The sequence below is a fragment of the Mytilus galloprovincialis genome, chromosome 9 (genome assembly GCF_965363235.1).
Source record: "Mytilus galloprovincialis chromosome 9, xbMytGall1.hap1.1, whole genome shotgun sequence".
NCBI classification, from domain to species: domain Eukaryota; kingdom Metazoa; phylum Mollusca; class Bivalvia; order Mytilida; family Mytilidae; genus Mytilus; species Mytilus galloprovincialis.
The window spans coordinates 18,605,965-18,678,053 of record NC_134846.1 but is presented as its reverse complement, the minus strand read 5'-3'; the positions used below and the strand labels follow the sequence as shown (position 1 = coordinate 18,678,053).

At 32.0% G+C, this 72,089-nt stretch overlaps 2 protein-coding genes and 2 long non-coding RNA genes across 4 annotated transcripts; all 4 read right to left on the bottom strand.

Moving 5' to 3' along the window:
* Positions 1 to 10,732: 10,732 nt before the first annotated feature.
* Positions 10,733 to 16,521, bottom strand: LOC143044556 (uncharacterized). The gene is made up of 4 exons (XR_012968710.1): positions 16,378 to 16,521; positions 13,968 to 14,022; positions 12,325 to 12,399; positions 10,733 to 10,929 (listed from the first exon to the last, which is right to left on the bottom strand). It is a non-coding gene; the product is annotated as an uncharacterized LOC143044556 (long non-coding RNA).
* A 28,208-nt stretch (positions 16,522 to 44,729) lies between these two features.
* LOC143044554 (uncharacterized) lies at positions 44,730 to 47,093 on the bottom strand. The gene has a single exon (XM_076216616.1). It carries the CDS (start codon positions 46,162 to 46,164, stop codon positions 44,995 to 44,997), a length of 1,170 nt encoding a protein of 389 aa, XP_076072731.1. The 5' UTR covers positions 46,165 to 47,093; the 3' UTR covers positions 44,730 to 44,994.
* A 146-nt stretch (positions 47,094 to 47,239) lies between these two features.
* On the bottom strand, positions 47,240 to 51,540 carry LOC143044555 (uncharacterized). Its single transcript, XM_076216619.1, has 4 exons — positions 51,416 to 51,540; positions 50,516 to 50,683; positions 50,129 to 50,287; positions 47,240 to 49,613 (listed from the first exon to the last, which is right to left on the bottom strand). The coding sequence occupies exons 2-4, from the start codon at positions 50,681 to 50,683 to the stop codon at positions 48,921 to 48,923; spliced, it is 1,020 nt and encodes a 339-aa protein (XP_076072734.1). The 5' UTR covers positions 51,416 to 51,540; the 3' UTR covers positions 47,240 to 48,920.
* A 14,701-nt stretch (positions 51,541 to 66,241) lies between these two features.
* Positions 66,242 to 71,882, bottom strand: LOC143046673 (uncharacterized). The gene is made up of 3 exons (XR_012969220.1): positions 71,775 to 71,882; positions 71,376 to 71,475; positions 66,242 to 70,147 (listed from the first exon to the last, which is right to left on the bottom strand). It is a non-coding gene; the product is annotated as an uncharacterized LOC143046673 (long non-coding RNA).
* Between the last annotated feature and the right edge of the window lie 207 nt (positions 71,883 to 72,089).

The following is a 72,089-nucleotide window of genomic DNA, read 5'->3' as shown; positions in this document are numbered from 1 at the left end:
GTTGTCTCATTGGCAATCATACCACATCTTCTTTTTTATATATTGAATCAGAAACAGGAATGCATAGCCAATGCAAATTATGCTTTTACTATTAATCTGAAAAAAAAGAAAAGAATAGTATATAATGTTAAAAAGAGTCAATTATTATCAAATTTTCCATTTAAACGACCTTCGTTCCCAATAACCTCGAGCACATGACCTGATTTTTTTTAAATAGCAACAATATGGTCTAAATAATTAAATACTTTAGGCTTTATGTTAGTAGCAGTATAACACCAAAGTACAAATAACTGTTCAACACCTCTTCCTTCATGTTAAATTGCATTTCTTGAACGTCTTGTCCTTTTAAAATATCTTTTGTATGTGATATAAATAACTACATACGTAACAGACTACACACGTAACAGGTGCTAAAATATTATGGTTTAACCCTGCTTTGCCACAATAAAAAGCATTTCCGCTATAAACGATACACCGTACGCTATGTATACATGATTTCTTATTTATCGAAACAGTGCGCACAATAAATTTCCTTCAATTTTGCAAACCAAATTCTTGCATCATAGTCCATTGCTGTTACAGAAAAAATAATTTTCCCGGATCACCCATATTTGATTAATCAGAAAAAGAAATCGTGCAATTCGGTTTAATTTAAACTCACCATATTTTTCGTTTCGATATAATCTTCGTGGTGTACTGTCCTCTGATAATTGAAGTTAAAGTGTCGACACCCCGGAACAAGTCTAATGTATTGGTTTTATATTACAAATTTTAAGACACTTTTTCGTTTGTTTGAATATATGTTATTGATATGCCAAATGTATAATAAAATATATTTTAACCGTGAAATAATACTCGTGTATGTTACCTTACGGTTTGTTGTTGTTTAAACTTGCTTTTGTTTGCAATATCCTATCATAACAAGATCTGCATTCAGATACATATAATAGAGGTTTAAATTACATAGCCATGTTTGTAAACGTACTGATATATCAGATTAAAACAGTAACGGTTTACACTTAACATGTTTAAAGGCTCCTTTTCTACAAATGTTTAATGTACGAAGGGAATTGTTCGCTGCTATGAGTAGCCATTAACATGTTTGTATAATTTTGTTGATAAAATTTTGTTGACATTGTGTTCCCCCTTTCCATATCGGTTTGGTTACCAAATAAATCAAACGCTCAGTATTAGTATAGATCCTTTATTCACAGTTCATTTAAGTCAACACAAAAAAAAACTCATAAGTTTTACTTAAAAAACAGTTTAAAAAAGAGTTAAAATTTGTCAGATTATGCCGTTATTGTATAAATGTTATCAAAGTTGTACAACATTCGAATAAGAAAGAGTATTCAATACAGCCTAAAAATCCTGCACCAGGAGGCGTGGTTCATATTTACATGATTATACGAATAAAAATTTTCTTACAATTAGTTTTGGTCACAGTTTGTCATTTTCTTCTTTAATTTTAAATAGAACCAGAACTTTAAGAAATCAAGGGTTCTGGTCGTTCCTGATAAAAACTAATCCATAAAATAAACGAATCAAAGATACCCTGATTTACATTTTGTATTTACGTCAGACGTGCGTTTTGTCTATATAAAAATTCTCATCAGTGACGCCCGAATAAAAAACAGTTTAAAAGGCCAAAAAAGAGCACACATTGGCAGCACTTTTAGGAATTTTGGATCTAAATGCTCTTCAATTTCGTACTTTATTTATTTATTTTTTTTAACTTTTTTTTTAACTTTTTTGGATTCGAGTCTTTTGTAGCCGATACGCGCGTCTGGCGTATATATAAAATTTAGTCCTGGTATCTATGATGAGTTTATTGAAAGCCATTGAGGACCAGAATTCCTAATGTTTTGCTAAATACAGCTACGGTAATCTCAAGCAGCTATGCATCAAATGTATAACGTGTAGTTTTCATTTACTTTTTCAGAACAGAGCATAAATCATGATATTGATACAGTTGATGATCAGCATATATTTAATATTATTGCATAGCAATATAATATTTCATACAGAAAGTAACCAAAAGTTAGCATGCAATAACCCTATAATATTGAGGTCAGTGAAGATTTAAATAAAAAAAAATGTTTTGTATTTTCAAATCAAACAGGTTGCACATGGAATGCAAAAGATCCCATAAAAGTAGACGCATAAAGATAGTAGGATTACAGGTCAAAACGTTAATCAATATCATTTAAATGGTTTTTTCTGGCGTGCCAAGCCGTACTAGAGTTTTTATCAAATCACAAAAACGACTATATGATTAACTTTATAAACTGTTGTTTATTACTTTATTTTATATAACTTATATATTGTAAACACCATATTTAGAAATTTTTAATTGATGTTTATATTAATGTTTCATGTTCTGTCCGACTCGGCTTCTGTTAAAATCATTATTTATTTAGGTGGACGATACACATTTTATTACTAGATTTATGATGTCTGTGGTAGAGACGGCAATGTTTTCTTAACCGTCTCACGACTTGGTGCACGTGTTAATTTTTCAATCTTTGTCAGGTTTATTCAGTCAGTTGCATTGATAGTTAGTAGCAGTATAGAAGTGCAAAAACCTCCGTTTGATACTTATAGAATTAGACCGATAGGTATTGTTGAAGGAAAATATTCAAAAAAGAAACGATTAATTCTAGACCTTTCGGCTCCTCACAACAATGATGAGCATCACAGCATCAATGATTTGATAAATAAGGAAGACTATTCATTAACCTATGTAAGAATTGACGACGCTATAAAAATAATTAAGTCATTAGGAATTAAAAGTCAATTATGTAAGTGTGACGTAACCGATGCATTCAAATTAATACCTGTACATAATTCTTTATGGCGATTTTATGGATTAAAATGGAATGACATGTACTATTTTTATACTCGTTTAGCATTTGGTTGCCGTTCAAGTCCCAAGATATTCGATACATTATCAGTGGCAATATGTTGGATCTTACAAAATAATTACGGTTTGCGGCACGTGTTACATTTGTTAGACGATTTTCTCCTGATTAACAATCCTTACGTAGATGCTACAAGGAATATGAACACAATGTTATATGTATTTAATAGTTTAAAGATTCCTCTCAGCGCTCATAAAACAGTTGGTCCATCTACTTCATTAGAATATCTCGGCATCATTCTCGATTCAATGCATATGATTGCTAAATTACCTGATGAAAAGCTTGTTCGAATTAAGGATATTTTATACAGCTATCTTAATAGACGTTCATGTACTAAGCGTGAAATGTTAAGTTTATTGGGTCATCTCAATTATGCATGTAAAGTAATTATACCAGGGAGATCGTTTGTGTCGTATTTATTGACATTAGCACACTCCGTTAGAGAACTTTATCATCACGTTACAATTACAAAGGGATGTAGAGATGACATGGCAATGTGGTTTAAATTCCTAAGTCAGTGGAATGGTATATCATTTTTTATCAGCGATAACGTTATTAATGCGTCCGATTTTCATTTATTTACGGATGCTTCATCAACAATCGGATACGGAGGTTATTTTAGGAAAAGGTGGTTTCAAGGCATTTGGCCCGACGATTTTATTCGGCCCGATGAGGAGTCTTTCTCAATGGCTTACTTAGAATTGTATCCGATTGTTATATCTGCTATTTTATGGGGGCATGAATGGTCTACTAAACGCATTCTTTTTCATTGTGATAATATGTCTAGTGTGTACATTATTAATAAGGGTCGTTCAAAGTGTAACGTAATTATGAATCTTGTTCGCCGTTTAACTTGGTGTGCGGCTAAATTTAATTTTGTTGTACATGCTGTACATGTACCAGGGAAAAAAAATAACATAGCAGATGCTCTTTCTCGTTACCAGATGAACCGGTTTCGACAATTGGCTCCGGACGCTTCGCCAAATCCATGCACCTGCCCTCCTCATTCCGAAATTCTGTGGAGTTAGATCAAGCAGTCGACAGCTTATGGAATAAAAGTATCAATGTGAATACCCGCAATGTTTATTCAACAGGATATAAATGTTTTATTCAATTTTGTGGCAATCATATCACTGGATTCAACTCAAGGAGTTTTAATATGTCTAAAGTTTCGGAAGATTTATTGATCTATTTCGTGGCCCATTGCCAATCAGTGTTAAAACTGAAATATTCAACAATCAAATTATATCTCGCTGGAGTTCGTTTTCATGGAGTTAATTTTGATAATGTGAACCCACTTTGTGATAAATTTGGTCATACATACCAACGCTTGCAAAATGTGTTAAATGGAGTTAAAAAATCTGAGAGTAAGCCATTACGACAAAAGTTGCCAATAACGTTTAAAATTTTACAGGAAATAGTAACTTGTTTGCAATGTGGATTTTTCAATCATGATTATATGGGTTTAACATTTCAAACAGCGTGTGTTCTGGCATTTTATGGTTTCCTGAGATGCAATGAGTTTACATGTAGAACTGTGTTTGATCCAGATTCAAATTTATGCGTTTCTGACATAAATTTCGTTTCAGAATCCGAAGTAACTGTTAATTTAAAAGCTACAAAGACAGATATATTCCGACAAGGTATTATAATTTCCTTGTTCAAGATAGAGGGCGTCGTTTGTCCGTATAAATTGCTATCCCAGCTGATGAGTGTAAGATTAAACCTAAACGCAAAGCAGAATGATTCGTTTTTCGTTGAAAAAACCGGAAAACCACTTTCCCGGAACTATTTTATAAGCAAGCTGAAAACAATACTCATAGCATTAGGATATAGTGACAAGGATTATAGCGGACATTCTTTTCGATCAGGTGCGGCCACAAGTGCTAGTTCTCAAGGTATTGAGGACAGCATGATACAAACACTGGGACGTTGAAAATCAGATTGTTTTAAACGTTACATTAGAACTTCTAAATTGGATATTAAATCCGCGCTGGAAAAGATTAAATAACAAGATACAATGCAGAAAACGTTTTTTACAATCGGTTATAACTTTGTAACTTGTCCTCCATCCTAGCCTTGTGTCTTTTCTTCTCACGTTGATCTCAATATTGTGGTTAAGGAATTTTATATTGACATTAATTTTTCTCTAGATCAACTTTAATTTTAACAAGACACAAGGCTTCATCAGGCACAACATCTTCAATTTTTTGGGGTTACTCAATATGCAACTTGGGCAGGCAACATAACGTTACATATTTCGTTTTGGGCTATGATATTTTATTTTGGCCAAATATAATATCGTTTCCCCAAAACATTTCTGAGTAGTTAGGGTGCCTACGTGCCTTAACGAGGAATAGTCTCATCTTGATTGCTCAACAGCTTTATTTCACGTCGGTCTATGCCCACAAAGATTTACTCTTATGCGGTACCACGTGGAAAATCAAGTAAGGCTATACCGCTCGGGAACGGCTTGCTAAAGTACTCCTCTGAGACAAGTAGACTGGTAGTCGTACACACACGTGTATGCAAATACCCCTATGGTGACGCATTTCTGTCAAAGATATGTGGCTAGCTCAGGCACAGTATTTTAGCGGCAAATTATCCTTAATTATCTGAGAACACACTATCATTTTATGTACATACTGTGTGTTTTGTGTCAACTGCAGGTAGCATGTAATTTGTTTTGTTCTTGATTTACAATATGACAGAACTGAGTGAATTACATGATACTAGAGAAAAAATATCCTCAAGCATTCACACAGTGTGCCGCGCACACTGCTCGGATAGTTCAGTATAATGTTGGCGTCAGTTAGTTTACATTCATCGCTTTTTATTCACTGACGCCAAGGAAGTTTTCTGTAACATAACGTGTTGCCTTTAAGCCCAAATATTTGTATAATAAAAATAATTATTTTATTATGTTTTATATTTTTTCAGTACTCGAACAAATCAGACTGGGTATCTTGAAATACTTCCTGCTGGACGTTTACAGGCTTTATATCAACAATAACTACTTTCGTAATTATGGTATATTGTCTGTGATCGTTCTTATAGACGGTCATTAAAAGCTATCAATTATCTGCGGTCAAGGTTAAGTTATATTTATTTGTACATCTCTAATCATTTTTCACGCCCGTAATTCTCTTATCAAAGGTCTATTAAGGTCAACGCATTGAGGTTTTATTAGTTAATTGGCTTTGGTCTGCTGTGTCGGTATTAACTTTGGATCATACGCTTGATGTGTATTTATTATGTTTGAAACATGTTGTATAAATTAGAAAATTTTAATTGATGTTTATATTAATGTTTCATGTTCTGTCCGACTCGGCTTCTGTTAAAATCATTATTTATTTAGGTGGACGATACGTATACACATTTTATTACTAGATTTATGATTTCTGTGGTAGAGACGGCAATGTTTTCTTAACCGTCTCACGACTTGGTGCACGTGTTAATTTTTCAATCTTTGTCAGGTTTATTCAGTCAGTTGCATTGATAGTTAGTAGCAGTATAGAAGTGCAAAATTCAAATCAACCCTCCAGCCGCCCCAACACCGCCGATTTTTATGAAGATGTTGTGCCTTTATGGTTCACGTTATGTTACTATTTTAAATGATCAGGCCAGACATTTATGAACATTTTCTGAGTAGTTAGGGTGCCTACGTGCCTTAACGAGGATTAGTCTCATCTTGATTGCTCAACAGCTCTATTTCACGTCGGTCTATGCCCACAAAGATTTACTCTTATGCGGTACCACGTGGAAAATCAAGTAAGGCTATACCGCTCGGGAACGGCTTGCTAAAGTACTCTGAGACAAGTAGACTGGTAGTCGTACACACACGTGTATGCAAATACCCCTATGGTGACGCATTTCTGTCAAAGATATGTGGCTAGCTCAGGCACAGTATTTTAGCGGCAAATTATCCTTAATTATCTGAGAACACACTTACATTTTATGTACATACTGTGTGTTTTGTGTCAACTGCAGGTAGCATGTAATTTGTTTTGTTCTTGATTTACAATATGACAGAACTGAGTGAATTACATGATACTAGAGAAAAAATATCCTCAAGCATTCACACAGTGTGCCGCGCACACTGCTCGGATAGTTCAGTATAATGTTGGCGTCAGTTAGTTTACATTCATCGCTTTTTATTCACTGACGCCAAGGAAGTTTTCTGTAACATAACGTGTTGCCCTTAAGCCCAAATATTTGTATAATAAAAATAATTATTTTATTATGTTTTATATTTTTTCAGTACTCGAACAAATCAGACTGGGTATCTTGAAATACTTCCTGCTGGACGTTTACAGGCTTTATATCAACAATAACTACTTTCGTAATTATGGTATATTGTCTGTGATCGTTCTTATAGACGGTCATTAAAAGCTATCAATTATCTGCGGTCAAGGTTAAGTTATATTTATTTGTACATCTCTAATCATTTTTCACGCCTGTAATTCTCTTATCAAAGGTCTATTAAGGTCAACGCATTGAGGTTTTATTAGTTAATTGGCTTTGGTCTGCTGTGTCGGTATTAACTTTGGATCATACGCTTGATGTGTATTTATTATGTTTGAAACATGTTGTATAAAGAAGGAATTAAATATTTTCGACATGACGATTACTAAATCTTTCTGGCCTTCAATTTTTCAAACATTTATATGTACAGTATCTCTGTATAAGGACACTTTCTACATTGTCAAGTAATATCAAAATCTTCATGCATGTACATTGTGATTCATTCATTTTGTTTCATGTTTGTGATAATTTGCATACCATAAAATGTGACAAAACAATAAATTATATTTTAAAATTTTGATTTAATCTACTCCACATTGTGATATTCTGGTAGTTTATAGGTTTAGGCGTTCAGACAAAGACAATGGACTTGCACATGGATTTAATAGGGAAGTAGCATAATCATAGTATTATACAAAACAGATACGGAACAGATATGTAGTACAACTACATAGGTCTGTGTCCCAAGAAAGATAACTCAATTCTTACAATGATAAAGTAGGATATTACACACATTTTCCTCTACGTTTTTTTTTTTCTGTCTTATTATTTGTGTAAATGTGTGCAAACTTGGAATGTAGTGTTTTAGACATTTAATATTGAGAATAATTATTGGTTTTGAAATCCTACAACAATTTGTAATATAACATTATAATGGTAAACATATTTTCCAAATGTCATTGTAGACTGACGGACTTAAAAAAAATCGCAAGAAGAGATAATCTTTTTTTAATTTCAACTTGCAATTCTTGTAATATAGATATATGTTTTCTCCTAATAAATGGACGAGTGTGGTTATAACCAACGCCTACACGGTTATTTCTTCCGTGCACGTTTTGAAATATTTTATGTCGTTATATAAACGGATAAACCGCAGTCCTTAAAATGTTTTTCTGTAGGCGATTCTTTACAATTTCAGCATGTTCTGGTCATTGAAAATAATTTGTGTCTGTATCTATCTACCATCACATCAGGACACGTAGTTAGTAATAACGTTGCAGTCATAAATCTGTCTAGTTTATAGTTCTGTGTAATTTTATCTGATTAACATGTCGCTGTTCTGATCATACCGGGTATACGGTAGCTATAAAAAGCCTGTATATGAAGATTAATCATGATTTAGGAACGGTCCCTGAAGATTTTTTCCTTTATAGACTCTCTTTAACTTAAATTTGTTAAAACATTTACGAACAAATATTACAAATTTATAAATTATTATTAGTAATCGGTCCAGGTTTTGTGTTTACAGTTGTTTGATAAACAAGTAAACTAGATATAGTTCAAAATTAGCAAGTGATTAAAATTCATACAACTTTGAAAACAAATGCTGATTGAATCATCAATTTTAATACATTAACAGTTTATCAGAGATTTTGTGTACATTAACATAATTAGATTCTTTTAGAAATTGACAATGTTAACATGTGTAAATAAACCAAAAGTACTGAAGAGACAATGACGATTCTAGAGGTTTAAAAAACCTGTAAAAGATACATACAAATGTATTTAACGAATGATGCATTGTGAGGAATGATATACGGTAATGTATGGACACATAATGCATATGGAATAACACTAAAAAGCACATAGCTGTCACGGAAATATGTCGAATTAATTGGCACACTTTAAGGATGTTTGCTGCTCAGTTTCAAAATAAATACCTTTCCTAAAACTAGTATGTATTGAAAAAAAAATAATTGAGGAATCAAAAAAGCAAAAAAATATAGGGGTCAATGTGCTTGTTTTTGAGATATTAGCCATTGGAATTTTGGCGAGAAAATATTCTCTCTTGATTTTTTGATAGCTTTATCATTGACCAGTTAAAGTTCTCAAATACTATTAAAAGATATATAAAATTTTATAAAACTTTTACAAATGACTTATAAGTATACAGTCATGTAAAAGATTTATCAAAAGAAAAATGGGGGTTCATGGAGAATTTTTTTGTATGGCATTCAAATGGATAAAATCAGAGGATTCCGAAAATCTGAGAAAAATTCCAAAACATGACAAGCAGACATCCTTAATACCAACTTCCCGGTATTGAGCACTATTCATCTATTTGTCATAATCGTCTATTGGTTCATTTGTTTGATCTATGAATGAATCATTGTTCTTTCAAATGTTTTGATTTTGAACGTCATTGATGAATTCATCTGGTGTAGGAAATATTAGCCTGGTAATTTTTATGACATTTTGGATGATATGGACCCCGTTTCAGTCGATATATACGGTTCATAATATAGGATTCGAAATGTCACATGTTTCGACAATATTTCAATTTGACTATTATTTAATTCAAAAAGGGATAATTATCAATTCACTTTAGTTTTACCCCTTATCAAAGGATTTCACTCAAGGCGGGAGATAATTGAACAGCGAGAACAACTGTCCGTTCTTGTATACCCAATCATTGAGAAGAGTTACATTTGTAAACATTAAACATATAGTATAACCCCCCCCCCTCCCTCAACCCCCTTTTTTATCGAAAACAAATCTTTGTTAACACCTAGATGTTTCAATGGAATAATAAAACACGGAATAAACAGTTTATACATAAAAGTGACAAGAACTTATACTTCACATCAGCACAGGTATGATAGATACTGGATTGGTGATATAGTTGGAGATATAACCATCTATACACAAGAAACATAACTGTTTGGCTCATTTTATTAATCTACAGATAATTTTTGTATCGAATCTTTTATGTTTAGGTAATTTGCACAATTTTGTCAATATAACGGAACTTGCAACAACTGTCACACGCTTGTAAGTGTTAACTTACTGAATAACCAAATATATTCCAACATGTTTGTGAGGGAAAATGCCTGTACCATGTCGAAAATATGATATTTCTTCAATGAGTCCCGTTGATTGATATATTAGAGTGTTTGGTTTGGATACGTTTAAACAACTGTCCCCTTTTTGAGTATACTTTTCTAAACAGACACAGAAAATCGAACGAAATTCTCTTTTTCAATGACTGTATCGTGTGTGGTATGTCAAAGGTATGCATTTAATCGAAAATGATTTTACAACCAAAACTTAAAATTTCAATTACAAAATATAAATGTATTATAATTTCTTCACACATACATGATATATAAATAAACACATTGTCAATTGTAGCCTCTTTTCATTTTATCATAATACTAAATTGTATCAATCAATGTTATGCTTAATTCATTTTTAAAGTAATACAGAAATGTCTGGAATAAAAACATGTAAAGCAAAAAATAACAGAACAAAAACAAAACAAACAAAACAAACAAAAACAATGTAAAGCAAGTAAACTGATAAATTACACAGAAAATGGTGATCATTATTCAATTTATTGTTTTTAAAATTTTCCCTCATTTTATTGTGAACGTTCCAGATGTTACACCATAGGTTCTTTCTGGTGATATTATACTAGTCAAAACGCATAGCACCATCTGACGAAAACTAGGAAATAATGTTGCGCCTGCACTGTCACCAGAACCTGCAAAAATAAAGCATTCTTATTTACTTTGTTAGAATACAATCGTCTGTTATTATGGTTAAAATGCTCTTTGCACTTCTTTTCACAGTAGTAAAAACATAATATTGTCATTGTTTATCATGGAACTGTTTACTCATGGAACACAATATGGAAGTAATTGCGGATCATACTATTGAATATAAGTACACAGCATATTAAACGTAGTTAAATTTTAAACTTCTTCATAGGTATGCATTTATCTGAAGAATGAATTTCTTTCACACGTAATTAAATTTTTGAAAATGATTCTATTATTGTTCTAACCTCACTCTTCAAAATTAGGTAAATATTTGTTTTGAGGAGTCAATATTATTTAAAGGTAAATCTACAGACACATTTATAAATGATTTAGTTTGTTTGTCATATAATGTGATATAAATTTTGCGACAGCATAATATGTGTATTCATAAAGTTATCTTATGACTTCTTTTTTTTTAGTTTTTAAGTTTTTCTAATCAAACACGATGTCCACTTCAATGCTAATGTAGGTACAAATGTAGCAGTGATTTTTTTTTAACAATGCATGTTTTTAAATCGATATTAACATCATCATAAAAATGTAACTACATGGTAGTTAATATAAGAGTAAGAAAATGTTGTATTTTTTCAAAGAGACATTTTTACTCAAAATACATATAATCTAATAATGGCAACTATGGTTCACCGTTCCGCCTTTAACAATGAGGAAAACCAATACCGCTTAACATACTATGTAAACCGCCGAAATGACGTATGCCAAACAATGCAAATTAGATAACTTATGACCTGATTTTTTTAAATCAAATTAACAAAAGACGAAAATTAAAAACAATAACAAAAGACAATCACTGAATTACAGGCCCTGATTTAGGACATATAAATACATATATGTCGAGGTAAACCATTTCTGTTAACCCAAGACCGTTTTTTGACAGCACTCTTTACATAATAACAAACAAACAAATGGTTCAAAAGAGTTAAAAACTATTCTTACAATAAATGTTTTGAATTATAAAGGTTTTTAGAATACTGGTATAAGTTGATAGTTTACATTAAATAATTGATCTTTAATAGAACAAATAAACAGTTTCGTGTCTTTGTTTATGATGTATAACCAATTGAAAATTTGGCTTGAAATAATTTTCTCTAGTGTCTAGATCCATCCAAATAACATTGTCACCTTTTACTTTAAAAAAGCTATTAAAATAAACAAACAAGTAATATTTAGGATGTTTAAAAAGTGTTTTTTTAAACTGTATAAAATACAAAAAAAAAAAACAACATGAATATTTGGGATCAGTAGGCAAAGGGTTGACTCTCACTACACGGATAAAGCATGTGTAGCAATTATCCTTAGATAACCGAAACATTTCATACCTAATGAACTAGTCGCAGTCGGAGTTGTAGATGCAACTGTATCCGCAACTGTTGTGTCATTGTCAGCTCCAGTAACTGTGTAGAAATAGAGTATACAATGAAATTTAAGATTCAAATTTATCGATTCATCACATAGAAAATGCTCTGGGTTAATTTACTTTCGCAAAACACCAAATATCGGGATTCGTTCGTATAAGTAAATTATGAATCTTAATATTAAACGAACAACCAACTTGTGTTTGTGGTTATATGAGGAATTTGGTTATCTGATATCCATGAATATACACCTTTTCATCAACTGACGACAAATGTTATCCATGAAAATAAATGAATCCATGTGCTATATGATAAAATCAAAATTAACATGGCAAAATAACTCATAGAATAAACTGAATAAGCAGTTACAAATATGACTAGATGCATAACAAAAATCGCTTGATTTGATACTTAGCCCTTTGAAGCAGTCAAACAATCTGACATGATCGAATTCAGTGCTGCAGATAATTAAGTACATTGTATTCTGGTTGGTCAGATCATTCACGCTGGTCTCTAATGTGAATCCATTATCTTTCAAAACTGGCAGCCATCTATCATCTTATTAAATAGACTATACCAGTACTTTTTCTTATGTATGTTAAAACCTTTACTTGATTCAAAAACCTTTGAATCGTGTTCGCGTTAAAAACTTTTTGTTATATACATATGATATGATTTATTTTCACTTTCACGGTATACTTGAACTAGGTTTCTGTAAGCACAGCAAACTCATAGTATTTCTTTGTCTGAAACCGTTATTTATTGGATATACATTTTTGTTGATCTCGTAGTACAGGTGCTACGAAATATTCAGCGAATTAATTTTTTTTACAAAAGGTTGTATGCAGAGAAGGGCAAAACCACGAAATAAAATGTTCACGAAATTCAACTTTTCATCAATCCTCTAAAATTGGTACCCATGAAAATAAATGAATCCACAGAGAAGGGCAAAGCCACGAAATAAAATGTTTACGAAAATTCAACTTTTCATCAATCCTCGAAAATTGGTATCCATGAAAATAAATGAATTCACAGTAGTGATAATTGCTTGAGACACCCGTCATTCTTTGAAACCAAAACACGAACTTAAATGGATTTTTTATCTCTCGCGAAAATGATGTATTTGATTTAAATCGAAGATTACAGCATTAAAAAAATTTGATTTGACGGTGGCAACTCTTCAACTACAGTACTGTTATTCCTTTAAAGTTGGATTTATTGTATAAAAGATATGCACTACAAAACAACTGTGTTCCAGGGCCTATTGTTTTACATTTTTTTGAAAATTCTGCTTTTGATTATTTGACGTCTTATACTAGTAGCGAACGCACACATTATTTGTGGTATAATCATAATATAACGCATTAGTTATTATGACACTGAAATCTGTTGAATAACTATGAGGAAGACATATTGACAATAACGAGATATTTATTAACCTTCTATACAGGAGAGTATCATAATATATAACAATAATGTCCGGATCGTATCCGGTTAAGATATGTCAATATTACGGTATGTGACAAAATCAACATAACTATAACAATGAAATTAAAATAGGAGGACACAAAAATGGTGTGGTACGAATGTAATACAACAAAACTTACCACAACTAATCAGCAGAAAGTAAACACAACAACAAACAATGGCTCGAAGGGAGTTCTGAAAAAAAAATGTTATTCGTATATAAAGACAAGTGTTTTAAAATTGTTTGTTAAATTTCACAATAGAACTAGAATTACATGAAACAAAGGGTCAAAATATTCCCCTTGCATATTTTACTAACCATCTGCTGTAATTATATACATTAAAAAACCTTATTATTTCATTATCGACAAATACATTATTGTATTATCTTCTATTATTTCAATTTTCCATTTCTCTTATTGAACAAATGACAGTATTTACTTTTATTATTAATGTTGGCCGATCTTCTCTTGAGCTGAGTTCACAAAAGATCTTCGTTGATGATTTTGTTTAATATGATTTGAATAGCACTCAGAGTATGCTAAATTCATGTATGTTATTCAGCTTTTTTTCTAAGTATATTAAACTTTAAGGCGTATAGATGTAGGACTCCAAAGTGCGATGGTACTCTGAAGTGCGATGGTCACGCTAAAGTGCGATGATCTACGCTAAAGTACGATGGTGTCTCACGCTAAAATGCGTTGGTTGTTTGTTCGCTAAAGTACGATGGTGTATCACGCTAAAGTGTAATGGTCCAAAGGGTAAGATTCGAAATATTAAAACATAGCGGTTTAAAAAGCTATCATGCTAAGATATAACATATGTGATAGGCTTTGCAATTTATCGGTAGGCGTAAGTAATTGTTTCTAAATTAACAAGTCCGACCAAGTAATAATTGCTATAAAGGTTATTTATGTTTTGCTAATATTATATTTCATGTAAAATATTTTTTTAACAATTCGGAGCGTATTGGATATTTGGATAATTGGTGTAGATTGCCGTTCACACTAATTTTACAACCTCCCTTACATTTGTCATTGAAAATTAAAAATCCCTAATTCGTTCATTGTCGGAAAATGCAACATTTATTTGCTTAAGCTTAAATCTAAATGCGAGAGAAATGCAATGTTCGCCGAGCTTTCTCCTTTTACGTATTTTCCTACAATATACAGTACGAACTTATGTTTTAGCAGACAATTTGTAGTTAACACATTAAAAACGTGTATCTCTATTTTACCGACGTTACTTTTCATTAAAATCGACATCATTTTAACGGGGATCACAAAGTAAACTGCCAAAATAAACAATGATTCGAATGTATCCGTTCGCTTCAAATAGAAGCAGGATAAGTATGCGTACTATACTGTTTTGTATTTATATAGTAAAATGGACTGTAGGACACAAGTCCTTTTTCCAGCACTCGAAAAAAAAGCATTGTGATTCAGCCGACAAAAAACGGTTAAATTCAATCAATTACTCGTAAGTCATGGACATATGGTGTAAAAATTGTTAATCAAATATTCCTTATATATTTTCCGGTATGTTCATTTTTAGTTTGAATAAACAACTGTTAACGTCATTATCGAACTACATTTTTACGTCTATATTTTCCCGGACCATCGCATTTTAACGTATGGAACCACGTACTTTAGCGTAGACCATGGCACTTTAGCGTGACCATCGTACTTTAGCGTCCCCATCGCACTTTAGAGTCCTACATATATATGATATTCTTGTATAATCTTAACAATATATGGATAAAAACTTTTAAATATGTTTCATAAATTTGCCTGTTTTAAATAGTTTCAGTAATAGCAATAAGAAGGCAAGTATTTACAAATACCATCACTTTGTCCGATGTTGTATGTCTTCGATATAAATTTAATTTTGTTTCACAATGCTCTCTGATGCAATTTATTGAAAAAAATATGAATTTTTAGAAATTACATATAGACAATCGTTGCAGCATCAATTGACAAGCGTTCATGACTTTTTGGCTCAGTAGTTTTCAGAATCAGGTTTGTTTCAATATCTTTTTGATTTATGGCTGTAAATGTATCATAGACTGGATAAATTAGCTCTGCTACTTTGTTTTAAATTTGTGTTGATAACTTTCCTCAAGTTCACAGCGTTAAGATCTCCCGATATTTATGCATACTTAACTTTTAAATATTCAGGATTCAGTGTTCTTGATGATTGTTAATTAACTTAAACACCAAACATCGAGGAAAGTTTAAAACGGAAGGACCGGCAAAATCAAAAGTTCAAACAAATCAAACACATCAAACGAATTGATAACAACCTTCATATTCCTGAACTGGTACAAGCATTTTCTTATGTAAAAATGATGAATAAAACCTAGTTTCATCACTTGCTAAACGAATCATTTGTATGCCAGTCGCATCAAATTCCAGAAGCGCACGAGGCCGAATCAAATTTATAAACTTTCTAGTATTGCATTTATGTATCGGTATTTGATCTCCTTTAGAAGAAACAATGCATTCGGAGATTATTTCTACTCTGCACTTGTGAAATGATTATACAACTCACCATATTTGCCTGTAGGTTTAGAAATTTTTGATTTGCGTATTGTCCTGCTTTAATATATGCACCTCATCAACACCTTATACACTACCCGTATCAATAACAAAGTGTTTATTGTTGTCACAACATGTCTTTGTTCTTTTACAATAGTTATGCATATGATAACTTTGATAATTATTTAATTATATGTAACTTTGTCTGTATGTAAATAGATACAAATGATCGATAACATGTCTTTTTTGTAGTCATTACAATTGTAAAGCCCTCTGATTGTCAACAAGCGGTTTGATTCGAGCATCAAAATCTAAACTACAATTATCGAACCCATAAAACATGCAGATAGAAAGATAAAAGTGCCATAGTTTAATTAACCCTTTGTATGATTCAATATATTTAATTAGTCGTTATTTGATATTGAGACTGATCAATTCTAACTGTTTTTAATATAATAAAATAATAATTGTAACAAATCATAAAGAGTAATCTAGAAGTACTATCTTTAAACATATACAACAGTGGTTATTTTATTTGTATATGTTTGTAAATAATAATAGAATATATACAAAAAGTAAATGCATATATATGAATGAGATCTTTTGGAAAATGTTGTTTGTGCTTTATTCAGACCTTTTAGTCAAATGCGTTTTTTTTTAAATATAACTTTTTCTTTATAGTCTTTTAGAAAATGCTGTTTGTGATGTATTTAGACCCCTCTACCAAGTAATTAGTTTTGCATGCACACGTATAAAAATTGCAGTTTTTATCCAACGCAATCATAGGTTCGAACGTTGTATTCAATTGAGACTCGAATATATACAAATAGATGAATATGTTTATATATCTTATATCAGTATTTGTGTATACACAAATGTGAATCAGTTTATTACAAAAATATGATATAAAAAAGTAAAATGAAAACAAAACAAGATCACAAATAAAACAAATGAACCTGTTTTTATAGCTAGCTAAACCTCGCATTTGAAAGATAGACGCATAACATTTTATTATATTGACAACAATGTCTGAACAAAACAAACAAACATAATCAGGCAAAATATCCACAAAAAAAAAGGAAACCAGAGTTCAGCAGTGTGTTATAATTTTAATCGCAAACAAATATGTCAACAATGAAAAATAATTTGGCATGTAGACAAAGCACATACTTATTGATAGAAATATATGTATATTGACAACCTTGTCAATCGTATTTTAATTTTATCGAAATCGAATAACATAATAATTACATTATACATACTGAAAACGTACTATAGACAATAACAATCAAAACCAAGGAGTAAACAAAGACTCACAAAACCAATTACATTTACACCAACAGTTATAATTAAGAAACACCACGAACTCCACTAAAAACTGGAAGTGAAATCATGTGCTCCGGAAGAGTAAGCATTTCCTGCACCGTATACGGCACCCGTCGTGTTATTTCTTTGTTCAGTTCGGTAATGATGGAAGGTTATTATGACTGAGGAAGAATATCAGATGTGATTTCTGACACACTTTTGTCATAATATCCAATCAACTAGAATCGACAATAATGATCAAACTAAAATATCAATTAGAACACATCATATGATGATAGCGTTCAATTGATCAATTTATTGAAATTTAAACACAATGTCATATACAATCAAATATGCAAGTCTACCTCGATTTTGACAATTAAAATTAAGTAAAAATAGCGATGTTCAAATCTCATATAAATATTTATCAGAATTTTGATTATATCGCAATGTTAACTACTGCACTCCTATTTTGAATATTTTACCTATCAAGTTTATTTAGTTTGTTCACACGTTACTGTCGATATAATAATGCTATGCGACTGTCATACAAGTTAGAAGTTTAGCTAGCTATAATAACAGGCTTTATCTCTGATGAATTTTGCACATATGGAAATGTCTGTATCGAGACAGGAACATGACACTCGTTTTCCGTTCGTTTGATGAGTTTTAGCTTTTGAGTTTACCATTTAATAAAAGACATTCCGGTATTTTTTTTTTTATTTTACCCTTTATAGATTGAAGGATAGACATATATCTTTTGAGACACAGATTTATGGTGTCATTCAACTAATTTCTTTATCCAATTCGTGATGGTGATGGTAAACTATACTGAGTTCAGTCTTTCTTATAACAGTGAATATAATATAACCAGTGTAACGTATTGATCGAGACAAGTAAAAATTGTACAATTGGGCAGATTTCTGATATGATACTTCTAATGGGAAGTTAAAATTGTCATGGATTCTAGTTTGAAGCAGTGTATGAGTGTCAATCAAGAGAAAGTTATCAATTAAAAGAAGCACAACTTCTACCGTCAACACGCACTATCTCGAAGATCATGTTCACTATGGTATATGACATGCATGCACTGACAGGAACGTCTATTAATGAGAGGCAGAACTTTATCAATATATCAGAAAGTGTATTGAAGGACTTTGCTTGTTATTGTTTTCCTTTTTGTCCTTATTGTATGAATTTTGCACCTGATCAGTACAAAAACAGATCCAAATGAAGAGTTGGCAAGTTAGTACCCAATGAAAAACAGACTGTTGATTGTTATATTAATCCTTCAAACCATGTTGAAAAATTAAATCAACGCAATCAAAGCCGAATATTGGAACACGGAGAATACCAAGGCTGTTTAAGAACAGAATCCGTTGAAGAGGTTAATGAAAAAGACATTACAATAATAACCAAGTTCATCTTAGGTCAATACTGGGTTGTATTGGTTGTCAGAAAATCAACGTATTGCTTGACCAGTTTTTTCATTATTTAAAAAAACAATGTCATCGACAATTTGACAACAGGACAGGTTAGACTTTGATTGTATTGACTTTCCAGTTCATATTGTATTCCCTGAGTTACCTTTCAAAATAATATTTCGTCAGGTTTCGGACCAAGTAATAAAATGGCTTAAAGCTCTTTAAGATATATTACATAAAATGAAGGTGACTAAAATTCAAATCTAATACGGTATAAGCGTTAACGGCAATGTGCGAATAATTACTTCGGTTCTTAAATTAGCTTATTCATTTTGATTTCTAAAATTTTCTAAAAGGTATCCCGCTTTAAAACATATTAGAAATTTCAAACGCAGTGTGTATGAAAAATACGTATACGTGTTGGTGTAGTGTGGAAAATATTGAAGGGTTTGACATTCATATCATGTTAGAAATTTTAGTTACTAATTCTGCTTAACCTACTGATAAGACCCATTGCATACGATCACATCTCAAATAAACAGATTCGTAATTATAGGAAACAACTCGCATAGACAAACAGTCTTTTATTCAATAATATCATTGAAAAGTCAGTTTTATATTTGTTTTACGCATTTTCTACGAATAAAATGCACATAGTATGTTTTTATATCTAGAAATGTTTTAGCTTCAAGGGTAAAAATATGACTGAACTTTTTGATTGTTTTGATTCGAGCGATGAATCTTATAAAGACTGAAAACGTGTCTGGCATATATTTTCTGAAGATTGCTAATTTATTTTTTAAGCATCGTCAGGATTGATTTTTATCACTTTTCTCTAAAAGTTGTAACTCAATCATGTTAATAACTAGTGTTTTGTTACTTCCATAAAAATCATTGGCCACGTGCTTTCACACGCAAACATCAATACTTTACAACACTCTTTGTTAAAAATAATTATCTCAATGGTCTTTCGATCTTACCGTCTGAGTGGAAATTATGTGCGTTTTCGTCCCCGAGGGTATCACCAGCCGAGTAGTCAGCACTGCGATGTTGACATGAATATCAAATATATGGTCATTTTTATATATTTTCTACAAAACTTTGAATTTTTCGAAACATTAAGGATTTTCTCATCCCAGGCATAGATTACTTTATCCGTATTTTGCACTTTTTTCTTTGGAATTTTAGATCCGCAATGCTCTCATTTTTTTATCTAAGCGTCACTGATGAGACTTGTGTAGACGATATGTCTATAAACAACAGCAGAAGGTCACGGTCTTCAATGTAGCGAGAAATTCCCGCACCCGGAGGCGTCCTTCAGCTGGCCCCTAAACAAATATATACTAGTTCAGTGATAATGAAGAATGCATTCAACTGTATACTTGTTTGGCTTTAAAACTATTTGATCTGAGCTTCACTGATAAATCTTATGTAAATGAAACCCACGTCTGGCGTATCAAATTATAAGTCTGGTACGTTTGACTTTTATCAAATGGTTAGACCTAAATGAACATTCGGGTAGTCCCACTTAGCGAAACATAGCTTTTGATTAGTTTGCGGGTGAGATCCTGACCAACCACAAGTCTTTCATTGTCTTATGCAACATTACATTGAGCAATGAATTTAAAGCTTTCGTTGTTTGTATTAGATACATAACCTTAACAAAGCACTAGCGAAACAAGAAGAAATCACAGTCTCATCTGAATGTTTTAAGAAATAATTGTCTATTTTGATTTCCCACGATTGATTCCGCAGTGTAAGAAGTACAGATATACTGTTTATTCGCGCATTAGAATTAACCACATGTGGATTGTTGAGAACTCAAAATGAAATTCGGAATTTTTTTTTATTAATCGCAGTTATTCTCTGAACAAACCTTAATTTGAAACCTTCCACTACTTCACCCTTTAAATACTAGTAACCATACTATATGAAAAAAATCATCAAAAAAGGTCTAGAAGAAATAAAACACACTACATTCCTCCAATAGAAAGGTACCATTCACTACATTTAAGAAAAAAATACAATTCGGTATGTTTTGTTAAAAATGAGCCGAAAATTAAAACATGTTGAACTGAAAAAATAAAAGATCCGTAGGCCACAATTATATGGTCATTTTCATAAATTTTTTGCTGACAAAACTTTAAATTTTTCGAAAAACTAAGGATTTTCTTATCCCAGGAATAGATTACCTTAGCCGTATTTGGCACAACGTTTTAAAATATTGGATCCTCAGTGCTCTTCAATTTTATACTATTTTGATCTGAGCGTCACTGATGAGTCTTCGGTAGACGAAGCGCCCGTCTGACGTAATAAAATAATAATCCTGGTACCGTACCTATTTCTTATTGACAAAATATTTCTTAAATTTGAAGGTAGAATATGTCACCAGATTGGCAGCAGTTATGTTATAACAAACTGTGCTCTTCTTCTGGCAAAAATTTGGATAGTTTCTTATGAATCAGAGTTCTTTCAAAAGATTTCAATTTTGAATTATAAACTTTCCTCATCTTAGCCTCAATATACTGTCTTCACCTGTTTATGGACCTCAGTTTCTCAACTCAAATACAATATTCAAGTGTTTGAAGATGCTTTTCAAATGTTGTTAAACGCCAACATTGTCTAAGCTCAAAACAAGTAAGCCAGGATTCTATAAAAGGACTTTTTCTAAAAACAAACATAATCCACATACTAGATAAATATTCAGTGTCTACTTCACGAACAATACAAGATGGTTTTGAGTTATAGTTTCTAGGTGCTGAAGTTGTGTATCTCTTTAGTCAACTTTTTGTTTTCCCTCTATTCGTTTTGAGCTCTTATGTTCCATTTTATAGTAAGAGTATGAACGTGGAATATATTCATCCAGCTATCAGGTCTCTGAATTTTGTAGCTCTTTGTGCAGATGTGTCTATCTAGAGGTGTGATTTGAACGCAAGAAATTTGAAGCCTGTTGTTACCAATTCAAGTATAGGTTTCTTGATTTATGCTCTACGTAGAAACTGGAAACTAGTAAATACTACATTATCTACTGATAAATTGTATGTACTATATTCTACTAAAACATGTTTAATTGGCCTCATTGTAAGAATTATTTGTATGTTTGTTTGAATGTTTTTGCAAGAAACTTGAACTATAAATTACTTTTATTTTTTTTTGTCAGTTGTATTAATTTCGAATTTATTAAATTTAACTTTGAAATCGACAATCTTTTTGATTTTTTTTTTTGTTAGCAGGCTTCTGTTTCATCTCGTTTCTGTAACAGTATTATGTCACCATACTTTTCAAATTGTAGCGATGAACTCACCAAAATTGACTTGATCATTAAAAAGGGAGGTATTCATCTTTAAAAACAAAACGGCAAACAAAATCTGAACTTATTTCTCGGAAAACACCGGATACATATCTTGTTTACTATTGAGAAGCATTTAACTTCTACTTCTTTGTATAAGCTTCCTATAGACAGGAACACTTATACAAATATTAGAGTATATATAAGGGTAATTTTGTGGATTTTTGATTTGTTTTTGTATAACTATGTACAGGACACTATGTGAAAGGTTGTTGATATATATGTTTTTTTGTTGACTTTTAGAGTTATATATATACAGATATTGCTTTTAACTTTTTTATTATTATAAGCTTATTTTATTAACATGTAAGTTCCTTATGCATGTCATAACATTAATGATACGTGGTCAAAGGGAAATAACTTCATTTTATAATTGAGTGTTACCGTTGACGAACGTATTCCAGATAGTCATGCTTTATCAACACCTGTTTTGACATTCATTGAAGGATTTTCCGATTTGAATCCTCATAGGAGTTCGATATTTTTATTATTTTACTTTTTAATATATAAATATATGAATGAAAAAATATTGTTAAATGGTCCATCCATTATATAAACAAAGTTGTCAGATGAAATTCGATTTCATGCACGTCTCTGTACTTCAACATAAAAATGATTTTTTTAAAGATTGGTTTCACATCTGATTTGTATAAACTAGGGCATCTTGATCTTTATGGCTATTACTGTTTAAACACTCGTGAGCACCAGCTTGTCTTTCACAATTAATTTTAAATTGTTTTTAATTTTTCAAACTTATAGTAAAATTCCGACTCAAAATACTTAATACTGGTGTGCAACTTTGTACTTGTTTGCCATGGCTTTATAAATATTTTGATATGAGCGTCACTGATGAGTCTTATGTAGACGTAACGGGCGTGTGGCGTACTGAATTATAATCCTGGTACCTTGATAACTAAATGCAACCTTTAACATGTTATAGCTTTCAATTAACTTATTTTTATGATTTATATAATTTACGTTTAAGCTTAACAATAGAGGCTAATGTATATCACCTTTCGAGGTAAAGAGTTTTACTAGCTAGCTTTTAGTGGATAACTTGTCACAACCAAAAGATACAGTGATTAATTTAAGTAGCATGATATGTGGTATGCATAGTGTTAAAAAATATTAAGTAAACAATAGAGTACCATTGATTAGAGAAATATGACAAAGAAAATAACTTTGAGTTCACTTTTTCAGAACAGAAGTGAAACATAGGTCCAACCAGTTTGTTTGTCGTTAATTTGGTAAACTAGAAACATTGTCACTATATAGTATTATATTGTAATAAGTTCCTTTAATATCTCAATTTTACATCTTTTACCATTTTTACAGATTCAAGCTGTTATTACTGAAATCGTGAGCTGTCTTTTTTCAATATTCATTTATTTAGTTTTTAAGCCCATGAGATGTGTTCAGGTCTTATATATTTTATACTTTGATTTTTTTCAGTTTAAAAACACAACCAATGACAGCCCGGGCCCCTTATCAATATGATATATCTAATATTCCCATTCAATTTGATATCTTTATTTTTGTCCTTTTGTTCCAAATTTTGAATGCATGTTTAAAAAAAATCTCTGAACTGAATTAAACTGTATGAATCTTCAAACTTTTGGAAAAAAATGCTAGAAATAGTCATGACAAATAAATGACAATAGAAAGAACAGAAGTTCACCAGGGTTAAAATTTCTACATAAGAAGATGCATGTTTAAGTCAGGAACATGACAGTTGTTATCCATTCGTTTGATGTGTTTGAGCTTTTGATTTTGCGTTTTGAATGGTATGTTTGTAGTTTAATTTTTGTTTTATAAATTCTTCATTAAAATTGTAAACCAACTAAATTTGCGGATACATTATTTTGCGTTTAGCAATTATAAGCACATTTCGCGGCGATATAATTTCGCAATTTTCAATTAGCTTGATGTAGTTAAATGGATAAATACTCCATTTTTAACTATTCGTAACAATTTATGTTTGCATTTTATTTTACTTGCGAAAGAGGCGAACATTAATCGCTCGCAAAAATAAGTTTGTTTACAGAATACAAACATCAAAATATAAAACAAATAATAGGGAATAAATTACATATTCTCTAAAACCATCTAACAGGGAGAGTCGAAAGAGCAAGCATCTATTGCTATGTATGCATCATAAATTTTGCGAATCAATACTCGGTCAAAATATCACACTCGCGATATAACAAACAGTTAATTACGTTCCAGATGATTATAGAAATTCTTTGATCTAAGAACAAATAACGCGAAAAGATATCGCAAATGAGTATAGACACAAAAACATAATATTGGTCAACCATTTGTTCGTGTGAAAGAATAACAAATATCGACATACCAGACGTGACTACAATAGACACAATTCCAAACCGCCATAAATTAAAAATCAAAACGACCTTAAGAAGATATGATAAGACTACTAAAAAAGATGGGATTTTTTTTGCAATCGAATTCTGTCACCTTTTTTAAAAAGGAGACTTTTTAAAACTGACTATACGGTATAGGGTTTTCTCTTTGTTGAAGGCCTTACGTTTGCCTTTAACTGTATGTATCCACTTCATCCTTGCAGTGGTCGATAGTTTTGTCACGTGCAATCATACCATATCCTATTAATTTCAAAAAGAACGTAAAATAATTCTGAGTGAAGTAAGGTCATTCACCAATGACCAAAACCTGCATCGCACGGCATCTGTACAGCCTCGAAATGACAAACGTAAAAAGAGTTCATACAAAACATTGCAAAATACAAAAAAAAGTTGGTCTGATTTATTTGTAAGACAATATACAAAAAACAAATAGTAGTTTCAACAACAAGCAAAAACACTAACTATTTATCTAACCATTAAAAAAAAACCCATTTGACTCAAGTAAATGTAAGATTTGATTCACTCACCACACTTAACGCACAATATTTTCTTTGCTGATTCTCTAAATGATTTGATACTCAGATTGTACAAAAGAATTACTGTTGGATACAAAAAGTTAATTGAATGCTGTAAAACATAGCCGATTGAACTAACGTAGAAATAACTTTCAAAGTCTTCAAAAGTACCTTCTTCAACTTCAGGAACTAGGAGGTAGATAGATATAACTGCTAATGGTAGGTTTAACATTGTATATACACACGTCATGATGAATACAGATCGCAGGAAACGAATATTCCTAGTTGTGTCGATTGAGCTCGAACTATTCTGTTTCCTCCAACGAATCATGAGTAGCATTTTGACGATCAAACATACGTCCATGACACACATTGAAACATACAAAAACAATGTCATAACTGGTCGTGCAACAATGGTCAGCCACTTCTTGGAAATGGGCAGTTGTATCCATATTTTTGGAACACATCCCTGCACAACTTTATTACCGTCTATATACGAGTTTACAGATATTAAATCCATCTTTAAACAAAGCACATTAACTGTCAAAACGCTGATGACCACCGTAAATATTAATGCTAGAAGAGGCATCCATACCCGTTTTCGGAGCATCTTTTTGGCTATCAATGGGAATGATACAAGGATAAACCGATGGAACGCCATGATAGAAAGGGAAAGTGACTTACAGGTTATGACATAATCATGAACAGCTAGAAATGAATATAGCATCAGACAGGACACGTGGTCCAGACATTCATTACTGTCATCTATAAAAAACAGTTTTATTAAAGTTGGTACCGAAAAAAACAACAAAACTAAATCCATTATTGTAGTGATAAACATAAATGTTTCTCCGATATGAAGATTTCTTTCACCTTTACATCGAATAATCAAAAAAATAAGCTTGTCAATAAAGCAAAAATAACAATCGGTAATATAAAGTATTTATACACAGGATAAAATTCCTTTGCTATAACCACTGCTAGTCGAAAAGGTTGCCAATACATCTGTGACATTTTCATACCCCTGACGAATCTGGGAGAATAACACTTTTATATATGTCTGTTTACAGTCTGTTTTATTTGTTTTGATCAATTAATCTAGTAACTGAAAGCTGATATATATGACTTTGCTAAATCACAATAATTACTTTATAGCTTTATTGTATTACATAAAAAAGGAACGGCAATTTTTCGCTATTAATTTTAGTTTACAATAACTTAATTGAAGTCATTACCTTGACATAAATATCGACTATCGACCCTCAAATAACAGACGACAATGTGATATATAAGCACAGATGTAAACTGAAACTGATGGAAACATATCAACATTAATTGGGATCCAAAAATCAACAGTATTGCTCAACAGAAGCAAAATCCCACATATATATAGAAACGAAATATTTAAGAACAACTACCACGTTCCTGAATTGGTACAGAACATTTACAAAACATAGTGGATTGGCTATATATATATATATAAGGTTCACTGGCTAGCGAAACCTCCCGCTTTATGACAATATTACATATAGATCGCTTTTCAATACACCTTTGTTTTCAAGAATTAATTGAAAACAAACGAATTATATTGTTAATTGTTTTTGATGAAATCGTATTGTAAGTAGTTTTCATTTTTATTTAACTGCAATGTTTTTCATTTTGTTTACACTAAGGGTAAATGAACTAAAATAATATTATACTGTAACATATTCATCGGCATGTCTCAAAGTAAACCAATTGTTTTCACCTGTCCTAACTCAGTAATCTGATCTTCAGTAGTTGTCGTTTGTTGATATGGTTCATAAGTATTTCTCGTTTCCCGTTTTTGTTATAGATTAGAACGTTGGTTTTCCCGTTGAATGGTTTTAGTAATTTGTAGGGGCACTTCATAGCTTGGTGTTTGGTGTGAGCCAATGCGCCGTGTTGAAGACCGTACCTTGACCTATAATAGATTACTTTTATAAGTTGCAACTTAGATGTTTGTTCTGTATTTCTGCCATACAGGTTTTTCGTTTAGCGATATATCTTTTAACATTGTCATACAGTGGGAGGTTTGGCAAGCCATTTAACCAGTTTCAACCCACAATTTTTTACAAAAATGTCCTATACCAAGTCATGAATATGACAGTTGTTATAAAATAGATCGTTTCTATGTATGATGGTCTCTTTTTTTGTAACACTTGAGTGTTCCTTTTGTGCTCTTGTTTTCCGTTTATAGTTGATGTTTTTTCATCGGTTTAGTTGGTGACCTGGATTTGCTGGATTTACGACTTTTGAAGATCGGTATACTGCTGTTTCCTTTATGGAACTTCACACTGGTGTTAGGGGTGTGAACATTGATATCAATAAGTATGAGTGATTACACTTTTCATTAGAGTCTAACTCTTTCAAACTGCTGACGATCAAAGTTGTTTGCAATTTGCAAAAATAATCAGTTACAAAAAATAACACGAATATCAGTAATTACAATTTATTATAACGTCGCATCTGCTCATATTAATAAAAGCGTTTTAAATATTCATTCTATTGCACGACACACTATTTTAGTGCTATAAAATTCATTTCATCATTTTTGTAACGCACGATTTTTTATCAAATTATTGCGTTTGGAAAATTAAATCTTTAATGATTGAGAAAACATACTTATGGGTAATTATCTCCGAATATATTAAGATGAAACTATCACTAGTTACCAATGTATTAAGGAATGGTTTTAATAGTTAAACTCATGTCGGGAGAAAGAAAAGGAATATTATAGTTCGAAAAAAATCGTAATTGTTTTCTTTTCAACCAAATTGTGCACTATATGTTCCGTAATATCAATTAAACAAATTACATGTATAGACTTTTGAGAGGAGATATCATATAATTAGCTATTTCGTTTTTTTAAATTTCATTTTCGACATCGCTGACATCTCTGCATTGAAGACCTGTTGGTGACCTTCTTTTGATGTCTGTTTTATGGTCGGGTTGTTGTCTCTTTGACACAATCCCCATTTCCATTCTCAATTGTATGAATAAGATATTTATACTTTTTTTATCTTTTTTTCAAGACTGAGCCAAAAACTATAGGTGGCCTCAGGTGTATAAAAGAGTAAGCTTATACTGCTCGATATATTGCACCATTTCATCTTCTTATTATGACCTTAACATTGCTTAAGTCAACACATTATCCAAGCTTGTAATCTTCCAGGAAAGGGTCGTCTCCCGTATATAGATATTAGAAAGATTTGAAAAGAAGAGATACGCTAGGTTTCCCTATGTATGATAATTGCTTTTAAATAAACAATCAACAATCTTTTTTAAATTTTGGCAAACAAAGATAATGTTTATTTTGAATCAAAGTAGATTATTTTACTTAGTACAAATAATCCCTTTTCTTGAAAAAGATTTTTGCATAAACGTCCTTTACGTCACTTTTTCGTTCTTTTTGTTAACGAACAACACAGTTAGACTTTTCTTTCAATCTGCATTATAAGTTTGAAATTATGTATAACGAGTCAACTGTTAAGGCAGAGATATCAAATGTTTTATGCTATTCATAATGATTACAAGAAAATAACCCTAAGATATGGTGGCCGGTGAAGGCCATTTCGCGTTTTCGCCCTTTATATTCTAAAGGTCAAAAACGCGAAAACGCAAGGTCGAAAAATCGGGAAGAAAAATATTTCGCGTTTTCGACTTAGCATTTTCGCACTTTAGAATATGAAGGGCGAAATTGCCTTAACCGGCAACCAGACTGAGATCGTTCGTTTTCAATCAGATCTTTGGTACTATTCAGAACCAATGCATGATTGACATCACTCCTGGCGTGGGTAGTTACACGTTTATTTGACACCTTGAATTGATAGGTAAATAATTTTAGATGAACATGATTACACCAAACCTTCAAACAAATCATTTCACGAATGTAACATTGTGCATATCACACAAAGAATACTTTATCATAAATCATTACTAATGTATAAAGCAAAGCATGGCTTAGCTACAGAATATATGGCTGGTCTTATTTTATAAGCTTCTGCAACCCAAAAATACAATACGAGATTTTCATCCTCAGATAATTTCTTAATTCCAAAACCAAATACTGAGTTGTATAAATCTAGTTTCTCGTGCACTAGACCAAAAGTATGGAATGCTCTTTCTTCATTGTATTTCAATTAAAAAATCAAATACAGTATCAGAATTTAAACAAAACTACAAATCAATGTACTTTTAACATTACCATGAAATTTGAACTGTATTGCCATATCATAATTATTGATTGTATTTTAAAATTGTATTTAATGTTTATTTATCATTATTATTGAAAATATATTGTTTATCTTTAATGTAATTATTGTTTTATTAAGAAAGCCTTATTGAAAATTGGTGTAATCAAAATGAGTTACTCTCTCTAAATAAAGATATTATTATTATATTATTATTACAGGCGTGGGTAGTTACACGTTTATTTGAAACCTTGAATTGACAGGCGTGGGTAGTTACACGCTTATTTGACACCTTGAATTGACAGGCGTGGGTAGTTAGTTACACGTTTATTTGACACCTTGAATTGACAGGCGTGGGTAGTTACACGTGTATCTGACACCTTGAATTGACAGGTGTGGGTACATTTGTAGTTACACGTTTATTTGACACCTTGAATTGACAGCAAAAAGAATTTGCTTTAATCGTATGAGAAGATATTTCATAGATCTGAGGCCGACCATGCAATATAATGTTGCAGGTAACTTGTAGTATCCAGTGAAGAAAGATAATGATTGAATCTGTGGGTTTAATTGCAAAAAAACAACGAGTATACCTATAACATGTAAACTTGTTCACGGTTTCCTCTTTTGTAGTTGAATTGGGAATATGTGTTGAGTTTTCAGGTGAATAGTTAGTTCTACGTCCCTTGCAAAACAGTTTATGTAATGTGATTTCGATGCTTTGGGATTAGCCTAGTGGAAAAAAACACAAATGAAAAACGACAGGTTCAGCGAATCTAATCTTATTGCATTAGGATTCTCAGTTTGCATATCGAATTTCGTGGGCTTTCCCAGAGCAGTCAGTTTTCCAGGATAAACAAATACTGACCGCTACGAAAAAGAACGATCATAGCGCTGAAAGTGGCTTTATTTACAAATCAATCAATCAATTTAAGAATTATGAGGAGATATTACTGATGGTTTGAACTGCATAACAGTGTTAGGAATTTGCTTATGTCTAGTCTGTTTTGTTTCTTATTACCTTCTAAAACATTGGTGTATCTTACTTTTAATGACGTCTTTACACTAAACCCGTTAAATGGTTGATGTGAACTGAATGATATTGAGGTCTTAGATACATATTGTTATTAGTTGTTGTTGGCTTTGAAGCAGCGGTCCGGAACCGGGATTACTTTCAGATCTGGTCTTGAAAGTTGAAATAATGATCAACTCGAAATAAAGTAATCAATAGTGTTATATATGTATTGCCTGCGAGCTTTGTTTGATGTACGTACCCTTAATTGCTTGGGCAAATAAACTTCAAACTGTCACCTGATGAAAGGAAACAAAAACGCTCTTCTCAAGTATTGAATTGATATAACTTGTTGTTATCTTTTCTTTACACTGCTAGGTCGATACCTCTGCTAGTGGACTATCAGTCCCCAAGGGTATCATCAGCTTAGTAGTCAGTCTTTCAGTACTGTCATGATTTATAACAATCATTTCTGAAATTGTTCGTTTATACATTTTTAAAATATGATAATCCCTAAGGAAAGCTGGCCATAGATAGATTAGGCTATTTTATTAAGTTAATGTTGATCGTATAGCTTCTAAGTAGTTTCGGTTCTTATAAATCATTGGCTTTACAATATTTGATTTTGACCGTTCCGGATGAAGGTAAACAAGAAGAAGCGCTGTGTATCCCTTTGTAATGAGGAGATGTAAACAGACAACAGCAAACAATCCGTCAATGTTTATGTGACATACGTAGTTTACAATTATAATTGAGAAGACAACAATATGAAAAGAACCAATCATAAGTATAATGATAAAATTAAAACTCATCGCCGAAAGAAAAACGAAAAAAACCCAACTATCTTAAATTACAAAACGAAAAATAATAAAATTCAGCAACACAAATCCATATAAAATCGTACGAATCTTAGGTGCACATAGAAGGTCAGCAATTTACCGTTTTTGGAATGAAAGGAATACTGGATAATATTTTCAAAAGCGTACATGTGAGGTTTCGTCATTTTCATTTTGGTATACGAACAATGAGATTACATATAGACTTTTTTTATTTAGAAACAATTCCATCTTTGTATTGGACACCAGTAGAGCACTTTACAGAGTATTTTGGTCTTGTAATATATTCCAAATATACCTCCAATATGTGTTGCCTTACTGCAAATATTATCAAATGCCAATTACATATAGAATGAATAGAACACAAAGAATAGTGTATGTCTATTAACAACACCAACTCCTTGCATAATACAGTTGGTTTGCCTGTCTGAATTATTTTACACTAGTCATTTTGTGCCCTTTTTAGCTTAATTGCTGTTTGGTGTGCCGAAGCTCTGTGCTAAAGGTAGCACTACATGACTATAATTGGCAATTTTTTAACACATTTTGTCTTAAATAGATAATTGTCTAATTGGCACTCATACTAATATGATACCACATCTTATTTATTGTTTATATACAATGTGACAAAGACACAAAAAACAAAACAGACATGGCAAAAACCAACGTATAACACAAAAAACTATAAAAAGTCCGAATATCAACAAACAGCATGAACCTCAAAACCAAGGGATAAACACAGCTGTTTATTAGGGCCTTAAATAGTTCGCTCTTCGGTATGAGCCACAGCTCAATGTTAGATAGTAATCAAAGATACCAGGCTTATAGTTTAACACGGCAGACGCACGTTTCGTCTTCATAAGACTCACCAGTGACGCTCAGATTAAAACAGGTATAAGCTAAACGAGCACAAAGTTGAAAGCATTGCGGACCTCATATTCCCAAAAGGTGTGCCAAATACGGCTGAGGTAATCTATGCAAGGGAATAGAAAACCCTAGTAGTTTCAAAATATCCATACGTTCACAAACAGGAAATTATTTAAATGACGATATAATAGATATTAATGTCAACAACGAAGTGCTATTTACTGGGCCGGTGGTACACAAAAACATGAACCATCGGAGACGATACGTCTACCAGTACTGGCATCAACCCAGTGGTGTTAATGGCTATCATAGGTACCAGGCTTATAATTTAATACGAAATAGCTATCAAAGGTACCAGGATTATAATTTAGTACGCCAGAACCGCGTTTCATCTACATAAGACTCGTCAGTGACGCTTATAATATGTATAAAGCCAAACAAGTACAAAGCGGAAGAACATTGAGGATCCAAAATTCCAAAAAGTTGTGCCAAATACGGCTAAGGTAATCTAAGCCTGGGATAAGAACATCCTTAGTATTTCGAAAATTTTAAAGTTTTGTAAACAGGAAATTTATTAAAATGATCACATTAATGATATTCATGACAACACCGAACTTAATTTTGTATTTTTGCATATAAGCTTTGTATATATGCCACTTTGTTTTTTAATGTTGATTTTTTAATAGGGATTTTGATTATATCGCAATGTTAACTACTGCACCCCTATATTAAACATTTTACCTATCGTAGTTTTTTGGTTTGTTCACACATTAATATTACTGTCGAACTAAAGGAATGCTATGCGACTGTCATACAAGTTAAAAATTTAGCTAGCTATAATAACAGGCTTTATCTTCTATGCATTTTTCACATATGGAAATTTCTGTATCGAAACTGGAACAGGACACTCGTTTTCCGTTCGTTTTATGAGTTTGAGCTCTTGATTTTGCCATTTAATAAAGGACATTCCGGTATTTTTTTTTAGTTTACTCTTTATAGATTGAACGATAGACATTTATCTTCTGAGACACAGATTTATGGTGTAATTCAATTTAATTATTTATTTAATTCGTGATGGTGATGGTAAAATATATTGAGTTCAGTCTTTCTTATGATAGTGATTATAATGTAACCAGTGTATTACGTATCGATCGAGACAAAAACAAGTTGTACAATTGTGCAGATATCTGATATGATACTTCTAACAATGGGAAGTTAAAATTGTCATGGATTCTAGTTTGAAGCAGTGTATGAGTGTGAATAAAGAGGAAGTTATCAAGATATGAAGAACAAATTCTACCGTCAACACGCACTATCTCGAATAACAAGTTCACTAGGATATATGACACGCATGTACTGACAGGAACGTCTGTTAATGAGAAGCAGAACGTTATCAATGTATCTGAAAGTGATATTGAAGGACTTTGCCAGTTATTGTTTTCTTTCTTATTGTCCTTACTTTATGAAAACTGCACCTGATCAGTACAAAAACAGGTCCAAAAGAAGGGTTGGTCAGTTAGTACCCATTGAAAAACAGACTATTGATTGTTATATCAATCCCTCAAACCATGTTGAAAAATTAAATTAACGCATTCAAAGCCGAATATAAGAACATGAAGAATACCAAGGCTGTTTAAGAACATGAAGAATACTAAGGCTGTTTAAGAACAGAATCCGTTGAAGAAGTTAATAAGAAAGACATTACAATAATAGCCAAGTTCATCTTAGGTCAATACAGGGTTGTAGTGGATGTCAGAAAATCAACGTATTGCTTGACCAGTTTTTTTTATTATTTAAAAATCCAATGTCACCGACAATTTGACAAGAGGATAGGTTTCGGATAAAGTCATAAAATGTCTTAAAGCTCTTAAAGATATTTAACATAATATGAAAGTGTCTAAAATTCAAATCAAATTCGGCATAAGCGTTAATGGCGATGTGCGAATAATTTCTTCGGTTCTTAAATGACCTTATTCATTTTGATTTCTATAATTTTCTAAAAGGTATATCGCTTTAAAGCATATTAGAAATTTCAAACGCAGTGTGTGTGAAAAATACGTATACGTGTTGATGTAGTGTGAAAAATATTGAAAGGTTTGACATTCATATCATGTTAGAAATTTTAGTCACTAACTTGTTTAATCTACTGATAAGACCCATTGCATACGATCACATCTCAAATAAACAGATACGTAATTATAGGAAACAAAAAGTCTTTTATTTAATAATTATCATTGAAAAGTCAGTTTTATATTTGTTTTACGCATTTTCTGCAAATAAAAGGCACACATTATGTTTTATATCTAAACATGTTTTATTTTATGAAGATTGCTTATTTATTTTTAAAGCATCGTCATGATTGATTTTTTTAACTTTCCTCTAAAAGTTGTAACTTAATCACTTTAATAACTAGTGTTTTGTGACTTCCATAAAAATACTTGCCACGTTGATTCACACGAAGAGACCATTACTTTACAATATTATTGTAAATTCTCTTTGTTTAGATGGTGCTTTGTTAAGGTAATGTATCTAGGACAAACAACGAAAGCTTCATGTTTTTTTGCTATGTAATGTTCCATAAGACAACGAAATACTTGTAGTTGGTCAAGATATCACTTTAAACTAATAAAAAGCTACGTTTCTCTAAATGGGACTAGCCGAGTGTCCATTTAGGTCTTGCCATTTGATAATAGTTATCAAAGATACCAAACTTATAATTTGATACGCCAGACGCGGGTTTCGTCTACATAAGTCTCATCAGTGACGTCCAGATCAAATACTTAGAAAGCCAAACAAGTATATACTATACATTTCAATAGCATTAATGACCCAAAATTTCAAAAGGATATCCAATTATGGCTAAGGTAATATATGCCTGGTATAAGACATTCTTAGTATTTCGAATAGTTCATAGTTTTGCAAACAGTAATTTAAAAAAAAATACCATATATGTCACGAAACGCTGACTACTTGCCTAGTAATACACTCGTAGTAACAGATATTTTAAACATAAACAACGTTAACGTTGATTCAAACTAACGAAAACATGTCAATACGTAAGTTCAATAGTTATAAAAGGTACCAGGATTAAAATTCAATACGCCGACACGCGTTTCGTCTTCAAAAGACTTATCAGTGACGCGCAGATTAAAATAGTTGTAAAACCAAAAAGGTACCGAGAATAAGAGCATTGCGGACCCAAAATTCCATACAAAATGGTGCCAAATACGGATAAGGTAATCTCTACCTGGGATAAGAAAATTCTTAGTTTTTCAAAGAATTTAAAGTTTTTAGGAAATTTATAAGAATGACCATATTATTGATATTAAAGACAACATCGACGTGCTGACTACTTGGCAGGTGAAACCCTCGGGGACGAAAACGCACATAGTTTCACTCAGAAGGTAAGATCAAAAGATCATTGAGAGGGTTATATCGAAAAGTCTCATCTGAATGTTCTAACAAAGAATTGTCCCACAATTTCTTCCGCAGTGTAACAAGTACTGATATACTGTTTACTCGCGCATTGGAATTAACCATATGTGGATTGTTGAGAACTCAAATTCGGAAATATTTTTTATTAATGGCAGATCATTCTCTAGACAAACTTTAATTTGAAATTTTCATTATTTCACCCTTCTAATCACCGTACTATATGAAAAAAAATCATCAAAAACGGTCTTGAAGAAATAAAACACAATACACTCCTCCACCAAAAAGGTACAATATACTACAATAAAGAAATAAAATACAATTTGGTATATTTGGTTAAAAATTAGCCCAAAATTAAAACATGTTAAACTGAAAAACAAAAGATCCGTAGGACAAAGTTTCTTAATAACAAAATATTTTTTTAAATTATAAGGTAGTATATCGCAGCAAGTATATTATAACAAACTGTGCTCTTCTTCAAGCAAACATTGTGATAGTTTCTTATGAATCAGAGTTCCTTTAGACACGCATATCCTCCTCAAATTGAAATTTGAAAATAACAACAATTGTAGCTTCTTCCGTCATATGTTAAAACAATTTCCTTAATTTTTTTTACAACGGTTTTTGTAGTACCGGAATCTATGACAATAGAAAAGATTTCAATTTTGAATTATAAACTTTCCTCAACGCAATATACCGTCTTCACCTGTATATGGAGTTCAGTTTCTCAACTCAAATACAATATTCAAGTGTTTGAAGATGCTTTTCAAATGTTGTAAAACGTCACCAGTGTCTAAGCTCAAAACTAGTAATCCAGGATTTAATAAAACATGAAAAGGACTAGATAAATATTCAGTGTCTACATCGACAAAAATACGAGATGGTTTTGAGTTAAAGTTTCTAGGTGCTGAAGTTGTGTATCTCTTTAGTCACTTTTCAGTTTTCCCTCTATTCGTTTTGAGCTCTTATGGTCCATTTTGTAGTAAGGTTATTGACGTGGAATATATTCATCCAGCTTTCAGGTGTCTAAGTTTTGTCGCTCCTTGTGCATATGTGTCTATCTAGAGGTGTGATTTGAACGCAAGAAGTTTGAAGCCTGTTGTTATCAATTCAAATATCTGTTGCTTGATTTATGCTCTACGTCGAAACTTGAAACTAGTAAATACTACATTATGTATTGATAAATTGTGTGTTCTATTTCCTATTAAAACATGTTTAATTGGCCTCATTGTAAGAATCATTTGTATGTTTGTTTGAATGTTTTTGCAAGAAACCTGAACTATAAACAACATTCATTTTTTTTTGTCAGTTGTATTAATTTCCATCTTATTAAATTTAAATTTGAAATCGACATTTTTTATTTTTTTTTAGCAATCAGGCTTTTGTGTCATCTCGTACCTGTAACAGTAATATGTCACCATACTTTTCAAATTGTTGTTATAAAAAAAATGACTAGATCATTAAAAAGGGAAGTATTCTTCTTTAAAAACAAAAAGTCTAACAAAATCTGAACTTATTTCTCGGAAAACACCGGATACATATCTTGTTTACTATTAAGTAGCATTTAACTTCTTCTTCTTTGTATAAGTATCCTATAGACAGGAACACCTCTAATAATATAAGAGTATATACAACGGTAATTTTGGGGAGATTTTTTGTTTTATATGACTATGTACAGCACACTATGTGGAAGGTTGTTTATATATATGGGTTTTTTTGGTGTTGTGACTTTTCAAATTATATATACAGATATTGCTTTAAACTTGTTTATGATAATAAGCTTATCTTATTTACATGTGTGTGTCTTATGCATGTCATAACATTGCTACGTGGTCAAAGGTTGTCGTTTGTTTATGTGTTACATATTTGTTTTTCGTTCATTTTTTTACATAAATAAGGCCGTTAGTTTTCTCGTTTGAATTGTTTTACATTGTCTTATCGGGGCCTATTATAGCTGACTATGCGGTATGGGCTTTTCTCATTGTTGAAGGCCGTACGGTGACCTATAGTTGTTAATGTCTGTGTCATTTTGGTCTTTTGTGGATAGTTGTCTCATTGGCAATCATACCACATCTTCTTTTTTATATACCACATCTTTGTTTTTATATTCAACATAAAAAGGATTTTTTTTAAGGATTGGTTTCACATCTGATTTGTATAAACTTGGGCATCTTGATCTATATGGCTATTATTGTCTAAACACTCATGAGCACCAGCATGTTTTTCTCAATTAATTCTAAAATATTTTTAAATTTTTCAAACTTATAGTAAAATTCCGACTCAAATACTTAATACTGGTGTTTATATGTTATAGCTTTCAATTAACATAATTGATGATTTATATAATTTACGTTTAAGATTAACAATAGAGGCTAATGTACATCACATTTCGAGAAAACTAGTTTTACTAGGTAGCTTTTAGTGGGCAACTTGTCACAACCAAGATATACAGTGATTAATTTTAGTAGCATGATATGTGGTATGCATAGTGTAAAAAAATAATAAGTAAATTATAGAGCACCATTAATTAGAGAAATATGACAAAGAAAATTATTTTGAGTTCACTTTTACAGAACAGAAGTGAAATAGAAGTCCAACCAGTGTGTTTATCGTTAATTTGGTAAACTAGAAACCTTGTCATTTATAAATAGTATTATATTGTAATGAATTCCTTTAATATCTCAATTTTATATCTTTTACCATTTTTACATATTCAAGCTGTTATTACTGAGATCATGTGCAGTCTTTTTTTTCAATATTCATATATTTAGTTTTTGAACCCATGAGATGTGTTCAGGTCTAATATATTTTATACCTTGATTTTTTTTTCAGTTTGAAAACACAACCAATGACAGCCCTTTATCAATATGATACCTCTAATATTCCCATTCAATTTGAAATCTTAATGTTTGTCCTTTTGTTCCAAATTTTGAATGCATGGTTAAGAAAAATTATCTGAACTGAATTAAACCGTATGGATCTTAAAACTTTTGGAAAAAATGCTAGAAATAGTCATGACAAAATAATGACAATAGAAATAACAGAAGTTCACCAGTGTTAACATTGCTATATAAGAAGATGCATGTCTGAGTCAGGAAAATGACAGTTGTTATCCATTCGTTTGATGTGTTTGAGCTTTTTATTTTGCGTATTTAATAATAGTATTTTTGTAATTTTGTTTTTTAAATTCTTCATTGAAACTGTAAATAAACTCATCATAGATACCAGGACTAAATTTGGATATACGCCAGACGCGCGTTTGGTCTACAAAAGACTCACTAGTGACGCTCAAATCCAAAAAAGTTAAAAGGGCCAAACAAAGTACGAATTTGAAGAGCATTTAAACCAACTAATTTTGCGGATACTTTATTTTACGTTTAACAATTATAAGCATATTTAGCGGCGATATATTTTCGAAAATGTCAAATTTGCTTGATGTAGTTAAATGGGTAAAAACTCCTTTTTTAAATATTCGCAACAACTTATGTTTGCATTTTTTTTACTTGCGAAAGAGGCGAACATTAATCGCTCGCGAAAATAAGTTTGTTTACAGAATACAAACATCAAAATATAAAACGAATATTAGGGAATACATTGCATGTTCTCTAAAACCATCATAACAGGGAGGGTGGATCTATTGCTATGAATGCTTCATAAATTTTGCGAATCAACATTCGGTCAAAATATCACACTCGTGATATAACAATCTGTTAATTAGTTCCAAATGATTATTGAATTTCTATGATCTAAGAACAAGTAATGCAAAAAGATATCGTAAATGAGTATAGACACACAAACATAATATTGGTCAACCAATTATTCGTGTGAAAGAAAAACTAATATCAACATACCAGAAGTGACTAAAATAGATACAATTCCAAAAAGCCATAAATTAACAATCCAAACGACCTTATGAAGATATGATAAGACTATTATACAAGATGGGAAACTTTTTTCAATCGACTTCTGTCACCTTTTTAGAAAGGGGACATTTTACTATACGTTATGGGGTTTTCTCTTTGTTAAAGGCCTTACGTTTGCCTTTAACTGTACATATCCACTTCATCCTTGCTGTGGTGGATAGTTTTGTCAGGTGCAATCATATCATATCTTGTTCATTTCATAAACAACGTAAAATAATGCTAAGTAAAGTAAGGTCACTGTGCGGCGGCCTTCGTCAATGACCAAAACCTGCATCGCACGGCATCTGTACAGCCTGGAAATGACAAACGTAAAAAGAGTTCATACAAAATACAAAAACAAGTTGGTCTGATTTATTTGCAAGACAATAAACAAAAAACAAATAGTATATTCAACAACAAGCGACAAACACTAACTATTTATCTAATTATTAAAAAAAAACATTTGTAAATGTAACATTTGATTCACTCACCACACTCACCACACTTAACGCACAATATTTTCTTTGCTGATTCTCTAAATGATTTGATACTCAGATTGTACAAAAGAATTACTGTTGGATACAAAAAGTTAATTGAATGCTGTAAAACATGGCCGATTGAACTAACATAGTAATAACTTTCAAAGTCTTCAAAAGTATCTTCTTCAACTTCAGGAACTAGGAGGTAGATAGATATAACTGCTAATGGTAGGTTTAACATTGTATATACACTCGTCATGATGAATACAGATCGCAGGAAACGAATATTCCTAGTTGTGTCGATTGAGCTCGAACTATTCTGTTTCCTCCAACGAATCATGAGTAGCATCTTGACGATCAAACATACGTCCATGACACACATTGAAACATACAAAAACAATGTCATAACTGGTCGTGCAACAATGATTAGCCACTTCTTGGAAATGGGCATTTGTATCCATATTTTTGGAACACATCCCTGAACAACTTTATTACCTTCTATATACGAGTTCACAGATATTAGATCCATTTTTAAATCAAGCACATTAACTGTCAGAACGCTGATAACCACCGTAAATATTAATGCTAGAAAAGGCATCCATACTCGTTTTCGGAGGATCTTTTTGGCTATCATTGGAAACGATACAAGAATAAACCGATGGAACGCCATGATAGAAAGGGAAAGTGACTTAAAGGTTAAAACATAATCATGAGTAGCTAGAAATGAATGAAGCATCAGACAGGACACGTGGTCCAGATATTCATTACCGTCATCTATAAAAAACAGTTTGATTAAAGTTGGTACCGAAAAAACCGACAAAACTAAATCCATAACTGTAACGATAATCATGAATATGTCTCCGATATGAAGATTTCTTTCTCCTTTACATCGAATTATCAAAAACAATAAGCTTGTTAATGAAGCAAAAATAACAATCGGTAATATAAAATATTGATACACAGGATAAAAGTCCTTTGCTATAACCACTGCTAGTCGAAAAGGGTGCCAATTCATCTGTGACATTTTCATACCCCTGGCGAATCTGGGAAACTAACACTTTTATATACGTCTTTTTACAGTCTGTTTTATTTCTTTTGATAAATTAATCTAGTAACCGAAAGCTGATATATATATGACTTTGCTAAATCACAATAATTACTTTATAGCTTTATTGTATTACAAAACAAAGGAACGGCAATTTTTCTTCATTCGTTTTTGTTTACAATTATTTAATTGACGTCATTACCTTGACATCAATGTCTACTATCGACCCTGAAATAATAGACGACAATGTGATATATAAGCACAGATGTAAACTGAAACCGATGGAAACATATCAGCATTAATCGGGATCCAAAAGATCAACAACATTGCTGAAGTTCAACAAATGTATAATCCAAAATATCTATGTAGGACTCAGAAGTGTGATGGAGACGCTGAAGAGCGATGGTCACGATGAAGTGCGATAGTCCACGCCGAAGTACGATGGTCCCTACGCTGATCAGGTGCGATGGTTTAGTATGACGTTAAAATATTGTGACGTTTTCAAATACAACATATATTCGAAGCAGGATCATAGGGTTGTAGATGAAGGTTTCATGCTAAATGAGTAAAGGGAGTGAAAAAGAAAGTAACGAGCATTTCAAGTCCTGGAAAGTATGTTGCATTACTCGTGAATGCAATTTAGTCGAAGAAAAGCGCATGAAAGACAAAATTGGCGAACCAGTGTTTGGAATTATGCCACTATAATCAAAGTATATTTATCTGTTATATGTTAATTTTGATTCATCTTTAAGTAAGTGCCACATGGACAACTTAATAAAAAAATTGCTAGTATTAGCAATATCTTGTTATATCAAGTTGTTATAATGTTGTTATATTTTCGAGATATATCCTGATTTGTAATAACACTGTTGTTCTGGTCTTATTTCATTTTGGCTACTGTAATAATTGTCTACAATATGACTGGTGTACTTTTTAGCAACTTAGCATCCCATTACTAATGCGTGCTAATCGGAAAAAAACATATTTGAAATTAGATTAAAAAATATTATTGTTTTTTATTTGACCTGAACAGAAGTTAAAAGATTTACCAAATTCGAGGATTGCGAACTACGGTAGTCAAATCTAAGGAAACGACTGACAAAAAATATATTTTGAATTCAAGATTTTTTGAGTACCTTTATTGTTCTATTTCTTAATATAGTTATCTTAAATAAATGCATTGATAAAAATATACAAAAACTGTTAGCGCATTGCGTGAAAAACAAAGACAAATACCACACCCCCTTTAGAAGTTAAATGGTTGCTCTTTTAATGATATTGTTTCATTTAAACATCTCGTGTCTATTTTGCTTGTATAATCAATGTCACAGACTGGCCATCGCACGCCAGCTTAACCACCATCGCACTTCCGCGTAGCTATCAACAAAGCTAACGTCACAATGCCACCATCGTACCTCAGCGTGTAAATCATCGCACTTCAGCTGGGACCATCGCACTTCAGAGTGACCATCGCGGTCAGGAGTACCATCACGGTTCCGATTCATACATATATAGAAACGAGCTATTTGATAACAACAACCACGTTCCTGACTAGGTACAAAACATTTAAAAAACATGGTGGGTTGACAAGGGTTCACTGGCTAGCTAAATGCCAATATTAAATATATATCGCTGTCCAATACTCCTATGTTATCAAGAATTACTAGAAAACAAACTAATTATACTGTTAATTGTATTTGGTGCAATCGTTTTGTAAGTAGTTGTCATTTTTATTAAAATTCAATGTTTTTTTATTTTGTTTATACTAAGGGACAGTTGAACTATACAAATAATATTATGCTGTAACATATTCATTGGCATGTCTAAATGTAAACAAACTGTTTGCACCTGTCCTAACTCAGGAATCTGATCTTCAGTAGTTGTCGTTTGTTGATAAGGTTCATAAGTGTTTCTCGTTTCTCGCGTTTTATATAGATTAAAACGTTGGTTTTTCTGTTGAATGGTTTTAGTAATGTGTAGGGGCCCTTAATAGCTTGCTGTTCGGTGTGAGCCAATGTGCCGTGTTGAAGACTGTACCTTGATCTATAAAGAATTACTTTTATCAATTGCAACTTGGATGTTTTTTCTGTGTAGCGATATATCTTTTAACATTGTCATACAGCGGGAGGTTTGGCAAGCCATTAAACCAGGTTTAACCCAACATGTTTTTCTAAAAATGTCCTGTACTAAGTCATGAATCTGGAAGTTGTTATAAAATAGTTCGTTTCAATGTATGTTGGCGCTTTTTTTTATACACTTTAAAATTAGTGTTCCTCTTGTGTTCTTATTTTCCTGTTATAGTTGATGTGTTTTCTTCGGTTTAGTTTGTGACCTTGATTTGTTGGATTTACGACTTTTGAAGATCGATATACTGCTGTTTCTTTTATGGAACTACTAGCTGGTGTTAAGGGTGTGAACAGTGATACAAATGAGTATGAGTGATTACATTTTTCATAAGTTACTATCTCTTTCAAACTGCAGATGATCAATGATATGTGTTTGCAATTTGCAAAATTGATCAGTTACAAAAAATAACACGAATATCAGTCATTACAATTGATCATAACATCGCATCTGCTCATATTAATAAAAGCGTTTTAATAATTCATTATATGGCAATGAAAAAAACATTTTTTACAACTTATATCGCACGACACACTATTTTAGTGTTATAATATTCATTCCAATATCTTTGTAACGCACGATTTTTTATCAGTTTATTTGCGTTTGGAAAATAAATTGTTAATGGTTGAGAAAAAAATATTTATTGGTAATTATCTCCGAATATATTAAAATGAAACTATCACTAGTTACCAATGTATTAAGGACTGGTTTTAATAGTTAACCTCGTGTCGGGAGAAAGAAAAATAATGTTATGACCATATCCTCAGTGTCCAATATCTTCTTGCTACAGTTCCATTAAGTTATGGGTAGCAGAAACTCTGCAGGGAACTGGTGTGAGATGATATCGAACACTCCTAGAGTACCAAAATGGGGATATACCTTTCCTATAGATTCTAAACAAGACAATGCTTAACTTTTAAGCAAACAACAATCCAAATGACTCAGTATAACAAAACCAATCAAGTCTATGTCATGAAATTAGCAATTAGGTGTCATGATTTCTATCATGTCTATTGTTCAACTCCTATTATGATGGACAATAAACATCAAAGACTAGAAGGACTTGTGGTGCCTCTGCATTGAATAAATTAAAAACAAAAATAACTCAACATTTCACATACAATCCTGTATATCACATTTTGGTACCACACGACTATAAACAGACAATGGGTGGGATGAGGTGGGATTAAAATAACTTCACTTGCAGGCTATAAACATACATTACAGTACAAACGTTGCCTATTCTGTCAAACGTTTGCCTCCTCATTGAGTGGATATTAAACAAATGAGACAGAATCACATGGACTTCCGCCTAAGTTAATTGGCCAATGAGGTTATGACCATATCCTCAGTGTCCAATATCTTCTTGCTACAGTTCCATTAAGTTATGGGTAGCAGAAACTCTACAGACTTCCTGAAGATGAAACCCAAAATCTCAAATACAGTATAATGCCTCTTCCCAAAACTCAAAATAAAACATATCTTCTTTCTTAATATTATTTATTACATAACAAGTGTTGTACAGATAACATAATTATACATTGCTCTTAGATTCACAAAATGTATGCATGGGTATTTTATAAATTTAACAATAATAACTTGTGCAATTTCAATTATTCAAATAAAACTTATCAAAATGATAGTTACGATGAAAACATTTTAATTACCAATGCAAGTACAATGAATATGGTGCAAATACTTCATTAAACTTCCTCAATCTTAGGGCTAGATCACAATTAAGATTACTTTTACTCTTTGTTAAAAACATGAACTAAACTAGAATAGTCAGCTTGTTCTTTAAATACAGTTTCAATATTTTCAGACCCATTTGCAACCTGAGATAATCTCAATGCAATACTGCCTGCATCAACTAATGTATGAATTCTACTATAGTACTCGGCACTTGTTCTGCCAAACCAACCAATATGTTTCATTGCCTGGTCTACATTTTCAGCTGCCCCTGATAAAGCCATGGTAACTGCACAACCTGATCGAAAGCTATGGGGGGTTTCTCCTTCATAAATTCCCAACAGTGATAAGTAATAACGCAATCTCTCATACATGACAGAGTAATTGACAGCCTTATCCAACACTCTGCCTTTTTCAGAAACTATTCTGAACAAATAACCTACTGACATATCAACTGTACTGACTTGGCAAAAATTAACATAATCAAGCAGACCTTGTACAGGACAAATAGACAAGTCATCACACTTTTTAATAACAAATGTATTACTCTTTCCCTTATCACCTCGGAGTGTCTTTCCAAACGTATGTTGAAAAACCAAGCCACTATTATCATTTAATACTTTTACCTCCTGAGCAACAACTAAAGAAAGGTCACTAGCCCTATCACCTGCAAAAAATTGTAGTTTCATCCAAGCTCTATCTCTATACAGAATATACCTCTCCCGTAATGACAGACCAGGGCTTTTAATTTCCCTATCAATGTATGAACACATTGCCTTAATTTTTGATAAAAATATAGGCTTAGCTTGTTTTGGCAATACATGTGCACTGGCTTGTTCTTCCCTGATTAGTTTAAGATATTCTTTTACTATGGGGGCACAAGCAGGGTTACCAGACTTAGAAAAAATGTCCCAATATCTCCCAAAGCCATTATCATCAAATATATTAACCAATTGATTAATCACCCCTTCAACTGTACCGGAAGCCAGTCGTTTTGGACAAAAACAGTCAAACTCCCCCTTTTGGCCTAAATGTTTGCAATGAACACCGTGAATAGTAGTTTTTCCAGAAAAATCCTTCCAAATTAAAAATCTTCGAATATCATCAGGTGTACAAACTGACAAATGTTTGCAATCTAAATCTTGGAGAAATTGGAGAAAAGAACCTTGAAAACTTTTCTTCCTCTTGTGACCTGATGAACAAGTTATTCGTTTATCTAACTCGTCCATTCTTCCCTCAATTTTTTCCAAATCAATGTCACTATTTATCTGCAATGACAAATATAAGGTCCATTTTTAGGTCAATGACAAAAAATTTAACAATTAAAAATTGAAAATATCTTAATAGGACTTATAACCTCAAAAGAAATACAATGCACATGCATTACCCAATAACAATATACATATTTTTCATAAATAAAAAGATTAGCAACACTGGTACATTAAAATTATACAAAAACATTCAATTCATTTTAAGTTCACTTGAAATATCCGTATTACAGATGTATTACTTCACATGAAATATAAACAAAAATAAGATCAAGAAAAAGAAACTCTGAATGCCCACAATGGCCATCTTAAACCAAATTCATCAACAACAAAGCCTTTCCTTGAAGGTGCTTTGACAACCCCTTTTTGACCCCTAGCTCCTAGAAGAATGGAGGTTGATGAACAACTAGTCAACATTGGCCACCACATAGGAACTGGATAAAGTTCAGGTACCACAACTGTGCAAGAAACTGACTGTTCCTTCAAAAAACATAGCAAAGGAAAAATCAATACATAGGGTGGATATACATACATATTAGATTCTGCCTTTAAATCTTGGGAAAACACATTAACACCAGAGGTTTCTGGTGTTAACCATGGGGTAAAATGTCTAAGTGGCCTACTGTCTACTGATTGCATTACATTCGAGTCTAAAGACATAAGATCAACAGTATGTGGACCAAATCGAGAATCAACTAAAACCCATGAAGCATTACTCAACATAGTATCAGCCGTGTTCAAAATTCTAGAAGGACCATCAGCCTTATTCAGTTCAGATGGAACAAAACTTAGATGCAAATCAACATTTTGCCCAGCGACCAACTGAAATATATCCTTCATAATACAATTCAAGGCCGGACATTTGCTCCCTTGACTATTCCAGGCTCCTATTACCGCCATGCTATCAGTTAATACATCAACCCGAGAGTCGAATAAAGATTTTCCCAAAGATTGCAATGCCTTCAAAATGGCTTCAGCCTCCTTTTCATGAATAGGTCTAGTATCATCAGCCAACCAATAATCACCCATAGTCAAATGGTTGTCACCTAAATTCACAAGTGCCCCATATCTATAACCTGAAGAGTCTGTAACCATGTCAATCTTATTATGAAATTCTGGTCTCCATTTTGAGAAGCCTTCCCATTTGTCCAAAAATTTCCAATATTCAATCTCCTCTTTAAGAGGTCCAAATACCCTAACAGGCCTACTACATTTAGTACAAACAGAAATAGCAGCATTCACCTCCCTGCAAAAAAGCTTACAGCCAGGTACAGCTAATTGCATACTAATACACTTTCCAGAAAACCTTTGTAAAGTTCTCAAGTCTACCTCCTTAGAAGACAAAATAAATTCACGCAACTCAATAAATTTTTTCCGCTTATCCTCTGGTAAAATAAATGCTTGCTTTTCCGAATCAACGAAAAAACCAAGAAATTTCTTACAAAATTCTGGAACCAATGAACACTTCTTAAGCGAAAGAGTATACCCTAACCTTGTCAAAACCTCCAGCATAACATAAACCAACCTCCTACCTTCGAACTCTTTCTCCTCACTAGACTGCAATGGGCCCCCTCGAGTTACTGAAAACCTATCATCAATATATAATGTATTCAGTACATTTAATTTTCTTAAATATGATGTTACACACATCCCTATTGACTGGTATATGAATGGGCTTGCTTTCCAACCAAAGGGCAATGTTGTGTAAGTCATGTAAAATCCCCCAAACTGAATACCAAAATATGTAAATGAATGTTGACTAAGTTTAACATGGTCATAACCTGACTTTTCATCATATGTTACCATTAATGCATCTTTCTGTACTAATCTAGGAATATCTTTCAAAGTTTCAAGATGAAATGGTAAATCTTTCACCCACAAATTTAAAAAACGTTCATCATGGCATAAACGTGGCTTGCTGGGTTCTACTGTAAGTGGCATTACTATTCTAGGGGGTTCACATTCACCAACTGCTCCCAACAGCTTAACTGAACCCATAGCAATTTTCTCGCATAATTCTTTTGAAATAAAATCAACATGTTGCTTACAAATTTTTGAATTTTGAAAATATTGATTTGGAGGGATATCCGAATCATAGAAACGACCCTTAAAATTTCCTTTAAAGTATCTGAAAAAATCTGTAGCATCAACCCCATTTATAAGCCATTTTAGTATATCTTTATCATCTGTCCCTACTAGAATATCTTTCCAGTTAGACAAATGGTGATGAATCTGACCGCTTAGAAAAAGATCAGGATCACGCAAAGGAAAAGTCCCACTATCAAAATGAACACCACATGCACCATTCAGAACTTCTTCAGCCGAAGGAACGTGTGTTGTAAGTGAAGGAGTTTCACCTCCAAGTGTTACCCATGCTGGTTCTTGGCGTACTTGTACCTTTTCGGGATTAAAACCACTTTCCATTTCCCATTCTGGAACATGAATGTTGAATGAATTTAAACTTCCCAATGTATTACTATTCTGAAGAGAAAATAAAACTCTCTCTATATCCAAGAACCAACATAAGAGCACTTTAAGGAGAAACCCCTTCACCTACAATCCACGTGGAACATGTAGAACCACTAGGGTATCAGTGACCCTTGAATTGTAAATGAAGACATTTCAAATAGAGAAAAATAAAATAAAATAAAAAACAAAATATTTCACAATAAATTAAAATTCCCCAATTAATTGAACATACAAATATACGAAAAACATTATTTTCCCTTTGCAGCCTTCATTTTTTCACAGTCTCTTATCTGATGACTTGTACTCTCGCAAAACAGACAAGCACCTCTCTGACGTATTCCAGAATTTCCAAAATTTCCAGAATTTCGGGGTCTACCCCTATAATTATTATTAAAGCCACCTGGATATGGCGGTTGCAAGTAAGGCATAGCATTGTATGGATACATACAAGGAGCCTGGTATTGCGGGTATAAATTATGCAATGGCGAATCTTCAGGTTTTGGAGTAGTATCCTTTTCAGGTTGCTTTTCCTTTAAACACTTCGACACAGCTTTTGTGATTGCATCCGCAACCTTACCACCCAGTACGGACAAACACAAAGAAGAGATATCTAATTTTAATTGATGTCGGTTTGCCTGACGTGTTAACTCTTCAAAGGTATCGGCATCATCATGATTAACCCGTCTTGCAGCTTTAGCAAGTTCCTCCAGAGTAAGTAATATGAGTGAATCACTAGGATTATCTTGCAGACAAAGTGTCCTCACCTTCTCCTTTAAGTTCTTAACAACTTCTTCTTTTGTAGTATTCTCTAAGTTAGCAATCCTGTCTTCCAAATCGTCCATCTTCCTTTTATTTGTCCCATTGTTGTTGTTGTCACCACTACTCTGCACAATGTCACCACTCATCTGCACATTGACAGGATTAGCACTAGTAGTGGGAGTCTTAAAAACAGAAAACAAAATCGGTCTTAAAAACAGAAACAAAACCGGTATCATTATTAACACACATTACATAACACCAGTCAATGCCAGTGAATCACTATTAATATCAAAATTCTATGTAAATTACCACAGTGTTGTCAATATTTTCATTTATAAATATGAATAAACATATACTTGGATTCAACCAGTATGGATTACGTCACAGTAAGACAAGTAATTATGTATTAACCAACAAGACAATTTTTATATTTTTATATGCTCGTTATGTGGTACAATTTGTTGCTCATAAGTGAAGGCCACACAAAGACCATAAATGATGGCATTGTCCAATTACTTCTTAGGTTATTATCTCATTGGCATACAATTTTAGAAATTCTCTAGTGCGATCATTGATTTGTCTTCTAAGCTTGTCATCCTAGTCAATGTGCAGAATTGTATATATAAAATTCAATAGATTTAATTTTATCTGCCAGCCAAGACATTACATTCAAAGTGCAGGACTAGAAATTACTTACTTGATCTTGTGACTGGGTTAAATCTTGTCCACTAGGTTGCCCATATTCATTTGCATACAGTATCAAACAATGTGTGGCCCACCTGGCTTCTTCAACTGTATTATCTCTATTGGCAAATTGAAGTAAATCTTGTAGTTCTGCACCAGTTAAATCCAGAACCTGATCAATAATTTAAAACAAAAAAAAAAAAAAAAAAAAAAAAAAAAAAACTCAACAGAGCTTTTGTTTTACTTCTTGTACTAGTAACCTTGCTAAATTTAAATAAAACTGGTTTATTTATAATGTATTACAAAACACTTGACTTGCATATGATTGTCTATAAATGGTTTTAAAATAGTAGCAAGATAAATCAAGTCAAACAATGAAATGATTAATAGTACTACAAACCTGTTGCCTCAGATCATCCATGGATAAATTATCCAATTTGTTGTCCTTTTGAAAACGGGCAAACTCCTTTAAGCCCTGTGGTTGTCCTCCTCTTATTCTCTTAATAGCTGCCACTAACCGTACCCCTTTTAATGAGTGCCTCCGTTTCAAACACGTGGGTAAAACCATCTGAAAATAAATACACAACTCTACACACTAGTCTAGACATCAAATGACCTTGCGCACCTGTTGAGGGAAATCCCCTTTTGGCATTTTTTAAAAACTATCTGAAGTACCACACATAATAAACGAACATAGGCAAATGTTATTTATCATTATAATCTTAAAGAAACAAACAACATTTTTAAAAGTGTCTATCATTTGATTATATAAATCAAATCTTATAAAATCTATGATAACACGTGTCGAGCGCACCTTTCGCCACGACGGGATTGTTGAAAATCTTTATACCTCATTAAATTTTGTGAGAAACTATGAAATGAACATATCTTATCAACCAGTTTAGAATATAAATACAATACAAATGTTAAAAAAAAAAAAAACATTGGTCCTATAGATATAATTTATTTCGCACTCGACCTCGTGGTGTCGGACTTTCCGGCCAATCTAAAATTTATTATATCTCCTTGGCCCTGGTTATTTTTTCAAATTATACCTTATAACCCTTGTCATTATTCTTCAATTATATCTCAAAACCTCTTGCTTTATCAAAAAATAAATATTACCATCTCCAAATAAATCAAACCATCTCCTTGGCCCTCGCCATTTTTCCAGTATCATATCTCATGGCCTCTTGCCCATTTAAAAATGTATTATATCTATTGCTATTCTCAAATTACATGACCTCTTGTCATTCTTATATCATATGGCCTCTTGCCATTTAAAATAAAAAATATATACCTTTCCTATGAAGTATGTTGCCAACTTGGCCTGAGCAGTCAGGACACGGTCCGCTCTCTTCAGTGGATATTAAACAAATGAGACAGAATCACATGGACTTCCGCCTAAGTTAATTGGCCAATGAGGTTATAGTTCGAAACAATGCGTAATTGTTTTCTCTTCAACTGAATTGTGCACTATATGTTCCGTAATATCAATTAAAGGAGTATTGATTGCAATAAACAAATTACATGTATATACTTTTGAGAGGAGATAGGTCCGTGTATATTTGCGTCCATTTGTTTTTCGTTTTGAAACATCAAAAACAAAAAACAAAAAACGAGAGTGTTTTCATTTTTCGTTTTTTGATTTCTTGAAAACCAAAATGAAAAACGAGAGTGTTTTCATTTTTCGTTTTTGATTTCTCGAAAACCAAAATGAAAAACAAAAATGTTTTCGTTTTTCGTTTTTGATTTCTCACATTCTGTATCAGTACTACGAGGATCAGTGGGGTCGCCAAATGGACGGCTGTACTGATAGAAAGCCTTATAACTATATTACTTTCAAGACAAAGTTTGGTCATTAAAGAAAACGTTTCCCTGAGCGAAAGATAAATTTCACTCGATACGAATTTCGTCACATAGACAATTTCGTTGTCATAAGGGGGTGGGGTGGGGGGAACACACACACACACACAAAGTATGTCTCAGGTACACCGTTAAGTGACAATTCGTGTATTAAATATCAAAAATTATTACCAATCATATATTCTATTACTGTAAACAGAAATAGAATTGTAATTCATTTGATCAATGATTAGAGCAAGGGGTTAGAGAAAAAAAAAGTAAACACAGTTTGCCTAACGGGTGAAAAATAATTGTTAGGGTCTTGACGAATTGCCATTCAGCTAACAGTTTTGCTTTATTCATAACAAAGGAAATTGCTAACGCTTGCGTTTTTCCCCTAATCAATATTGAATTTTCTACAAGTAGCATATTTTATGGTGGCTCTTCGCTGAGATTTGATTGAAATAATCCGTATGCATATGCATAGTGCTCGTTTGACAGATACGTTGACGTACCCGTTAGTTATTGGGTTTAACGGAACATTTAACGGAGACGTTAACGGGTGCGGTAATTAACGGAGGCTTTATGAATACGAAATAAAATTAGCGGAAATTTAACGGAAATGTTAACGGGTCCGTTAGCTAACGGATGCTTTGTGAATAAGCTCCCAGGAGAGCTATTTTGGTAGATCAGGATGACTGATAAGCTGTCTATATAAAGTAATGGGACAATGCATGGTATGAAGACATCACCAAATCACCGTATGCAATATTCAAAAAGACATCCAAAGCTTACCCACCAACAGACCAGGAGCTCTGGGGGGCTCTTAACACAAATCCAAGAGCACAGCAAAATGTCAAAATATCCAATTTAAACTTGGTGACCTGAGAGGAAAACAGTTAAACTTTCCAAAGAAATACAAGTCCCCCCCCCCACCCCCTTCTCAACTTTTTAATAAGGAGATGTGGTATGATTGCAAATGAGTCAACTATCCCCCAAATTTCAAACGTAGTGGATGTAAGCAATTATATATAGGCAACCATATAACCTTCAACAATGAGAAAAAACATACGGTATAGTCGGCTACAATAGTACACAATGTAATGCTTGAATCAGTGTTTTAAAGTCAGAACAGATAATAACGATTTTCTGTAATTGCCAAAAAGAAATCATGTACTTAAGAATATTCAAATAAACGAAATCTGATTTGAATAAGTTTTAGACTCAATGAAATTCATTACGATTTTTGGCATATTTATTCCTATAAAGGGACTATTTGGGTATCGAATTTAAATTTGGGGTCGGGGTTAAAGATTGGAAAGAGAATCGTTGTGTCTGTTTATTTAACATTTTAAATTTATGTACTAACATCTTCCTCGGTTCATCTTCCTCTAAGCATATTATTAAGGAAAGAAAAGCAATTAATCTTTAATCAATAACACCGATTTGAAAGTACAATATCTCTGAGTATTAATCGTCAATGATTGCAAAACAAAAAGTATGAATAGATTTAACAGAAACGATAGAAAAAATTTACAATTAAATCGCAAATAATGTAACAATTTGGGAAGAATCCTAAATATAAAAAAAAAAAACATAATTATTCAAAACTTACCAACCTCTTACTACATCAAGGCGTGTTTTCACCTTTCTTTTCTCTACAAGAAACTTTACTAGGAGCAGTGGATCGCGGAATATCTTTTGCATATTTCTAAAACGTTCACGTAAATTGATGGCGTCATGTGTTAAAACAGTTATTGGCCAATCAAATCGGTATATTGGATTTAATCTGCACGGCTCGTGTGACCCTTTAACCCGAACTTCTATGTCGTTCGGGTTAATCAGGGTCACCCAAGCCGTCTGATTACAATAATTTTCCAAACGTTTATTGGAACCCAATAATTTGGCAAGGTGTTGCAACCTGTAATGTAAAGCGTTACAGCCGATTGCATTGAGTGTGTTTGCAAAGGTAGTATCCTTGGTTAGCTTGCTTGGATTATTAGGTTAGGTAAACTACCCTCTTTTAAGAGTAGACTAGTCCGACAGATAACCAATCAATCTGTCTGTATAACTAGGCTACTTCTACAGGAGGGTAGTATACCTTACCTAATAATTTCTTCACGGTTCAGCTACAAGCAAGCTAACCAAAGATATTACGTTTGTCTACACACTCAATGCAATCGGCTGTAATGAAAATGCGGAGTTTGTGAGACCAGGCTCAAGCAGTCAGTCGGTAACAGCCAGTTTTCAAATATTTATATAAACAAAAAATGTTGCATAAGACTCAAACGTACTTCAAATGTTTTTTATTAATATATAACCACTATATCATCAGTTTTTAATAAATAACTAAGCAGCCAAAGACACTATTCAATGAATTTTCATTTCTGGTTCATTAGTTATATAAAGGCAATACGAATCGCTTTCAATATATTACACAGCGTGCTGCACGCTTTACATTTTAAATTTTAAACACTTTTGTGGGTTTATAGAATCGTAAATAATTATGATTTTTTTTTAAATGATGACAAAATTGCACTATTGTGTGAAATAGCTTTCAATATTCTCGGCATCCTGTCAAATAGTTCATGAAAAATAATAATTGTTCTGCATTAGAAGAAAAGAAAGTTGCACTCGTGCATTAACTTTTTTTTTTGCCACACAAACATTCGACATCTGAACTAGTAGCCGCTTAATTATGATTTGACGAAAGGTTTACTTTTTGTATTCAAAGTATGGTGGGCAAGGAAATTATTTATTAGCTTAAAAAAGATTAATCTGTGCTATACATTAACTTGCAATTTTGATCAAGTGGGCCATAGATCTCTAGCTTACGTTTTCACCTAGTGCAGATAAAAGTATTGCCGCAGAATATTTTTTATTAACTGTAACGGTTGGGTTGGGTAAGGTATCCGACCTCAACTTTAGACCTACTTTAGAAAAAAACACTAAGCAGAACAACACCCTGTATTTTTCCTACTGTAGACCTCAGCTACCTACCTTCCCTTTGCACCTAGTGCAGACAAATTTTATACATTTTCGGTAAGGGTGGGGTTGGGTGTCCTACCCCAACTTTAGACCTATCTTTAAAAAAAAAAAAAGAAGAAGAACAGCAACCTTGATTTTTTTCTCCAGTAGACATCAGCTATCCAACCCCCCTTTACACATTGTGCGGACAAAATTATTGCCGTAGAAATTTGTTTATTAACTTTTCTGTAATGATGGGATAGTGTGGGAAGCTGAGATCAATTTGAATTTTTTTTTACATGGACTCCAATGTGGTTTTATGCAAAACAATTATCGGAAATCTATGGCAGTTTTTTATAATGTGATATGTAATATGTTGTCAAATAATGAAAGCTCGCATCTTAATTAATAGACATAGAAATGAAGTGACACTATGATAACCAATAAAAATCTCCCAGAGACAAACTAACGTTCATTAAGGCAACTAGTATGATGGTCTGGATTCGGGGTTCTTAATTTCTGTATTCTTTGATATTTTAGGCCATATTTCTCTATTCTTTATACTTTTTGCCAATTATCCTCTTCTCTTTATATTTTATAATACCAATATTCTCGCTATTTTATTTATTTCTTGGTCCATTATTTATATTTTTTTGTCCATTATTCTCAATTCCATAATCCCCTATCAACGCCCTAGCTCTAGTTAAAGTCACCATATACAGCCTTCACAAATAAGCAAAACTTATACCGAATAGGCTCCGAATGGCAAAATAATTGAATGCTTATCCCAGTTTGAATTGTGAAATTGCGGAAATTTGTTTTTTTAATTTATTGATCAAGCAAAATTGTTCGTAAAATACTGGCAGATGGACCTTGGTCATCAATTCTAATAATCTTAGATCAACCTTTCTAAACTTAAAAGTAAAGTTCACGCACCCTTATTGTTCAGATTGTTAAAGATTTTTGCATTCGTCGACATTTTCTTCGATTAAAGTAGTATTGATCCGACAACCGCTGTGCATGTATACTTTAACGACCGGGCTAGTTTTCTTGTCAGTTTTTTTAGTAGTTACCTCCCTTGTTAGTGTGATGTTGTTATCAATTTATTTATTTGTACCATCTTTATATATAATAATATTATATTGTACAATTTAAATTTGTGATTCGTTTAATATTTGAATATAATAATGTATTCTTTATCAAAGATATAAACAAGGTAATTTGAAAGTCTTTGATTATTTTATCACCGTAGTTCAATTCAGAAGTCATGCAGTCTATTTTGTCTACATTATGTTGTAAGAACACCGCGGTGTTTACATTGGCAATATATTTACTATCAATGACTGTGAAACAAGAAAGGAAAACATTTTACTTTACAAATCGAGATATAATTAAAATTAAACACAGATTAAACTCTTCTTTAGTAAAATCAAAAACAAAAACGAAAGACGAAAACACTTTTGATTTTCATTTTGGGTTTAGAGAAATCAAAAACAAAAAATGAAAACTTTCGTTTTCCGTTTTTGTTTAAGAGAAATTAAAAACGAAAAACGAAAACACTTTTGGTTTTCCTTTTTGGTTTTCGAGAAATCAAAAACGAAAAATGCAAATACTTCCGTTTTTTGTTTTTTGTTTTTGATATTTCAAAATAAAAACGAATGGACGCAAATATACACGGACCGAGATACCATATATTTAGCTATTTCCTTTTTTTAAATTTCATTTCCGGTTCAAGTTTTAAATTAAAATCATTAGTATATGTTGTCAAACTTGAAAACAATTTTGTCAATTCTAAAGATGCTTAAGCATCCAAAGTTTGTGTTGGAAAACATATTTTGTATATACCATCCTACATGCACCTGAAACAAAATTCAACACATTTATTGTAAAATGCGTCTTAAAATTTTCTTCCAGAAAAATGCTTAAAAGTAGCACAGGTGCAAAAGGTGCCTGTTTAATGGTAGTCTATATTGAATGCTGACATCGCTGACATCGCTGCATTGAAGACCTGTTGGTGACCTTCTGTTGATGTCTGTTTTATGGTCGGGTTGTTGTCTCTTTGACACATTCCCCATTTCCATTCTCAATTGTATGAATAAGATATTTATACTTTCTTTTTTTAAGACTGAGACGCAACGTCAGATATTGCTACCATTCAGTGTAACAGAAAAATGACGTTAAATTGGAAACGCGCTTTATCTAATTCTTCCTGCTTTCCTTTTTGGGTAAATGCAAAGTATAACACACAAGTATAAATGCCGTGAGAATATAATCCAATATGATTTTATAATAAACATGGGATATTCAGTTTTACTGCTAGTAATTATGTGTTTTTGGAGGAATATTGCTGCATCATATATTCAACCCGAGTATGATTTTATTCAAGCAGTGACATACAATAGCTTATACTTATGATACTGAAGTTTTCTTACTTTTTGATCGTCTTATAGATGTGATTTTTTGTAATGTGTGCATCATTTCGTTTTGTTGAAAGCAGGACATTTATATTTAGTGGAGGAAGGAACACGCGAATGCAGTTCATGCCGTCCCTAGCATTTTACGCTTGTTGCGACGTCAAATTATGATAACGGACAAACTTGCAAGACATTTTAATTAATCCGTATTTTTTATAGATAACCCTGTAATCTTAATGCTATTTGGTGTACCAACTTCAACTTTAAAAGTACTTTTTATTGGTATAGTTATCAAAGCCGAAAAATAATCTTCACTAAATCAAATCTCTGTTTTTTGGCCGTAAAAGTTTTGTGAAGGCATGAAAGTTTAAATCGGACATTTCTGCAAGACATTGCAAATCTATTGTTTTGAATTGAATATGTAGCTCAATTTATTTTTCAATTCGAATTTTGGGAGCTAACACTAAGTACAAAACGATTGTCCTTACAATTTAATGAATTATCTGTCAAAATTTTATTTTTGAACTGAAATGTTTCAAGTTTTCAATTTAAATTTCCGAAGGGACATTTCCGTACATCATATTCTTTTGAAAATATGAATGAAAATTTTAAATGGAGACAGCCATGTTAACCAATACTGAAATATATCACGTCATAGAATGTTCATGCGAAATTTCGAAGAGTTGCGTGAACATTTCGCGAATTTTTCGAGTTTTATCTTTCGAGTTTGTTACATGGGACAACGCTAAGTAAACGCTTTTCGGATAATCTGTGTCTTCCTAAGCCTATGAATATTATATTTTTATTCTTTCTCTATCATAATGTGAAAATTTAAGAATCAATCTTTATTTCCATGTATAATTTGAAATATTTATTTCAGCATGTCTATAAAAAAATTTCCCGTCAAATATGTACTTAACGCTATTTTTCGTGGTAGTAGCAATATCTAACGTTGCGTCTGAGCCAAAAAACTATAGGTGGCCTCAGGTGCAACAAAAGAGTAAGCTTATGCTGCTCGATATATTGCACCATTTCATCTTCTTATTATGACCTTAACATTGCTTAAGTCAACACATTATCCAAGGTTCTATTCATTCTTCCAGGAAAGCGTCGTCTCCGTTATATAATTATTAGAAAGAGCTGAAAAGAAAAGATACGCTAGCTTTCCCTATGTATGATAATTGTTTTTAAATAAACAATCAACAATCTTATTTAAATTTTGACAAATAAAGATAATGTTTATTTTAAATCAAAGTGGATTATTTTACTTAGTACGATAAATCCCTTTTCTTGAAAAAAAGTTTTGCATACACGTCCTGTACGTCACTTTTTAGTTCTTTTTGTTAACGAACAACACAGTTGGCCTTTTATTTCAATCTGCTTTATGAGCTTGAAAATGTATAACGAGTCAACTGTAAAGGCAAAGATATCAAATGTTTTATGCTATTCATAATTATTACAAGAATAGCCCTAAAATATGGTGGCCGGTGAAGGAAATTTCGAGTTTTCGCCTTTCAGATGGGGTGAAAACGCGAAATTGCGAAGTCGAAAACGCAAGGTCGAAAACGCGAGAACGCGAAGTCGAAAACGTAAGGTCAAAAACGCGAAAACGCGAAGTCGAAAAATCGGAAAGAAAAAATATTTCGCCTTTTCGCTTTTTCGACTTTGCATTTTTGCGTTTTCGCGTTTTTGCCCTACAGAATATGAAGGGCGAAAACGCCAAAAACGCGAAATGGCCTTAACCGGCCACCAGACTGAGATTGTACATTAGAAGTCGATTTAGAGAATTGCTTTCCTCTTTACTTAATGATTGTTTAATATTTGTATCCTTAATATATGTGTTTATAAAATGTTTATCTGGTTTAGTGCTGGTGTAAAGTTTTTCATAATATTTCTTTTCTAAATTAAGTATTTCTGATTGTTTTGTAATTATCTCCCCTTTCTCATTCTTTAATTTTATTATATTTTTTCTTGTTTGTCTACTTTTCTCTAATCCTAGAAAAAATAAATATGTTTAAACTAAAATTAGAATTCTTTTCCTCTTCTTCTATCCATTTAATCCTTGAACGTATCTGTGCACCTTTTGCTTTATAACTATAAAGAGATTCTATCTCACTTTCTAACAAATTGATTTCATTCTTTTCCACTTCACTTAATTTATTGTTATCTTTTCTTTCCTGTAATGTTTGAAGTTTTTTTTTCAAAATTTTGAATTTCATTTTTTCTTTGCCTAGATTTATTTTTGAAAAACTCTATTGTAAATTCTCTTACCTCAATTTTAAACAAGTCCTATAATTGTGATAGATTTTCAGTGTAATTGCTTACATGTTAATTTTCAGTAAAATTGCCTGATGGTCTGTACTAGAAATCAGGGCTGGTCTTATATCTGTAGACTTTATCCTAGTTCTCGATTCCTTACCGGTTATAAAAAAATCTATTCTACTTGCCTCATCGTCCTTATTTTTACGTTTCCATGTATAGTGATATAGTTTCGGATGTGATTGTCTCCATATATCTTCTAGTTTATTTGTTTTTATCAAAGTTTTCAAACTATTTGTAATTTTTTGTTCTCTATTTTTTTTATTATTCTTTCTATCTGTACTACTCAATGTTTCATTCATATATACCCCTAATGCTACAATTCCAAGACAAAGTTCTTTAAATTATTTTATTTACATTTTTAAAGAAGGCTTTCACTTTTTTTTTCTCATTAGGTGCATATAAATTTGTCTAAGAAAAAATGTTTGTTGTTTATTTCAACATTTACAAGAATTATGCGACCTTCTTGATCAGTAAAAGTATCAATTATCTTTGAATTTAGTGTTTTTTTTAATAAATATAGCCACACCTTATGATTGTGTTGTGCCAAAACTGTGAAATATATCTGTGGCATATTCAAGGAACAGATGTGTAAAGTTTTATTCATTTTTCTTATACTTTTTGAAGCTTAAAGCAAGTGATTTAAAACTACATACTTTTGACAAACATATACAAGAACAATAACATGCATAGCATAAAAAAATACATAATATTTATATACATTAAGAACAACATTTTATTTAACATGATTGTAATAACTATACATATAATAAATACATGATCTTTTATGCATATTTTATATAGCCTTAAAATTGGACACCAGTTCAGGAAAGGTGTACATGTTTTAAATAATTTGTATCGGGATTTTTCCACATCTATTAATAGCAATGGTTTGTTCATGCAATTTCTACATGTTCTATTTATTGTTTTTGTTCTGTTAAATTCTATTGGTTCTAATAATGCACTTATATTGTTATATTTTGTTTTAGTTGAAGTTGATTGTATCAATTTTGTTTTTATTTTTGCAGGTACTACGGATACAATCGACACCATTTGATAGTAGGATACATAGTAAGTACAACTTTCATGTTTTTATGGCCACCTACGATAGTAGAGGGGCATTATTTTTTTCTGGTCTGACTAAAATTCTTGAATTTATTGATGTTGAAGATTTTTACAAGAATACATATGTGTGTAAGGATTACTATTGCTGGATTTTGACTAAAAATTACTTCCCAGTATCTGTACCTGTGCGTGTATTTGTATAGTGATACAATATATTGAAACCGAAAGTTATTTAGAACGGTTTTACATGTACAGTGTAGTTTTTTCAGGTGTAATTATGAACTGTAGTTAAATGTTACTGGGTTACTGTTTGATTCATGGATTTTTTTCCCAGCTGCATAAGATTTGAATTTTGAGATTCTTACTCCAGTAAAACTGTAGGAAGTTATAATTTGTTTGCAGACTGTTCTTTCTACTATGATAATACACATATAAAGAAATTGATATTGCAAATTTATAGAATATTATTAGATATTTATTGTTTATAGGTATATACCTATTAATCTGATAAATAAATGTTATGTTTATTAAACATTTAAAGAACATTCTTTAATTTTGTTTGTATTATTTGCATGATCCTGTTGATAACACAAACCAATACTGTTTTTTTCTATTACTCTTTGACATTATGTTATAAAAAAAACAACATTTCGGTTCCTTTCTATTTTACTCTTCTTTCTATTGCTTCTTGAAAGTATGAAATCTAATATTCCATCACAATAATCGCTACATGTTTTGGTATTTTTTTTTTTTTTTTTTAAATTTACATAAAAAGCATTGTCTTCAAGGTGGTTGTTTACCTTTAGGAATATGCTTGTCATACAAATATGTATGAATATTAATAAAACTATATACAAACAAATCATTGTAAAAAAAAGTATAGAGAGATGATCAACCAACAGAAAAAAGGAGTTAGCTACATAATTGTTCATACATGTTTATTTCTCCTTTTCAACTTTGCGTTTTGGGTTTGGTTGTTTGATTCTCTCAATCGAAAAGGTCCGTTGTAGGAGTTGTTGTAGACCTTTTTGAGACTTTATTTCCAGGAGTGGTTGCACTAGCTTGTTTTTCAACTAGAAATTGTTGCATTGAACTTTGTTTTATATCATTTGAATCATTTTGACTAGTTAGCTTCTTTTTAATAGATTTTTGTTTAGCTTTATTAGAACTTGATGCTGCTGCTTCTCCTGTAAATTCGTCATTCTCTACATTGGTGATTGATTGAAATGGAGGTTGAGATTGTTGAATAGGTACCTTTTGTGAATTTTTGTTTTGAGTTTTCTTCAGATCGCGAGTGAGCGTTTCCTGTGATTGTTCGTTAGACATTTTCTGCTTTTGTTCAACTTCAGATCCATGTTGTTGAGCATGTGCAGCCTCATCATTGTTATTATCGTCAGTCTCTGAATCTGTATTGTCATCATCAGTTTTTGTTGATTCATTTTCATTATGTTCATTGTTGTTGTCTGAAAAGGGCTCTTCACATTCTGATTGTTTGTGTCCAGACTTTTTTTTACATATATTACATGTCCAATTATTTGGACAATTGCTGATGAAGTGGCCTTTTTCGAGGCATTTTTGCAAACTATGTCGTCTCTGTTTTTAGTTGGCTGACTTTTATGCAAGATTGTTGCTCTGTAGTTTTCTATTGTAACTTGTCTAGGAAAATGATGTTCCATCGGTTCGCAATAGAATATTCGGTCTCCTGACAGGCAGTTTGTTATTAAGCCATCAACTCGTATGCGCTCCCTTAAGTATCTGTGTATTTTACACCCGGCATTCTCTAAGAGATAGGTAATCTGACCATCGTCAGATGAGCATGGGATGTCTTTTACTCGAATTTTAATGTGATCTAGATTTACACTACCTTGGAATCTAAGTTTTGTGAATAAAAATTCACCAAACGGTCTCTTACCACAATTCCTGATATAAAAAGCTTGCTGCAATCGTCTTCGCCCTGTGTGTAGACTCGCCACATACCTCGAACTCTTTGTAGCGCTCTCAGAAGGGAATAGGGTATGAGTTGACTAATTATTTTGCAAAGTTCGTGGTGGAAAAGGAAATCTTTGTCAGAGGGTTTGGGACGAAACATATCTGATTCCAATAAGAAAATTGGTTTCACACTCATGTCGTTGTTATTACCATTTTGGACTACCTTTGAATATGTTTCCGACATTTGTTCTTTGTTTACAGTTGAGTTCTAAGACTCAAAAGAGCAAAGTTTTTGTACCATATATTGGTTACTAATAGTTTTAGATACTGTTCTTTTCAGTAATTTGACAAATTATCGTTACTAATGATTCAAAAATCTAAATTTTGTAAGAGCTCAGAAAAACTCCATAGAATCCACTGGGCTGCTGAATACATTCACTTTGTTTTTTCTCTGAATCGATTTTTGACTTTTGAACAGCGGTATACTTCTATGATTGCCTTTATTTATGTTGCCTTCCATCAGGATAAAAACTATTTATATACACACATGACACTGGTTTGAATAAAAATGTGTACATTATCTTCATTTTGAAAAAAGGAAAATGGAGAAAACGGCTGTCAATAAAGTGACTGGGATGTGTCGGATCTATTTTGTCTTTCTATACGAACAATCTATAGCAGTTTCATGACCAACCAAGCGTTCGTTGCAAAAATACCAGATTGCATTCAATTAAATATTCCATAACTATTTAACCCTTGTAATATTCATCATTTGATCTCTTTAAAATGCATGCGATTCCTCGAGATTTTGTTTGTAATCTTCATTTGTTTGTTTGATTGATTTATAATATATACAAATCGGTTTAGATAAAACCCGTTGCTGTCCGTCAATTCTGCAGTAATTACTAAGTCGAGACACGTTTTTTGCAGACATGTTCGTAAATAAACTTATATGCCTATATGGAGTTATTTTCTTTCAGACCGACAGGTCATTCTTTTTCAGAATCAACCCGGACGATACCATGTTCCAATAAAATATGCTCCAAGGCATAAAATAATAACCTGTGCGAGGTCATTATTTATCTTGATAAAAATGCAATCTATAATTTACTTCAAAATTTTATTCGTCTGATAGTTTTTTTTTTGGCCGATTTGGAAATTTATTTTTAAAGTTCAATCGATGATAGGTGTAAAGGAAGCCGTCATTGCCTGCTTTTAATTTTAGAAACAAATAACGTGAAGTTTTGTTAATTAATCGCTACAATAAAGAAACATTATCATATATGTGAGATAAAGTTTAATATAGACTTTCATAAAATCAAGACAGATTTAACATATTCGTGTGTAAGATTTTGAAAATCTTATTTATGTCACACTGAATAGGTTGATTGATTTGTGGTTGCTTGCTTAACGTCCGGTGGCAAATATTTCATGCATGTTCAGGACGAAACACACTGAATAGGAAATCATACGGTGACCTACATGTATTTATATTCGTCTTCGTGTCAGTTCTTAACTTTTTAAAATTTATGTATACCTTTTACTCTATCAAATGATCAAATAATAAGATAAACTTATATTCTATTGAATAACATTAACGTAACTCACAAGAGTGTCGGGTGCGGAGGGTATATAATTATATCCTGATTATATGTTAATAAAATGTATTGCTATTAAAAAGACAATCTTTCTGAATTTTTCATTAGATTCAATTTAAAATTGTTAAAAAAAAAAATAAACACTTTTCCGCGACAGAAATGACATTACAAATAGAAAACAAAATACCCCCTCCCCCTTTCCCATAAACTAAGTGGTACAAGAAATTACTTTCAATGTGTCTTGTATTTGTCATACACCGTTATCGGATGGTAACAATACATTTGTGTCTTACTTCATGCAGTTACAGTAATATTTTTATTGTGTATGGATAATAATTTTTAAAAAGTTAATATCTAGATTAATTAGTGAGTTTTATTCCACGTTCTAAATGAGCCGTAGGGCGTATTAAAACATGAACGCATTAGAAAGGAATGTCCCACTTTAGTGTTGTCGGTAAAATAGGATACTAAATTTTGCAAATCTTTATAAAAAAAAATATATTTTTTTGACGGTATATAAGTCAGATAATGCATATTTTAAGTTTTTTCTTGTCGTAGAACACACCTCAGAGATGACACCCCTCGGTGTGTTCTACGACAAGAAAAACCTTAAAATATGCATTATCTATCACATAAATTTGCCTGTTTAAGAGTTGAGGGAAGTAAAAATTATATAAAAAAAAATCGTTCTCACTAAAAGCAAACACCAGGATTCCGTGACTATATTAAAGTACTTGTTTTATGTTAGGCAGCCTGGGCTGCATGCAACAGGCCACGATCGCTCTACCTTATAGAATTGTTCTAATTAACTTTTAAACAGAAGGAAATGTGACTCTCTTGCTGTACCTGACATCGGATTTATCGTCCCCGTTTTCACCAGACGTGGCTGCGTAATTATATATCCCGCAAAGCTAAACGATTTACCCACTTCAGAAAGGGTTTACACTAGTCACCTATTATGGGATTGATAAAAGTTGATACATTTTCGTTCTGTTGATAATGGTTTTATAGACTTCACAATAAACTATTAATCATATAAATGAACCAAATTGAAAAAGACATAAAAACAATAACACACAACTTCGAGACAAACAAAGATCTCAATTAAACTGATTAACAGAGTATGTCTGTCATATGATGAGCTGGCTTTCGAATAAATGTGTGTTTTGTTTATGTAAAGACCCTATCCGTGAATTTGAATTGATTTAAAAACATGCAAAGTTTAATGACATGACAAAAAGCATTCTAACTATATCCCTTCTAAATAAGTCTGTTTGAGCTTTTAAGGTGAATCACGATATATGTTGTTCTTTGAATAAAATGTTGCCATAAAATACTTTGAAATAACTTAATGTATAAGATGTTTGCATGCTGATTTTTATATCAATAAACGACGTCTTAAAAGCGATGATAAAATATAGTAAATGTTTTGACAAGTTTGTGATATCGAAAACTCAATAATATTTTTTTCAGTAATACCTTGGTCTCGTGCATGACATACAGCATATGCATGACTATGAAGACTCTCTTCCTTTACGTATACGTATATACGTATTTAGTTAATTCATATACATGAAAAGTACAAAGAAGAGCACTTTGTTTCATTTACCAGGATTACAATAGCACATATGAAGACTTACTTTGAAAATCAAAAGCCATCACTTAAAGTAAGACGCCTAAGAACCATGGCAATAGAGGTTTTTAGAACAGTCAATCATGAAAATCCACTATACCTTCGTGTTTTTATAAATATTAAAGAAACAAAATACTCTTTCAGATACCAAAATTTAGCTAAAATTCCTGCTGTAAGAACTACAAGGTATGGAATGAAATCTTTCAGATATTCTGCTGTCAAGCTATGGAATAAGCTGCCAAACCACTTAAGAACTGAAACATCTTTTACTCAATTCAAGAGTCCAATAGTGCAGCCTTAATATGCAAGAAATGTATGTTCTATGTCTTTATTGTTTTGGTATTAGTATTGTGTATGATTATTATGTACATGTATGTATTTATCGGTTATAAAAGCTCCGAGAGCTTATGTTTATTTGTTATGTAACATGCCAACTATAAATAAAGCTTTGAATTGAAATGAATTCAGATTTTGTTTCTGTGTTTCTTTGATTTGTACACATGAAACACATATTTATTCTAAAGAAATTGAAGTTTAGAAAATATTGTCTGCTTGAATGTGAAACAATGATTAATGAGATACTTGCAAGTGCAAATGTCTTATAACCACAAAGTAATCAAAAGTAAGACCTCCAACAAAGTACTAAAAATGATGTCAAAAGGTATTCAAAGCTAATTAACTTCTGCTTCAACAAAGTTAATAATTATTACATACGTAAATATTATGCTTTTTTATTTATATTTTAATTTAATGTGTTGATTAATTTTATATTGAATTCTTTGATCTCACTAATATTTGATAAGATATATCATTTCGAAATTAAATAATCATATGAACTATGAATTTCAATTTATTTATCGTAATTGACAAAAGTGGGCTTCAAAATTGTTAACAGACAGTCTTTATACACAGTTGTTATGACACATGTAGAAATGTTAATTATGAATATCTAGTTATCATACTGTTTCAGTATCGACAATGTAATAAAATATATTTTCGTTTAAAAACTTTTGTCAATATGACTTTGAAAAGATTAATGATCTTGATTAAAATATTTTCCCGGTTTACTGGGAATACAGAACACCTAAGGAAGATAACTATAAAACATCAGCTGAGCGTTTTAATCACATACTATTAGTCAGGAGAAATCAAGCTTTTCAACGATCAAAATTATTATTTGTTAAACTACTATATAGCCAACTAAATTCATATTTTTGTAAATAGATCCAATTAAGCTAATTATTTGTCGAAACTATTAGAAAATCAAACAACCCAAATATAGTTTAGCCAAAGTGTCGGGTACCCCCTTAAATATTATCATCTTTTCATTAAATTAACGATTTGCAACATCATGATGCAATATTAAAACATGTTGAATATGATACCTGCATAATGTCTATTTTTACATTAGCCTGTTACTGACTTTGATTTCAAAACGTGGATTAAAAGAAAATCAGTCTTCTAAAAATATCATACCTTGACTTGAAAATGGAAGGGTGTTGAAATGATTTTTTTTTTGTGCATTTTTTATAGTGATTTTTCTTTAATTTTCCGATTAAAAAAATGGATGTCAATAAAGTAATACAACCTTTTCTAGGTTATTTTGCTATCTGGAACTTTGTGACACCATTTCATTTCATATATATATTCTAAACTTTAAGTATTACAGTAACTGTATTCTTTCTTCAATTCGTTCATAACTTTTAATTGTTAAGCTTGCTTAAGATCCCCGTGCCGCCTTAAAGATGAGAAAACCCCATACCGCATAACAAGCTTTAAAATATCCAGGCGTGCATTGGCAATGTGAAACAGTTCAAACGAGAAAACTAACGGCCTTGTTTATGTAATAAACAATAAACAAAAAGATAAATCTTATCTCGACAACAAACGACTCGGGAGAGGCACGTTCAAAATATGGATTGGTTAAACATGTTTTCGGGCGGCCAATCATACACCTGACCTAGGATATAAGAACAAGACATACTTTTTGTAAGAACACATTTTAAAATTCTCACAAAAATAATTTACCCGTCAGATGTACCTTAAACATGCAAAATGCAACTTACAAAAGGAATTAAGGAAGCTGGCTTATCATGTTTTGAATTGTTTGTCAGATTTTCGGAATCCTCTGGTTTTATCCATTTGAATGCCTTGAAAAAAAATTCGCGGTGACCCCTATTTTTCTTTTTAAAAATCTTTTCCATGTTTGATGATAAGCCATCTGTAAAAGTCTTATAAAATTTTAATTACTTTTTAACAGTTTTTGAGAACTTCAACGTGTCAATGATAAAGCTATGAAAAGTCAAGAGAGAATATTTCCCCGCCAAAATTTCAATGACTCATATCTCGAAAACAAGCAAGGTGACCTATATATTTTTTTTGCTCTTTGGATTCCTTTATTGATTCCCTATCAATATAAACTAGTGTTTTGAAAAGTTAATTACTTTGAAACTGAGAAGCGAACTCCCTTAAGAAACAAAGCACAGCAGTTACTGAAAGCTAATAATTTAAAACCATTAACAAAATATAATATATACAGACTTAAATGTCACTATGTACATGCAGACAAACGCACTGGATTTAGAGGAGAGAAGTCATAAACAGTCTAGGAAAAAACGACCATGTGCAATCCCAAAGCTTATAAGGTATCAATCGGCTGTAAATATTTGGTTTATTATTCCTGGTAAATCTATGGTCACGTATAGTTGATGTAAACATTCACCTAACATTAAGTTATATATAGAAAGAGGATTGCAGAAAACATGAACATTCATAAAAAGAGTTTGAAGTTATAAATATGTTCATCAAATTTCTGTTTGTGTATCTTAAATAGAGCGACGATATTGGATAAACTACTGAGTAATATATAAATCGAATGATTGAATGTGTGTATGTACAATAAATAAGCGCTTATTTTCGGAGATGTACGTCAATATATAATTAAAAACCCGGATATGCAACATACACAAGTACAATGATGTTAATGATATATATTATATTAATAGAAAGTAAAAATACTCGTTGATTTGAAATGGAAATGTTCCATATTATTCTTCCAGATATTTAAATGGAACTCAATGTGTAAAATTATATCATCGTCAGTTAAAATACCACCACTACATTAACTGTTTATGACAGGTTTAACAAAAATAATATTTCACTAAAATGATTTAACGTTGGTTTAACTGGCTAATGTACTTATTCTACATCTTCTAATGTGATGTTCATGTTTATCTTTAAAAAATGTGATCAAATACAGGTCACGTTTTTGTCTAATGGTCTGATTTGATTGACATTTGTCTTATTTATACAAGATCATGTCGCCTGATTTTCAAATCACTTTTAAACAAAATTTATAGCATTATCGATACCGTGGTGATTCCTGTCAAATTCATACTCATTGTTAAATAATGAGACCAAAATCCTCTGTCTCAATCTGAAACGTCCAGATCGAAGTAAGAACACATTTTTTTTAAAGATAAACATTAACATGATTCACAATACATAGCAGAAGTAAAACCAACAAAACATTGTACAAATATATAGCATATAAAAACGTACCAAAATAAGACAAAAACAGATTCATACAATGATGTTGACCCAGTTACCTCTTACATTATAAATATTCAAATAAATTAATAACGTGGATGCAATGGGTTAAATCAACAGTTTGCATTATAGAGCAAACAAAAGATGGTCAACCAATGGCGCTCGTCGTGTTGATTGAGGCGTACCAAACACAGGTTTCATCAACTAATTGTCTCCTTAAGCATAAGTATTGTACGTTATGTCATATTGCTGTTATCTTTTCATCTATTCAAATATTTTCCATCCAGAAAAAGTTGTTCTCGACTGGTCCTTCATACTCAGTAATAAACCTTGATGATAGAAACCAGTCTTCAAATAAATTTCATCACCTGAGAAGACGTAACGAGTTACACTTCCGGTTGAACAGTCATGATCTGACCATTCTTCAGTATCTGTGTGAACTGCACCAATGATAGTTGTCCCTTGCATTAGATATGTTCCCCACTCTCCTAGTTGACCTCCAGCATACTTTTTAGCGTCTCCGCAAATTGTCCAGGAAAATGTATACATCCCTGTGCACTTTACTGTATATTTTCCTGTTGTTGTACTATAAGCATCATCCCAGTTAGAAACAGTTTGATCAAATACAATTGTATCGTTTTCAGCTAATAGTTTAGTTGATAATGCTTGAGTCTCAGACATATATGCCGAAAATGCTGCATTGCATGTGTTAGCTGCAAGTAAGGTGATATATAACAAACTATAAACTAAAACATTAATTACACTGACAACTGTTTACATGTAACTTTAGTTTAAGAAGGACCTTCACCACTAAAAAAGGTTTAATGCATGAAAGACTTGTATCAAAATTACTAAATCACCACTCATGACATTTTGCGACTAACTCACCCGCTCATGTAGAACAGGATCTGCTAAGCCTTCCACAGCAACTGAGATCAACCACAGTTTTGTGTGTATTGGCTTTTAGTTTTTGACGCAAGTGTTGAGTGACTGCTGTTATTTAGCTTTTCGGTCATTTGATACTATTGTTACCTTGTCTCTTTTCGATTTGTAAATTTTGGTTCTCCTGTTTATAATTATTCGTCTTTGTAAACCATTTTCATTTGCAGGGTAGCAAGGTAGAAAAATGCAACTTACAATAGGTTTAAACATATATATATATAGCTTGAAAAAAAAAATATGTTAAAGTTTTGTTCAAGAAGAGCAGGATCGAGAAGTTCCTGAAATTACATATATGACTCCAATATGAAAATCCTTCATGAATATAACTTTATCTAATTCTTCGTCAATTTATCCCTTTCTGCACCCATTGTATAACAAAATTTAATCAACGTGTGGTTCGTTTGATCTCAGTTCTTCATTGGTTGAAATCCGATTAAGACGTCGAACTTTCTTGCTTTCCTCTGAATTTCCTATTGTGACGGCATAAAAAAAGGCGACCATGCCTGTTGAAGTCACGTAGAAAAAAACACATCTTTTTGCAGATCATTCGAAAAGAAAGAATACGTTTGCCTGCATACTGTTTGAAAATCATTAGAGAAACAGATTCTACAACCAAATCTCGTGTAATACGATATTTATCCACTCTCGACAGTTAAATTTTAAATATTATAAAACGCTCGGCGAGCCTCGCGTTTTAAATTTGAAAATTTAACTGTCTCGAGTGGATAAATAACGTATCACACTCGATGCATTGGTAGAATCTATATGTACATAATTTATAAAATGAAATCTGAAATTGAAATGAATCTTGTATGTCATATTTAAAGTAAACTAGGATCCATGTGCGAGGCTTCAAAATAGTAGACATGAATACGCTGCATTGTGTATTTAGTTCAGATGAGACTCAATAGCCGCTCGAAAATCAAAACAGCTGGAAAGAAGTAACAATTAAAATTTTAAACATTTATTTTTTTATTTATATGAAATATTTCAACCTACCATTCGTATTACAATATGGAGTTGGAAACAACATAACCATCAACACGGATACCACAGCTGCAGTCATTGATGAAAAGCTGGCTATTATACAGAAAAATATCTGTAACAGAAAAAAATGTTTGTTAAGTGCCCTTTTCAGAATCTGACGGTCATTTATTGTTCGTATTCCAAATTAAAATTAACGTCACGTCAATGGTTGAATTTCCACTGTGTACGACGTCTTTAACAAATCAGGACGTTTTGGTGTACATTTTCTAAAAATATTACCCGGAATGCATAATATGTATTTTCTTTTACTTCTGAAATTTATTTTTACTAATATAAAAAAAAAAAAAAAAACATTTTAAATAAAACATGCCTCCTTAATAAATATAAATGATGGATGATTGAATGACTTACCATCATAGATTCTGTTTTAGGCTTAGGTTTAGGTCTTTTGTAGAACACTTTAGAATACATGAATGTTTCTAACTTCTGCGTTTTTACATGATCTAAAAACAAAACATTACTACAACTATTAAATTGTAAGTACTGCTGAATGATTTTAAATTTTCAAAAAAGCATTAGGGTCTTTACTTATTTCTGCGTAATTTCCCTTTTATACTGATATTATCTATAGCTACTACAATGACGTAATATACATATTTTTTTTTTAAATTTAAGCAAGGAATGAAGTTTATAATTCTTCTTAAAATACACTTAGATACCTTTAAA

Bases quoted from the DNA above. Each gene is read 5' to 3' on its own strand.
- LOC143044554 (XM_076216616.1), bottom strand. From the start codon at position 46,164: ATGGACGAGTTAGATAAACGAATAACTTGTTCATCAGGTCACAAGAGG.
- LOC143044555 (XM_076216619.1), bottom strand. From the start codon at position 50,683: ATGGTTTTACCCACGTGTTTGAAACGGAGGCACTCATTAAAAGGGGTA. The intron at 50,288-50,515 runs GTTTGTAGTACT...ATTATTGATCAG, and splicing joins TGGATGATCTGAGGCAACAG to GTTCTGGATTTAACTGGTGC. The intron at 49,614-50,128 runs GTAAGTAATTTC...TCTGTTTTTAAG, and splicing joins TAACCCAGTCACAAGATCAA to ACTCCCACTACTAGTGCTAA.